The sequence below is a fragment of the Eleutherodactylus coqui genome, chromosome 6 (genome assembly GCF_035609145.1).
Source record: "Eleutherodactylus coqui strain aEleCoq1 chromosome 6, aEleCoq1.hap1, whole genome shotgun sequence".
Taxonomy (NCBI): Eukaryota; Metazoa; Chordata; class Amphibia; order Anura; family Eleutherodactylidae; genus Eleutherodactylus; species Eleutherodactylus coqui.
Genome location: NC_089842.1, coordinates 221,731,331 through 221,803,419, shown reverse-complemented (window position 1 = coordinate 221,803,419; position 72,089 = coordinate 221,731,331). Strand labels below are relative to the sequence as shown.

The 72,089-nt window shown below is 44.4% G+C and overlaps 1 protein-coding gene across 1 annotated transcript; it reads left to right on the top strand.

The window, feature by feature from the left end:
• Window positions 1-18,886: 18,886 nt before the first annotated feature.
• KCNJ10 (potassium inwardly rectifying channel subfamily J member 10) lies at window positions 18,887-51,549 on the top strand. The gene is made up of 2 exons (XM_066605909.1): window positions 18,887-18,942; window positions 49,780-51,549. The coding sequence occupies exon 2, from the start codon at window positions 49,780-49,782 to the stop codon at window positions 50,914-50,916; it is 1,137 nt and encodes a 378-aa protein (XP_066462006.1). The 5' UTR covers window positions 18,887-18,942; the 3' UTR covers window positions 50,917-51,549.
• Window positions 51,550-72,089: the final 20,540 nt, after the last annotated feature.

Sequence of the window (72,089 nt, the reverse complement as noted above, 5' to 3'; positions counted from 1 at the left end):
TTGTCATTGCACAGTTTTTGAGATCTTAAAGAGGGGGATCGTCTGCCACATACTCAGAAACTAACCGCCCAAGATCTATCCCCAATAATACATTCATGGAAATGTCTTCAGACACCCCAACTTCATTCAACTCCATGCCCACATGCCAATACAGGTGAACATGGGCCATCAGCAAAGTAGGGTTGGTGTCCCCAATTCCCATAATGGTCAGGATCTTTCTGGGAATTATATCTATGGAGACCACAAGTTCAAGGTGGAGTCCCTTAAGTGCCAGTGTCATGCAGCCCTAAAATCACGATCTTGCCCACAGTGACTGATTGCAAATTGTTGTTGGCTCTCCTATCACGTCCACCCACAGCTGGAGTTGACACAAAGGGCTTGGGAGAGGGAATACTCTTCTTGTCGAGGTAAAACATTTGGGGAAACCCACAGCAGGCTTAGAGGGTAGGGAGGCGGCCGGCCCCCGTGAGGGTCTGTTGGCAGGGGAAGAAGGATTATAAGAGTTAATGTTCAGCTTACCCCCTCTCTAGCTGGTCACATTTTCTGTACTTGCGGTGTGCTATTGCAATCCATGATACTTTAGCTGCATTCTTGGCCTCACGATCCATGATGCACTGTTGCACATCCTCTGGGCAAACATGCAGGAACAGATCCCTGAATCCTGCACAGAGCAGCCTGCATGGCAAAAAACACCCCAACACAGCTCACTCTCCCCATTCTGACAGGTAGGTCAGCCACCTTGGTTTCTACCAGCCGACACACAATTAACATACTTCGGGGTTACAGATTCTTTAAAGCATTTAAGAACAACTAAAAAACTTTAGTTGATTTCCCCAGCGCGACTGTCAGAGCCACGAGAGGGTGTTGCAATGTTCTCCTATTGTTTTCAATGGGGCCGACACTGCTGATGCTGGCCCCATTGAAAACAGTGGGCGATATCACAAAACGAAAGGACATGCTTCGCCCTCGCAATCCATGTGGATGCAAGGCGTTTTTACTTGAAAATAGCTTCATATCCCTACGAAGCTGAATAGATTCCCCAGCGCAGCTGTCATAGTAGCGGCAGGGGATTGAAACATACTCCAAGTGTTTTCAATAGGGCCAGCACCATGGCCGCATTGAGAGCAATGGGCGATATAGCAAAAAGAAAGTATGTTGTGATTTTCTCCCTGCATAGCATCGCAACGTGGTGCCATTCAGGAAAACATCGCAAATGTAAATAAACCGATTTTATGTTCGCTTAGTATAATGAATTTACCTACTCACGGCTATCAAACATGAGATGCGACAGATGATTAGCTTCAGAGAAGCAAAAGGAGTGGCAGCATCAGCGGTTAAAAATATATGATACTAAAGGAGAGAAGCGAGAAATGATGGAAACCTTTATATATGTTACAGGAGGGGAAAAGGGAGAGGGAGGACATGATGGAAACCTTTATATATGTTACAGGAGGAGAGAAGGGAGAGGAGGACATGATGGAAACCTTTATATATGTTACAGGATGAGAGAAGGGAGAGGAGGGACATGATGGAAACCTTTATATATGTTACAGGAGGAGACAGGAGAGAGGAGGACATGATGGAAACCTCTATATATGTTACAGGAGGAGAGAAGGGAGAGGGAGGACATGATGGAAACCTTTATATATGTTATAGGAGGAGAGAAGGGAGAGGAGGACATGATGGAAACCTTTATATATGTTACAGGATGAGAGAAGGGAGAGGAGGACATGATGGAACCCTTTATATATGTTACAGGAGGAGACAGGAGAGAGGAGGACATGATGGAAACCTCTATATATGTTACAGGAGGAGAGAAGGGAGAGGGAAGACATGATGGAAACCTTTATATATGTTATAGGATGAGAGAAGGGAGAGGAGGACATGATGGAAACCTTTATATATGTTACAGGAGGAAAGAAGGGAGAGGAGGGACATGATGGATACCTTTGTATATGTTACAGGAGGAGAGAAGGGAGAGGAGGACATGATGGAAACCTTTATATATGTTACAGGAGGAGAGAAGGGAGAGGAGGACATGATGGAAACCTTTATATATGTTACAGGAGGGGAAAAGGGAGAGGGAGGACATGATGGAAACCTCTATATATGTTAAAGGAGGAGAGAAGAGAGAGGAGGACATGATGGAAACCTTTATATATTACAGGAAAAGAGAACTGAGAGGAGTGACACCATAGAAACCTTTATATATGTTGCAAAAGGAGAGAAGGGAGAGGGAGTATGAAGGAAACCTTTATAAATATTACAGGAGGTAAGAAGAGCAAGGTGAGACATGATGGAATCGTTTATATAGGTTACAGGAGGAGAGAAGGGGACATGATGGACACCTATATATATATATGTTTTAGAAAGAGAAAAGTGGGACCTTTAAGTATGTTTCAGGAGGAGAGAAGGGAAACAGGGACATGATGGAAACCTTTATATAGGTTACAGGAGGAGAGAAGGGAGAGGGGGACATGATGGAAACCTTTATATATGTTACAGGAGGAGAGAAGGGACATGATGGAAACCTTTATATATGTTACATGGAGGAGAGAAGGGAGAGGAGGACATGATGGAAACCTTTATATATGTTACAGGAGGAGAGAAGGGAGAGGAGGACATGATGGAAACCTTTATATATGTTACAGGAGGGGAGAAGGCAGACAGGGACATGATGGAAACCTTTATATATGTTACAGAAGAAGAGAAGGGAGAGGAGGACATGATGGCAACCTTTAGATATTTGACAATAGGAGAGAAGGGAGAAGGGCATGATAGAAACCTTTATATATGTTATAGAGGAGATAAGGGAGAGGGGACAGATAAAAACCTTTATATATGTTAAATGAAGAGAGAAGGGAGAGGGGAACATGATGGAGACCAATATATATATTACAGGAGGAGAGAAGGGAGAGAAGTACATGATGGAAACCTTTATATAAGAGAAGGGAGAGGGGAAGATGATGGAAACCTTTATCAATGTTACAGGAGATGAGAAGGGAGAGGGGACATGATGGAGATGTTTACATATGTTACAGGAAGAGAGAAGGGAGATGATGGAAACCTTAATATGTTACAGGAGGATGGAAGGGAGAGGGGAACATGATCGAAACCTTTATATAGGTGACAGGAAGAGAGAATGGAGAGTGGGGGCATGATGGAAACCTTTACATATGTTACACGAGGAGAGAAGGAAGGGGAGAGACATGATGAAAACCTTTTTATATGTTACAGGAGGAAAAAAAGGGAGAGGAGGACATGATGGATACCTATATATAAGTTACATATAGAGAGAGGGGAGAAGGGGGACTTTCATATAGGTTACAAGAGGGGAGATGGGACACACGATGAAAGCCTTTATATATGTTACAGGAGAAGAGAAGTGAGAGGAGGGCATGATGAAATTGTAGTGTACAGAAGTTGGTGTGCAGAATGTTCTGGACGTTTTTGAATGGTCTATGTACGTCCTGTGCTTATGTGTATTGTCAGTGTCTTCTATGTGAGTGAATTTGATGTGTATTGCATATCTGCAGCACTGAATGAGTTACTGTCTGGGTTTTGTCTAGAAATGTACCTTTTGTATGTCATGTGACCTTAATTTATATATGTGGTTGCAAGATGCATGAGTGTGGTCTTTCCATCAGCCTTCTGCTTGAGATACCCAAGTCAGGATCCTGCCTGTGCACAGACACCTTTAGTCTGTGTGTAGGGAAGATGGAGGAAGCTGAGCGGATGGCATATGTATGTCTTAGGTCCCTTCTACCTAAGCCCTGCAAAAAGAGGAACCCGCAATACCAGGGAATCAGTAAGTCATTCCAATAGAGGTTGAAGAAAATCCCATATTTTTAAATTAAAAAATATGGGATTTTCTTTCCTCTTTTTGCTGGACTGTATTGTTGGGATCCCTGTGGTGTCCGGATTCCGGATGAGGCGTGCACAAGTTAAGTACTCCCACACTCAGGTAGTGTTTGCCTTTTTTGTGCTGCTAAAATTCTTCACTTTGTGCATTCCTTCTACCTAAGCCTTGTCACTGAAGAACAAGAGAGGAGCCGCAAGTCTGCGAGACTCCACCGTGCAGTGCTGAATGTATGTTCAACCCCATGAGTGTGAACTGGTAGAGAGTTGGAGAGTGCAAGATAAAGAGTGGCCGGGACCAGAGAACCACAGATAACTAGGCCAGTGTAATCCCTCTGTCCTACTGTAATTCCTCCCTGTCACGCCATGAGTCCTCCTGCACCATTTCTTACTGGGGGATGTAAATTGTATAGACTGTTCTCCACATTTATTCAAGTTATTTTACAGGTAAACGGCTCTACCCCCTGTTCTCGGCTTAGCCTTTGAACATCAACTCTGTGTACATGGACTTCTTATTACCTCATCTATAATTCACTGCAGAGGACGCAACGGTGGCGTCACATGTGACAAGAAACCAAGCTAGACCAGGATTGGTTACAAAACGAGCCCAGTGAAAAGGCCCAAACTCTACCCCGCTGTCTCCTAGGCTGGGGCCCGCTCCTCGGATGCTGCAGAAACCTTTATATATGTTACAGAAGGAGAGAAGAGAGAGGAAGACGTGATGGAAACCTTCATATATGTTACAGCAGGAGAGAAGAGCGAGGAGGGACATCATGGAAACCTTTATATATGTTACAGGCGGAGATGAGAGAAAAGAGACATGATGGAAACCTTTATATATGTTTCAGGAGGAGAGAATGGAGACGGGGACATAATGGAAACCTTTCTATATGTTACAGGGGGAGAGAAGGGAGAGGAGGACATGATGAAAACTTTTATATATGTTACAGGAGAAGAGAAGGGAGAGGAGGGACATGATGGCAACCTCTAGATATGTGACAGTAGGAGAAAAGAGAGAGGAGGACATGATAGAAACCTTTACATATGTTACAGAGGAGATAAGGGAGAAGAGGACATGATGAAAACCTTTATATAAGTTAAATGAAGAGAGAAGGGAGAGGGGAACATGATGGAGATATATGTTACAGGAGGAGAGAAGGGAGAGGGGAACATGATGGAGATATATGTTACAGGAGGAGAGAAGGGAGAGGGGAACATAATGAAAACCTTTATATAAGTGACAAGCGGAGAAAAGGGAGGGTGGAACATGATGGAAACCTTTATATATCTTACAGTGGAAGAGAAGGGAGAGAGGGACATGATGGAAAACTTTATATATGTTACAGGAGGAGAGAAGGAAGAGGGGAACATGATGGAAACCTTTATATAGGTTACAGGAGGAGAGAAGGGAGATGATGGAAATCTTTATATATGTTTAACAGGAGATAATTGAGAGTGTGGGGACATGATGGAAATATATATGTTACAGGAGGAGAGAAGGGAGAGGTGGAAATAATGGAAATCCTTACATATGTTACAGGAAGAGAGAAGGGAGAGGAGGGACATGATGGAAACCTTTAAAAATTTTACAGGAGAAGTTAAGAGATAGGGGAACATGATGGAGACCTTTATATATGTTACAGGAGGAGAGAAGGGAGAGGGGGACATGATGGACTTGTTTATATATATGTCACAGGAGGTGAGAAGGGAGACGGGGGCCATGATACAGACTTTTATATATGTTACTGCAGGAGGGAAGAGGGAGGGGAAACATGATGAAAACCTTTATATATGTTACAGGAGGAGAGAAGGGAGAGGAGGACATGATGGAAACCTTTATATATGTTACAGGAGGAGAGAAGGGAGAGGAGGACATGATGGAAACCTTTATATATGTTACAGGAGGAGAGAAGGGAGAGGAGGACATGATGGAAACCTTTATATATGTTACAGGAGGAGAGAAGGGAGAGGGGGACATCATGGAAACCTTTATATATATTACAGGAGGAGAGAAGGGAGAAAGGGACACGATGGAAACCTTTATATGTGTTACAGATGGGGAGGGACATGATGGAAAACTTTATATATGTTACAGGAGGAGAGAAGGGAGAGGAGGACATGATGGAAACCTTTATATATGTTACAGGAGGAGAGAAGGGAGAGGAGGACATGATGGAAAACTTTATATATGTTACAGGAGGAGAGAAGGGAGAGGAGGACATGATGGAAACCTTTATATATAATACAGGATGAATGAATAGATAGGGGAATATCATGTTAACCTTAATATATGTTACAGGAGAAGAGAAGGGAGAGGGGGAGATGATGGAAACCTTTACAAATGTTACAGCAGCAGATAAGGGAAAGGGGGACATGATGGGAACTTTTATATATGTTACAGGAGGAGCGAAGGGAGAGGAGGGACATGATGGCAACCTTTACATGTGTGACAGTAGGGGAGAAGGGAGAGGAGGACCTGATGGAAACCTTTATATATGTTAAATGAAGGGAGGGGGGAACATGATGGAGACCAATATATATGTTACAGGAGGAGAGAAGGGAGAGGACGGACATGATGGAAACCTTTATATATGTTACAGGAGGAGAGAAGGGAGAGGGGGGACATGATGGAAACCTTTATATATGTTACAGGAGGAGAGAAGGGAGAGGAGGACATGATGGAAATCTTTATATATGTTAAAGGAGGAGAGAAGAGAGAGGAAGGACATGATGGAAACCTTTATATATGTTACAGGAGGAGAGAAGGGAGAGGACGGACATGATGGAAACCTTTATATATGTTACAGGAGGAGAGAGGGGAACATGATGAAAACCTTTATATAGGTGACAAAAGGAGAGAAGGGAGAGTGGGGACATGATGGAAACCTTTATATATGTTACAGAAGGAGAGAAGAGAAAGGCGGGGACATGATGGAAACCTTTATATATGTTACAGGAGGAGAGATGGGAGAGGTGGGATATGATGGAATCTTTTATATATGTTGCAGCAGGAGAGAAGGGTCATGATGGAAACCTTTGTATATATGTTACAGGAGGAGGGAAGGGAGAGGAGGACATGATGGAAAGCTTTATATATGTTACAGGGGGAGAGAAGGACATAATGGAAACCTTTTATATATGTTACACTTGGAGAGAAGAGAGAGAAGGGACATGATGCAAAGCTTTATATATTGCAGAGGGAGAGGGGGATATGATGGAAACCTTTAAATATGTTACCGGAGGAGAGAATGGAGAGAAGAGACATAATGGAAAGCTTTCATATATGTTACAGGAAGATAGATGGGGGTGGCGAGAATGGTGAAAACCCTCAATATATGTTACAGGAGGAGAGAAGGGAGAGTGAGGACATAATAGAGATCTTTATATATGTTACAGGAGGAGAGAAAGGAGAGAGAAACATAACGGAAACATTTATATATGTTACAGGAGGAGAGAAGGGAGATGATGGAAACCTTTATATATGTTAAACAGGAGATAATTGAGAGTGGGGACATGATGGAAATCTTTATATATATGTTGCAGAAAGGAGAGGGGGAAATGATGGAAATCCTTACACATGTTACTGGAAGGGGGAGGAGACACATAATGGAAATCTGATGGAGACCTTTTATATAAGTTACAGGAGGAGAGAGGGGAAACATAATGGAAACCTTTATATATGTTACAGGAGAAGAGAAAGGAGAGTGGGGACATAATAGAGATCTTTATATATGTTACATGAGAAGAGAAGGGACAGGGTGTACCATCAGGGATCGCTGGGGTCGCAGTGGCGACCCGGCCCCTGCGCTGAGGGGGCCCAGATGCCGCCCTTCGCCATATACATATGCACATTTAGTGCATTACTGGCTGGTTGCTCTATCTGCAGCACCACACCGATCACACAGCAGGCAGTGCGGCCAGCCTGAGAGGCAGCAGAGAAGAGCAGGGGGGAGGAGGAGGGAAGCAGCCACATGAGCTGGCAGGGAGTTGAGCACAGTGATGATGTCATCATGTACTGCCCCTGCCTCCTGCTGGATGGAAGCTGCTGCGTTTGCCTGTCCTGTTGCTATTACATGGTGAAGTGGTCCAGGCCCTGAGGTATGTGCATATATGTGTGTGTATATATATATATATATATATATATATATGATCTATCTTATATCTACCACGGACCTACTGAACAAATTGCTGTCAACCATAGGTCCCCTCCCCAAATGCGGCATCCTGGCCAGTATGGATGTGAAGTCCTTATAGACCAACATACCACACAAAGATAAACTGACCGCCTGCCAGACGCACCGTGAGGCCAATGGGCTTGCCTTTGAATCAGTGTTACAACTCACAAGATTTATCCTCACACGCAATTATTACTCCTATGGCAAAGAGATATTCCTGCAACTCACCGGACCCGCCATGTGCCGTAAAATGGAACTGCAATATGAAAAAATTTTTATGGCAAAACTGGAGTGTGACTGTCAGAGTTGGCACCTCTTGGGGTCGCCGTGCCCGCACTGCTAGTACTGTTGCTCCTATGGCTGGTGTGCAGTGCAGGGGGAACCCCGGCGTTGGTTACTACTCCTGGCCGCTTGGCTCTTATATGCTGCAGTGGTGCTAGGGATGCGACAGCTGCCCCCCGATGCCGCATTCCTGTTGCTATGACAGCTGACTGCACCTCCTCTGTTTTAGTTTTTCCTGCTAGTGCTGGGGGCGGTTTTCCTAGCACTTTGTGATTACTTCTGCTGCTGTCTGACTCTCCGCCCAATCAGATGCTGGGGCGACAGCTCTGACAGCATTTAAACCCTTCAACTTCTTCCTGACACTGCCAATTTCTGACTGATAGTGGTATTTGACCTCAGCTTTTCCCCTGACCTCACTCCGTTCTTCTCTTGCCTGTGCTGCACTTCTTGGACTGACTTCAGTGCTTTGGATCTTTGGTTTGCTCCCGGACTGGTTTGCTGTTTCCCTTTTGTGCTACACTCTGGTTGTTTGTCTGTCTGTATTCTCGTTCTCTGTATCCAGGGACTGTGGTGTCCTGCATCATTTTCCCTAGCTCAGAGTAGGGACCATCGCCCAGTTGCCGCCCTGGGACCTAGCCAACGGGGACAAGTAGGCAGGGGGTTGCGGGCTACGTTGCAGGGACCCCCGACTTCTGCTTTCCCTAATTCCTTGACAGAAACACTGGCCCAAACGTATTCTGGTTCCTACATCCGTCCAGCTAGACTAAGTCCATTTATGGAGGCAGTCACAGCTTTAGCTAATCAGGAGCCGCACCCTGGCTGTTCCACCTCCTGCTCATACGGTTAAGGTTGAGTCCAAGGCTACCCTCTCTGATTTTTTTTCTCTTGTGATTGGAGACAGTTGGGAAGGTTGTAAGCTGTGTTTCAGTTTGCCTCTGTACTCCTCTGGAACCGAGTTCCAGAGAGTTGGGATTGTTATATCAGTTTGAGAGGTGACCCGCAGAATTGGGGCTTATTCGTTACTCGCCTATCAGACAGTCCCTGGACTTCCTCTTTACTGCGCTAGGCCAGATCTATGATGAGCCAAATCGGGCCAGGTATGCCATCTCCAGATTATTAGCACTGCGACAGGGTAGATGTGCAGCAGAAGAGTACTATTCCCAATTTCGACAGTATTGTGCTGAGTCCAGTTGGAATGACCAAGCCCTAAAGGACTTATTTCTGATGGGTCTCTCGGATGCCCTGAGGGACCTCCTTGTTTCCCAGCCCGAGCCAGACAGTTTGGAGCAAGCCATGACGCTAGCCATTAGAGCTGACCATCGCCTTAGGGTGAGACGCACTCCCTTGACCAGCTCTGTGTTATCTGCTCATGGGACCGATGTCCAGGGTTCCCCAGCCGTACCCCTGGAATCCATGGAACTAGCGTCCATGTCTCCCAGACAACGCAAGGAGTTCCGTCTGAAGAACCGACTGTGCCTGTACTCTGGAGAACCAGAACACTGGGTCGCATCCTGTGAGAAAAGGCCGCAGAAGGAAAACTTCCGCTCCTAGGCGATATCCAGGAGGATCGCTTAGGAGCTAAGGTACTTCCGGAGTATTCCAAGTTGCTGCTACCATGTTCTATTGTTTCCGATTCGTTCCATTGTTCTGGTCAAGCCTTCATAGATTCCAGGGGAAGCTGCCCATTTTTTAATAACTTTAATTTCATAGCCCCCATTGCCAAGGTGTTAAGAAACCTTGAGCCCCCCGTCCAGTTTTCTGGACTGGATTCTACACCCTTACTAACCAGGCGGGTCAGTCGGGTTACTCCAGAGCTTAAGCTATCTGTGGGGGCCTTGTACACAGAGTTTTGTACCTTTCTGGTCATGGAAAACTTTTCGGTAGACGTGGTGTTCGGCCTACCGTAGTTTAAGGTACATGACCCAGTTATTAACCGGGAGACCATGGAGCTCATCCAATGGGGATCAGGGTGGAGTGATCACATGCCCTCAGTTCAGGTCCATTCTACTGAATGTAAGGATCTGACCCTGCCGCACTATATCGCCGATTTTGCTGATGTATTCGCTAAACAGCTGTCTGAGGCGTTACCACCCCACCGGCAGTGGGATTGTAAGAGAGTTTGGCTAAGGGGTATATCTGCCCATCTGAGTCTCCCACTGGGGCAGGGTTCTTCTTTGTAGAGAAAAAGTATGGCAGCCTTCGGCCCTGTATCGACTATAGAGGCTTGAATAAGATTACAATCCGTAACCAGTACTCTCTTCCTCTGATCCCTGATCTCCTGAATCAAGTATCGGGAGCGAAATGGTTCTCCAAGCTTGACTTGAGAGGAGCGTATAACCAGATCAGGATAAGAGAGGAAAACTAATGGAAGACGGCGTTCAACACACTATTGGGGCATTTTGAGTATTTAGTGATGTCATTTGGTTTGTGTAAAGCCCCGGCCGTCTTCCAGGGATTCATGAACGCTATATTCCAGGATGTCATGGGCATATTCCTGGTGGTTTACTTAGACGACATCCTGGTGTTCTCCGCTGACTGGGAGTCCCACCTTAGTCACTTGTGGGTAGTCCTCACCTGACTTCGGGCAATCCAGCTCTTTGCTAAACTGGAGAAGTATATCTTTGGGGTTCAGGAGATTTCATTTTTTGGGTACATAATTACCCCTTCTGTCATCCAAATGGATACAGGGAAGGTTAGGGAGATAACAGAATGGGCGCAACCTACTAACCTGAAGGCTTTACAGCGTTTCCTGGGTTTTGCCAATTTTTACCGTAAATTTATTAAGGATTTCTTGGTAATCGCCAAACCATTAACTGATCTTACCAAGAAAGGGGCTGAGGTAGGCAGTTGGACACCGGAAGTGGTCGCTGCCTTCTTGTGTCTTAAAAGAGCCTTCTCCTCCACGCCAGTCCTGGTATAACCCAACTTAACCAGCCCGTTTGTTGTGGAGGTTGACGTCTCCGAGTTTGGGCTTATACAAATAAAGTTTGAACAGCAGCAGAATAGCTTAGATGCATTAAAACAGGTCTTTATTCCATCCTTAAAAACGGTACAAGCAGCGACGTTTCGACCAGCAAGTTGTTTTTATCAAGCATGTACTACAATCAAATCCACCCCCTTAAATAGTAAAACACGTGTTCTAAGCCAACCAATGACCCCGATGTTACTCCTTTCCCTCCTTGTCATACAATTATGTATGCAGCTGTAGTGAAAACATACCAAGGGGCACATGGTTTAATCCGGTTTTCAGATGCCGGCAGCACCATTCCTATCTCTCATCAGTGTCACCGGTGTCTCAACCTTCGGCCGTGCATGCGCTGGGACGCGCACCCAACGTCTCTACGTCATCACGTCAGTACACCTTCTGGCGTAACTACGTCACAATGCCGGCCCACCATCTGACGTCCCTACATCATCACGTCGGCTCATAATCCAACGCTATGCATTCACTAACATCGCAAGCTCTGCAAGGGCGAACTGCGCATGCGTCTCCTGCATACCCCCACTACAATGCATAGAACACTATTTGGCAAGGCCGGAATGGTGCTAATCCATTACTATGCCCTTTGAATGTGTGATGCCTGAAGTATCTGTGCATATGTTAGCCTCATGTCTACCCATATAATAATATACAAAACTAAAAATCAAGCATGTCATTCTAATCTCATACCATTATTTAACCCTTTGCAATCCAATTTTGGATTCATGGTTTCCTAGGGAGCTTTCTCTTTCCGCCATTATACAATGGCACCATCTGCAGGCTAGAGCCAGTACTGCAGTATGGGATATGCTGGAGAGGCCTCTGACCACAGAGTGGCCAGTAATCTACAGTAAGAATACCCTGCCGGACGTCTTCCGACATCAGAGCTTTACAGCCTTCAATCAGAATGTCTTTAGTCGTCAGACAGTGGATTGGAAAGGGTTAAATCTTATTTATGGGGAGCGACAAGTTGTTTAAATCTAATAATGTCAGAGATATTAAGTAGGACTATTCCGGAAACCATGATGACCTCTCTTAGAAATTACCTATATGCACTGTCATCACAAACATGCTATACAGCCACCAATAGAAGGAGAGGCTGTTCAATAGAAGGAGAGGCTGTTCAATAGAAGGAGAGGCTGTTCAATAGAAGGAGAGGCTGTTCAATAGAAGGAGAGGCTGTTCCCCACATCATAGTTCTCCAAAAACAATCATCACTAAGGGGCTTTATAAATGCTCTTTATTATACCATCGCTCAATTAAACAGTAGGGTAAGCACTATGTTCCAATAAGCAATAAGAAGTATTAAATATGCAGACTCCCATCATGTGACAACCGTGTTGCGCAGTCATCAAACCAGCATCTGGAAAACGGATCAACCCCTAATCTGTAATAAAGAATATAAACAGATAGTCAAAAACATCATCTAAAAGACACGTGATTAAAAGCAACTGATGCTTATATATGAATCCTGGCTCAAATATGCGGTAAATAACTGTATTCTACATTGAGTCCTTTCGACTGCATGGTGTCTAGCGTATAGATCCACATTAACTTCTTGCGTTTAAGCAATAAAGCCCTGTCCCCTTCTCTTATCCGCTACGGAACATGGCCTATGACCCTGTATCGCAGTTGGTTAACCGATTGTCTAAACTTAAAGGGGTTGTCCCGAGAAAGCAAGTGGGGTTATACACTTCTGTATGGCCATATTAATGCACTTTGTAATATACATCGTGCATTAAATATGAGCCATACAGAAGTTATTCACTTACCTTCCCTGCGCTGGCGTCCCCGTCTCCATGGTGCCGTCTAATTTCAGCGTCTAATCTCCCGATTAGACGCGCTTGCGCAGAAGGGTCTTCTCCCTTCTCTTGGGTCTCGGCACAAGCGGCGTTCTGGCTCCGCCCCCTTCTACGCATCATCGCGTAGCTCCGCCCCGTCACGTGTGCCGATTCCAGCCAATCAGGAGGCTGGAATCGGCAATGGACCGCACAGAGCGCACGGTGCACCATGGGAGAAGACCCGTGGTGCATCCTGGGTGAAGATTCCGGCGGCCATCTTGGTAAGGTAAGTAAGAAGTCGCCGCAGAGCGGGGATTCGGGTAAGTACTAAACTTTTTTTTTTTTTAACCCATCCCTTGTGTTTGTCTCGCGCCGAACGGGGGGCCTATTGAAAAAAAAAAAAAAGCCGTTTTGGCGCGGGACAACCCCTTTAAGAAAATGCCTGGGAATCGGTAACTCTTTATCCTTGGTGCAGATTATACTTTTATGCTTAAAGATCCTCTTCTTCACCTCTTGTGTAGTCTCCCCTACATAACCCAGCCCACATGGGCAAGTCAATAGGTACACTACATAACTTGTGTTACATGTGAACCTTTCCTTAATGGGAAGTACTTTGCCAGTCAGGGGATGTCTGAATGTATCCCCTTTAACCAAATTGCCGCAGCATGCACATCCTAAACAGGGGAAATTGCCCTTACGTTGAGGCTTCAACAACCTCTGTCTAGGACCTCTATCCACCTCTACTACAGTACGACTTGCTTATCTTTTAAGTTCCTTCCTCTTTTATATGCCATCATAGGGATGGATACAAATTCCTGTACCTCCTTACACCCTGTCTGGACTATAGGCCAATGTTTTCTGACAATCCTTGCTATCTTCTGGCTCATACTACTGGATGTCGATACAAATGGAATTCTCCTTGATTTAGCTCTGGTTTTCGTTCTGGTTTTAGCCTACTTGTCTAAAGTGACGGGCAGACAGGCATTATCTTAGTGGTCAGGGAACAATACCTCTTGGTCTTTCCCCCAACTTTTGTTAAGGACCGCTACTTCTCTATTTAGTATCTTTTGTACTTCCTTCCTTTACAAAACTGGTATTATGTTTCTTACATACTAAGACATAACCAATTATTGTTCAGGAATTACACGCAGCGCCTGTCTGTGTAGACTATTATTTGCGTTGTCTGTGCATAAAGCCGCTATTTTCTAGTTTTTAATATTTCTTTATTAACCCTTTGCAATCCAATTTTGGATTCAGGGTTTCCTAGGGGGCTTTCTCTTTCTGCCATTATACAATGGCACCATCTGCTGGCTAGAGCTAGTACTGCGGTATGGAACATGCTGGAGAGGCCCCTGACAACAGAGCTGCCAGCAATATACAGTAAGAATACCCTGTCGAACGTCTTCCGACATCGGAGCTGTACAGCCTTTAATCAGAATGTCTTCAGACGTCAGACAGTGGGTTGGAAAGGGTTAAAGGTTACATTTTAAGGAGGTTTGTCAGTGATAGTTGATCCAGTTTGTTGTAGTATCTGGCGTCCGTCAGCTGCCTGTCTGCTTCTTTCTTGTAGTCTGCTGTGTTCATGAGGACTATAGCGCCACCCTTATCTGCAGGCTTAATGGTCATCTCCTTGTTGCTCTTAAATGCATAGATGGCCGTTCTTTCCTGCATATTGATATTAAATGTTTCCCTTTTCTGCTTGTCCAGTATAGTAGATTGCACAACATGCCTAAAGGATTCTATAGATTTGCCCAGACTTCTTCTTGCACCCAAGTTTCTCCTGTGTTTGGGTGCCTGAAAGTCCTGTCTCCTCTTTGGCATGGAAGAACTCTTTCAGTCTTAGTCTCCTGAAATATTCCTCCATGTTGCTACAGAGTTTCCATTTTTCCTAAGTGGGACAAAATGAAAGTGCCCTAGAGAGGACACTGAGCTCCACATTACTGGAGTTGTGAGATGACAAATTGGTAACACAGCTGGTTATACCTGTGTCCTTTTGGGGGTTCTGTTCCATCCTGCCAGAGTTGGGGTGTTCCTGATCGGTGTTTGGGTACAGGCCTGCTCTGGACTTGGGGTGTTCCTGATTGGTGTTTAAGTATAGACCAGCTCTGGTCTGTGCATGGAGTCTGCCTTTGCTTGTAATTCCTAGTTATTGTTACAAGACTTGTATAAAGAGTCTAACTTTCACTTGAAGGAATGCTACCTTCCAATAGGTGGCACTGTGAAGATATTATTCCATGTCCCTTATTTGCATATTACCCAGAGGAGCATGAATGGCCTTTTCAGTCTCCTCACTCACCTTCTAGGTGCTTTCCTTAAGGAGAAAGCGTTTCTAACCCCCAGTTCCAGACCTCTCACTAGCAAAGCCAGATTCCTACTCTACACTGATGAAGGGCAAATACCCTGAAACGTCTGTCTGTGCATGGAGTCTGACTTTGCTTTTAATTCCCAGTCATTGTTACAAGGCTTGTATAAAGAGTATAACTTTGGCTTGATGGAATGCTGACTTGCAATAGGTGGTGCTGTGGAGATATTATTCCATCTCCCTTATTAGAATACATGGAGGGATGTTACAGAGATATCACAGAATGCATGCAGGGATGTTACAAGGATATCACAGACTATATGGAGGGATGTTACAGAATACATGTAGGGATGTTACAGAATACAGGGAAGGATGTTACAGAATACATGGAGGGATGTTACAGAGTTATCACAGAATACATTGAGTGATATCACAAAATACATGGAGGGGTGTTACAGAATACATGGAGGGATTTCACAAAATACGTGAAAGGATATCATGGAATACATGGAGGGATGTTACAGAATACATCAAGAGAGATGTTCCAAAAACATGGAGGGATATCACAGAATACATGGAAGGATGTTACAGGGATATCACAGACTATATGGAGGGATGTTACAGAATATATGGTGGGATGTTACTGAATATATGGTGGGATGTTACAGAATACATGGAGGAATGTTACAGAATACATGGAGGGATGTTACAGAATACATGGAGGGATGTTACAGAATATATGGAGGGATGTTACAGACTATATGGAGGGATGTTACAGAATATATGGAGGGATGTTACAGACTATATGGAGGGATGTTACAGACTATATGGAGGGATGTTACAGACTATATGGAGGGATGTTACAGACTATATGGAGGGATGTTACAGACTATATGGAGGGATGTTACAGAATATATGGAGGGATGTTACAGAATATATGGAGGGATGTTACAGAATATATGGAGGGATGTTACAGAATACATGGAGGGATGTTACAGAATATATGGAGGGATGTTACAGACTATATGGAGGGATGTTACAGACTATATGGAGGGATGTTACAGAATATATGGAGGGATGTTACAGACTATATGGAGGGATGTTACAGACTATATGGAGGGATGTTACAGACTATATGGAGGGATGTTACAGACTATATGGAGGGATGTTACAGACTATATGGAGGGATGTTACAGAATATATGGAGGGATGTTACAGAATACATGGAGGGATGTTACAGAATACATGGAGGGATGTTACAGAATATATGGAGGGATGTTACAGAATATATGGAGGGATGTTACAGAATACATGGAGGGATGTTACAGAATACATGGAGGGATGTTACAGAATACATGGAGGGATGTTACAGACTATATGGAGGGATGTTACAGAATATATGGAGGGATGTTACAGAATATATGGAGGGATGTTACAGAATATATGGAGGGATGTTACAGAATACATGGAGGGATGTTACAGAATACATGGAGGGATGTTACAGACTATATGGAGGGATGTTACAGAATATATGGAGGGATGTTACAGAATATATGAAGGGATGTTACAGAATACATGGAGGGATGTTACAGAATACATGGAGGAATGTTACAGAATATATGGAGGGATGTTACAGAATATATGGAGGGATGTTACAGAATACATGGAGGGACGTTACAGAATACATGGAGGGACGTTACAGAATACATGGAGGGATGTTACAGAATACATGGAGGGATGTTACAGAATATATGGAGGGATGTTACAGAATATATGGAGGGATGTTACAGAATACATGGAGGGACGTTACAGAATACATGGAGGGATGTTACAGAATACATGGAGGGATGTTACAGAATATATGGAGGGATGTTACAGAATATATGGAGGGATGTTACAGAATATATGGAGGGATGTTACAGAATACATGGAGGGATGTTACAGAATACATGGAGGGATGTTACAGAATATATGGAGGGATGTTACAGAATACATGGAGGGATGTTACAGAATATATGAAGGGATGTTACAGAATACATGGAGGGATGTTACAGAATATATGGAGGGATGTTACAGAATACATGGAGGGACGTTACAGAATACATGGAGGGACGTTACAGAATACATGGAGGGATGTTACAGAATACATGGAGGGATGTTACAGAATATATGGAGGGATGTTACAGAATACATGGAGGGATGTTACAGAATACATGAAGGGATGTTACAGAATACATGGAGGGATGTTACAGAATATATGGAGGGATGTTACAGAATACATGGAGGGACGTTACAGAATACATGGAGGGACGTTACAGAATACATGGAGGGATGTTACAGAATACATGGAGGGATGTTACAGAATACATGGAGGGATGTTACAGAATATATGGAGGGATGTTACAGAATATATGGAGGGATGTTACAGAATATATGGAGGGATGTTACAGAATACATGGAGGGATGTTACAGAATATATGAAGGGATGTTACAGAATACATGGAGGGATGTTACAGAATATATGAAGGGATGTTACAGAATACATGGAGGGATGTTACAGAATATATGGAGGGATGTTACAGAATACATGGAGGGATATCACAGACTACATGGAGGGATATCACAGACTACATGGAGGGATGTTACAGAATACATGGAGGAATGTTACAGAATATATGGAGGGACGTTACAGAATATATGGAGGGATGTTACAGAATATATGGAGGGATGTTACAGAATACATGGAGGGATGTTACAGAATACATGGAGGGATATCACAGAATACATGGAGGGATGTTACAGAATACATGGAGGGATGTTACAGAATACATGGAGGGATGTTACAGAATACATGGAGGGATATCACAGAATACATGGAGGGATATCACAGAATACATGGAGGGATGATACAGAATTTGTGAAGGGATATCACAGAATACATGGAGGGATATCACAGAACACATGGAGGGATGTTACAGAATATATGGAGGGGTGTTACAGGAATATAATAGAATTCATGGAGGGATATCACAGAAAATATGGAAGGGGTGTTGCAGGGATATCACAGACGTTATGGAGGGGTGTTACAGGGATATCACATGTGTGATTGTTTTCAGTGAGAGAAACCAAGTAATCTTGTAGATATGATACCTTTTAATGGCTAACAAAAATGCATGATGTTACAGCAAGCTTTTGGGGATATATCGCCCCCTTCGTCAGGCTTTTAATGAAACTAGTTTGGGTGGCACATAATTATAACATACAGATGAAGAGGGGAGGAGAACATATACATAGAGAACAGTTCCAGAATAGTTTTAGGATAGTTTCAGTTACAGAACAGTCTCAGGACTGACTGCCTGGCATCAGTTGCCCCCTGGTGTTGGCATTGTATGAGGTCCCTTTTAGTATTCTGTGCTCTTCTCCCCCCAGTAATGTGATGCGGGGTCTCCATTCATTTCCCCCTCATTAACCCCCCCCCCTCCTCTCCACCAATCAGCACTCCCGGCTCTGCAGAACATCGCAGCCCAATCAGTCAGTGTCTGCAGCCCAAGCGACTCCAGAGCGGTGAGTACTGAGTGCAACCTACAGGTGTGTGCTGTGTATATATCTACTGTATGTGTAGTATGTATGGTCACTGAGTGTGTGTATAAGTATATGCTTAGTGTGAGAGTGTATTTGTTTGTGTGCAGTATATGTGTAGTGTATATATAGTGTTCGTATATATGATTACTATATGTATATGTGCAATATATATATGGTTATTGTATGTTTATGTGATGTATAAGTGTAGTCTGTGTGTATATACAGTTGCTGTATGTTTATGTGCAGTATATGTATATACTGTATAGTTTTTGTATGTCTATGTGCAGTATATATATAGCATAATCGTATATTTGGTTACTGTATGTATATGTGCCTTAAATGTATAGTATACGTGTATATATGGTTTCTTAATGTTTTTGTGCTGTATATGTGTAGTATATGCTTACTGTATTTTGTATATGTGCAATATATCGATACGTGAATATATGGTTACTGTATGTATATGTGCAGTACATGTGTGGTAGATTTGTATATTTAATTATTGTATGTATATGTGCTGTATATGTATAATATATGTATAAGTCTATGTGTGTATATGCTTACTGTATGTATATGTATAATATGTGTGTATATGTGGCTGCTGTATGTATATGTGCAGTATATCTATAGTCTATGTATGTGTATATATAGCTACTGTATGTTAATGTGAAATATATATATATATATATATATATATATAGTACAATCGTACATATGGTTACTGTATGTATATGTGCCGTGCATGTATGGTATATGTGTATATATTGTTCTGTATGTTTTTGTGCTGTATATGTGTAATATATGGTTACTGTATGTATATGTGCCGTGGAGTTATTGTATATGTGTATGTATGGTCACTGTGGCAGAATGCGTGCAGTGTGTCATGTAGCGGTACTTTCTGCCATCATTGAATTCTATGTGGTTAGTATGGACATAGAACACATTGTGTATCAAGGATGCGGTGGCAGGTGTGCCATGATTGTACCTGCAGGTCATAATGTGCACAGGTGTTAGTATACATGAATCCTAGGGGGTTGTATAGAGTATATATGCAGGGTGTGTTTTTACACTGAACAGACCCTTTATTAGACCCCCCGTCCCTCTCATGATTGGCGCTTTCCTGTATTCTCCCCGTAACCCCAGTGTGTGGCATAAAGTCTCAAGTTTTCCGTGGATCAGTTTCAGTGTGAATCCACATTAGATGGGAAAATCCAGCGATCTGAGCGACTTCCAACGAGGCCCGGTCATCGGTGCTAGACTAGTTGGGGTCTCACTGCCAACCGCGGGGGGTTTTCTCATGTAACGGTATAGAGAGTATACCAAGAATAGCGTGATCAAAGGGGAACATCCAGCGAAAGGGGATCCTGTGGACGGAAACAACTCATCACTGAAAGGGGTCAGAGGAGGATGTCAGGAATCGTTCTGACCAACAGGCGCTTCACAGTCAGCCGAATACAACGCTGGGGCTCCAACTAACATGTCTAAATGCACAACTCGCCATTCCTTAGCATGGATGGGCTATAACAGCAGACGACCAGTTGCAGCGCCGTTGTGTCTAAGAGAAACAGAAATACAAGACTCCAGCGGGCAAAAAAGCGCAAAACTTGTATCACTGAGCTGCTGAAAAATATCTCCTGGTCAGATGGAGACAGATATCTGTTGCTGATGAAGCGTCAGAATTTGGTGCAAGCAGCCTGAATCGCTGATCCCCTTTCCTGTCAAACTGGTGGAGGTGCAGTTGTGCCGTGGGGAAGGTTTTCTTGGTGCACCCTGTGTCCTCTGATATCTGTGGATGGACTGTTAGGGGGTGTTGGGACCAGTGGATGGGGGCACACAAGGTGACCAGGCTCAGGACGCCCCCTACAGACCACCAGTGGAGAGGACCATCTGAGCAGACTGTTAGGAGGTGTTGGGACCAGTGGATGGGGGCACGCAAGGTGACCGGGCTTAGGACGCCCCCTACAGACCACCAGTAGAGAGGAATGTCTCACCAGACTGATAGGAGGTGTTGACACCAGTCATGGGGGTACACAAGGTGACCGTGACCGGGCTCAGATTACCCCCTACAGACCACCAGTAGCGAGGAGCGTCCTATCAGACTGTTAGGGGGTGTTGGGACCAGTGGATGGGGGCACACAAGGTGACCAAGCTCAGGACCCCTCTACAGACCACCAGTAGAGAGGATCATCTGAGCAGACTGTTAGGAGCTGTTTGGACAAGTGGATGGTGGCACACAAGGTGACCGGTCTCAGGACGCCCCCTACAGACCATCCAATGTAAGTGAAGAGAAATGGCAGCATTCCAGGCGTATCACATAATTAGTGTTTTATTCCTCCATAAAACTGCGACGTTTCGACCCTCTCGGGGTCTTTGTCAAGCTTGACAAAGACCCCCAGAGGGTTGAAACGTTGTAGTTTTATGGAGGAATAAAATACTAATTATGTGATACGCCTGGAATGCTGCCATTTCTCTTCATTTACATTGGATTACCTGTTTGGGGTCTGAGGCTCTGACTCCCATATTCTGGCGTGCATATAATGGACTTTTTAGTCTTTACCATCTGATTTAAAATCCTGAGGTGTGCTGCGAGTTACTGGTGTTGTACTGCGCCCCCTACAGACCACCAGTAGAGAGGAGTGTCTGATCAGACTGATAGGAGGTGTTGGGACCAGTGGATAGGGGTACACAAGGTGACCGTGCTCAGGACGCCCCCTACAGACCACCAGTAGAAAGGACCGTCCTACCAGACTGTTAGGGGGTGTTGGGACCAGTGGATGGGGGCACTCAAGGTGACCAGGCTCAGGACCCCCCTACAGACCACCAGTAGAGAGGATCATCTGAGCAGACTGTTAGGAGCTGTTTGGACAAGTGGATGGGGGCACACAAGGTGACCGGTCTCAGGACGCCCCCTACAGACCACCAGTAGAGAGGAGCATCTGACCAGACCTTTAGGAGGTGTTGGAACCAGTGGATGAGGACACACAAGGTGACCGGGCTCAGGACACCCCCTACAGACAACCAGTAGAGAGGAGCATCTGACCAGACTGTTAGAAGGTGTTGGGACCAGTGGATGGGGGTACACAAGGTGACCGGGCTCAGGACCCCCCGATGGACCACCAGTAGAGCGGAGCATCTGACCAGGCTGTTAGGAGGTGTTGGGACCAGTTGGTGGGGACACACAAGATGACTGGGCTCACGACACCCCCTACAGATCACCAGTAGAGAGGAGTGTCTGACCAGACTGTTAGAAGGGATTAGGACCAGTGGATGGGGGCACATGAGGTGACTGGGCTTGGGATGCCCCCTACAGACCACCAGTAGAGAGGAGCATCTGACCAGACTGTTAGGAGGTGTTGGGCCAGTGGATGGGGGCATACAAGGTGACCAGGCACAGGATGCCCCCTACAGACCACCAGTAGAAAGGAATACCTGACCAGACTGTTAAGGAGATGTTGGGACCAGTGGATGGGGCCACCTAAGACGACCAGGTATCACATCTTGTATCCAAGCTAGAGGCGGCCTAACAGGGTACTACAGGCTCCATGCCCACTCATATCACATCTTGTATCCAAGCTAGAGGTGGTACAACAGGGTACTACACCATCCGTGCCTGCTCATATCATATCTTGTATCCAAGCCTTGATAATGAGTGTGTGTATTTTATATTTATTCGATTCCTTCTAGGGGGAATATGTTACTGACAAAGAGTGCATATATACACACACACACACACACACACACACACACACTCTTTTCAGAGGAGAGATGTTAATGACATTGAGTGTATGTATGTGTGTATATATATATATATATATATATATATATATTCCTTCTGGGGAGATGTTACTAAATATGAGTGTATATATATCATAAATAGTATATATGCTTCACGCTAGAGGGGGTATAACAGGGTACCATCCATGCCTGCTCGTATCACATCTTGTGTTTAAGCTTTGATAATGAGTGTGTGCATTTTTTGTGTGTGTGTGTATATATATATATATATATAATCATTCTTTCTAGGGGGGATGTAACTGACAATGAGTGCATATATGTATATATATGCACTCATTGTAAGAAACACCCTCCTTCTAGGGAGGGTTGCTACTGACAATGAGTGTATATATGCATGTATATACAGCGACGGAGAAAGGAGGCCCACGCTGAGGAGCTGGCGGGGTGGAGATAGCACTTCTCATGGTGGCTCTACCTCTCCGGAGGGATGCACAGAACCTCAGCTGAGGCACCGACAGGCCTCTTCCAAGCAACGCTGGGTAGCGGTTACCTGTATAAGTGTGTAGTGGACTGTATAAGTTGTCACTCGTGACGCCACTGTTCCTTCTCACCGATGACTCTTCAGTGGTAGAAATAAAGAGAGTCCACACACGATTAAACCTTGGAACTTGCAAACTTTACTTCAGACTTGCAGAATACAGATTACTCGCTCGTGCAGGTAAAAGACAGTTTAGCTGACAATCAGAGAGGAGAACTAAGGAAGATATTGGGCCTACAGTCTTGTTATCTGTAAAGCTCCACTCCTTGACACACACTCTCCGGGATGCAGAATAACACCGGAGGGGGACACAACACTTCACAGACACTCCCTTGCAGCCTAGCAGGTAAATTGCCGCACGGTGGACTGTTGCTCCTCTTTCCTTCTAACTCTTCTCACAGGCAGTTCCTGGGATTTGGAACGTCAGGATACTTCTCTTCTGTTTCCATCACTTCACCACATGAGGGTTGAAGGTACCCCCATGTGGCCAGCACTCCTACTCCACTTCTAACCGATGAAGGTGACAGAACTTCCCTCTTACTGAACCCACTCAGATCTATAATCATACGACATCACGTGACTAGACAAACTGGGTACATTTTCCAGACATGTCCCAGCTACTTGCAGACATAACCGCTTGCATGCTGCCGCTGTGCAATACACATAACAACAGACAAGACAGTTTGCACAGTGCATCCACATAAAAGACATGATATATATGACAATTATGGAGGAGACAGAAATAGGTGTTTCGGGCCACTATGTTATATATATATATATATATATATATATATATACATACACACACACACACACTACTCCTTCTATGGGGGTTGTTACTGACAATGAGTGTACAATTGGCCCTGTAACGGAGAATGGAACCTGTGTAACTTCTCTATGATCGTACTCTGGCCTCCAGCGATAATCGCACACCAGTGGAAGCCCCCTCAGGGGTCTTTAGTGACTCTGGTACCTCCTCCTGTTAGTTGACAATGGGGGAATGTCGGCTCTTATGGTAGGACAATGTCAAAATTACAGTGCAAGGAGACCCTCCAGTCTGTGCAGTTCTGGAGCTCAGAGAACTACAACACAACATGCTCTCATACATGACCTCTACATGTACATACAACAACATTATAGAGCAGTCCTATGTCTTCAAGGGGTGACATAAAGCCTATATTCCTGTATGTAATATGTATATAAATGATGTGGGGTATATACCGTTTCCCTGAAAATAAGACCTAACCCGAAAAAAGTCCTATCATGATTTTGCAGGATTTTTGAGGATGCAGAACGCTTTTTCAGGATTTTTTGAGAATTCTTGAACTATTAGCCCTACTCCAAAATTAAGCCCTAGTTCCAGTTAATAAAAAAGGTAAATTTAAATAGTGTCCAGGCAGCTATACATGTAAAACAAGTGAAATCTTTCGGAGCAAAAATTAATATAAGACACGGTCTTATTTTCGGGAAAACAGGGCATATGGCTTGTTTATATGTAGGTTCATGTATATATGTGTATGACTTGTCTATAAGTAGGCTCATGTATATAAGTAGGTTGATGTATAAATATGTAGGGCTTGTCTATATGTAGGTTGATGTATATATGTGTATAGCCTGTCTAGGTTCATATACATATGTGAATGGCTGGTATATATGTAGGTTCATGTATATATGTGTATGGCTTATATATATGTAGGTTCATATATATGTATGGCTTGTCTATATGTAGGTTGATGTATATATGTGTATGGCTTGTCTATATGTAGGTTCATATACCTATGTGTATAGCCTGAAGAAATATAGGTTCATGTATATATGTGCATTGCTGGTATATATGTAGGTTCATGTATATATGTGTATGGCTTATATATATGTACATTTGTGTATATACTGTATGTGTATGGCTTGTATACATGTAGGCTAATGTATATCTGTGTTCCGATTGTGTGTATGTAGGTATATATGTGTATGGCTTGTATATGTGTAGGTTCATGTATATATGTTTTCGAGTTGTATATATGTAGGTTCATGTATATATGTGTATGGCTTATATATATGTAGGTTCATGTATATATGTGTATAGCTTGTTTATATGTAGGTTCATGTATATATGTTTTCGAGTTGTATATATGTAGGTTCATGTATATATGTGTATGGCTTATATATATGTAGGTTCATGTATATATGTGTTCAGCTTGTATATATGTATGTTCATGTATATATGTGTATGGTTTGTTTATATATAGTTTCATGTATATATGTGTATGGCTTGTCTATAGGTAGGTTCATGTATATATGTGTATGGCTTGTTTATATGTATGTTCAGGTATATATGTGTATGGCTTGTATACATGTAGGTTCATGTATATATGTGTATGGCTGTATATATATATATATATATATATATATATAGGTTCATATATATGTGTGTATGGCTTGTATACATGTAGGTTCATTTATTTGTACGGCTTGTGTATATATATATATATATATATGATCATTTATATATGTGTACGGCTTGTATATATGTAGGCTCACGTATATGTGTATTGCTTCTATATATGTAGGTTCATATATGCATGTGTATGGCTTGTATATATGTCAGTTCATGTACGTGTGTACGGCTGGTATATATGTAAATTCATGTATATATGTGTATGGCTTGTCTATATGTAGGTTCATGTATACATGTGTATGGCTTGTCTATATGTAGGTTCATGTATATATGTGTATGGCTTGTCTATATGTAGGTTCATGTATATATGTGTATGGCTTGTCTATATGTAGGTTCATGTATATATGTAGGTTCATGTACATATGTGTATAGCTTGTGGATATGTAGGTTCATGTATATGCGTGTATGGCTTGTATACATATATCATGTGCGGTGTGTGTGGAAGGTATACACAGTCAGTGCAGCCTCCAGGAGCGGGCACAGCTGGCACCATCACTTTGGCTTCTCCAGGCCCGAGCTTTTCATGTCAGCCACATGAAGGGGAGATGTTGACAGAGGGTAAATGAGCGGAGGCAGGGGAGGCAGGGGGTTTGCAGCGGCCCACCCCTCTCTGTGCATCCTAATGAGGCGTCCATTGTGAGATGCTCTTTGTGCAGCCCCAGATCCATTCAAGCCCTCTCCTCGGGAATGTACAATGGTGCCAGTGTCTGCTCCCTCCAACAGTCAGGGCCTTTCACTACTGTCCTCCTCCTCGCTGCCAGCAGCTCAGGAAACGGGGACACAGGTGCAGTAAATGCCTCCCACCTGGCATGGGGCCTGGGCTCCAGGGTACACTCACCATTTGGGGCCCCTTAGACTGGGTTCATACGGGGCGGAATTGATGCGGACTTTCCACACGGAAATTCCACCTGCAATCTTAAGCCTGAGACTAAGCAGCAAAGATTTCCAAAATCTCGTCCACACGCTGCAGACAGACCACTGCGGCCAAGCCGCGCTGAAACTGACATACTACACGGAATTCAAAGCCGCGGCATGTCAATTGTAAATTGTATTGTCGTTTTCACTGCAGGCTTTCTTCTCTCTATAGGGAGAGATGGCCACGGCGGAATAAGCCACTTTCAAAACCCGTGGCAAATGTCTCAGCTGCGGTAAGGTCACGAAATTTTCATGCGGACCCGCTGAAGACACTCCGCGAGATTTCCGTCCCGTGTGAACCCAGCTTTAGGGCAGATTTACTGCGCAGAAATTCCTCTGCATTTCCAGTAGCAGCTAGTGGAAGAGATTTTGAAAATCTCATCCACAAGCTGCAGAAATGATCTGCACAAAGCCCATGTGAAAATTGACATGTAGTGCAGAAATCAATTCTGCAGAATGTCAATTTTATCACTGTTTCTCAACGAGGGGGTGCGTTTCAAAATCCACACCAAATGGCGCGACTTTTGAGGCAGGCTTTCCGCTGGTGATCTGCTGTGTTGTGTTGCTTGTTCAGGTGCTTTCGCTTGCCTTGGACCGCTCTCAGTTAGGGTTGCCACCTCTGTCATGAAAAAATACAGGCCATGGTAAAAAGGGGCGTGTTAGGGGGGTTTCCTTGGGGGCATGCCTTATCTCAGCATTTTCTTTCCCTTTATCTCCTGGATCCCATCCAGTGGCTATGCGCATGCGCGGGATCCAGGCCAGTGGGGATGAAGACCTCCTTTGCCGCATCTGTCATATCTGTGACAGGTGCAGCAGGGAATTCTTTATCCCCCACGGGGATGAGTAAAACATCTCACACATATGGCAGATATGTTCTTCATCCCTGCGAGGGACACGGCGGTCTGACAAAAATACCGTCTTGTAATGGGGCTGGTAAAAAAATTTTGTCGGCACCGACCTGGCAGGAAAAATACCGTCCAGGTGGCAACCCTACTCTCTGTTCACCCATATTGTCTATGACAGTCCACCATACATAGTAACATAGTATGTTTGACTGAATGAAGACAATGTCCATCTAGTTCAGCCTATTTCAACCTCCCCTTTGTTGGTCCAGAGGAAGGCAAAAAAAAAACAAAACAATGAGCCAATTTAGCTCATTTGGAGAAAGAAAAATTCCTTCCTGACTACATAATGGCAGCCAGAGTAATCCCTGGATCAACATTTGAGATCAACAACCCCGCTGGTCACCTAATGTCTATATCCTTTAATATCATAGCACTCTAGAAAGACATTTAATCCCCTCTTAAACTCCTCTATGGATTTTGCCATCACTACGTTCTCAGGCAAAGAGTTCCACAGTCTCACTTCTCTTACAGTAAAGAACCCCTTTCTGTGTTGGTAATGAAACCTTCATTCATCTAGACATAGAGGATGCCCTCTTGTTACCATCGCAGTCATCCGTATAAGCAGGTCATCCAAGAGATCCCTGTATTGTCCCCTAATGTATTTATACATAGTCATTTGGTCGACCCATAATCATCTTTTTTCCAGGGTAAATAATCCCAATTTTGATAGCCTTTCTGGATATTTCAGCCCTCTCATTCCATTTATTAGTTTAATTCCCCTTCTTAGAACCCCCTCAAGCACTGCAACATCTTTCCTGAGCAGCAGTGTCCAGAACTGTACACAGTATTCTTGTCCCTCGCCCTATACCTCTTTTAATGCACTCTAAGACTTTATTTGCTTTTGCAGCAGCTGACTGCCTTTAGAGAGATTCAGATATACAAGATCAATTTCTTCTCCCAGGTCCAGCCTAGAACTTACTTCATTGTAGAAGCTGATCAGATTGGTCTGACATGATCACCCCTTAATGACCCCGTGCTGATGAGACGTTATGCCATTGTTTTCCTTGAGGTATTCTAGGATGACGTCTTTCAGAAACCCCTTGAATATTTTTCCAATTATTGAAGTGAGACTTACCAGCCTGTAGTTACCAGGCTCTCTTTTAGACCTCTTTTTGTATATTGGAACCACATTGGCAATGTGCCAAACCAGTGGTACAACCACTGCAACAATCGCGCAGCTCACCAATGCATGAATGAACTGCAGGAGTAGCATAGTGTCTGGACCCCAACTGTTACTGACTCCCGTTCCAGGACTATTAAATATAGAGCAGGATTATAGCAGATGCAGAAGACCTTCCTTGCTCAATAAGTGAAAGGTGCCATTAATCTAGAATAAACCCACTGATAGGTAGTACTCAGTGCTAAAGGATCTTTGTTTCAGGTTGATTCCCATATTCCCCATGCTTATTTCGCTAAATAATGACGGCAGGCAGCTAAAGACCCTAACTAGAAGTTATCTTTGTGTCTAAAACAGAAAAGAAAGTAAATGATAAAAAAAAACAGCGCCCTGATGGTGGCCAGCCGGTGTAGATTTGCAGGTTTCATCTTCCCATGTTATATCCAGATAATTAAAGTCCCCCATAATAATTACTTCATTGCGGTTTGACACCTCTTCTATTTGCCTTAATAGTAAGTTTTCAGTTTCTTCTGCTACTTTTGGTGGCCTATAGAAAACCCCTATCAGGATTTTGTTATTTTTTTTCCCCTGTATTTTTACCCACAGAGATTCCACACGTTCATCTTCTGCACCTATATCTTCTCGTAGCCTCGGCATTAAGTACGATTTAACATACAGACATACCCCTTCTCCTTTTTGCTTTTCACTGTCTCTTCTTACCCTTATTCTTACAACAACTCAGGAGCCACTTGTTTACCTCTCTAAGATCCTGCTGCCTCTTTAATGTGGCTTGTGGTGCAGGTAGTACCCCCTAAGCTTGAATCCTAGGTCCCTGAAATCGCTTTTAAGGCCCTCCATTGACCTCTAATTTGGTCATTGGTGCCAATGTGCACCATGACTGCTGGATCCTCACCAGCCCCTCCCAGTAATCTGTCAATCAGATCAGCGATGTGTTGAACGCGAGCGCCAGGAAGACAACACACTGTTTGACAACCCTGGTGTGTATGGCAGATTGCCCTATCTGTCCCCCTTATAATTGAATCCCATACCACTAGGACCTGTCTAGCCTGCCCTGCGCTCCTCATCCCCTTCTCACTAGAGCAGTCATCTCCCTGACGTTCAGAGGGCATGTTGTGCTGCAGCGGTGCTGGCTCTACAATGGCATCCCCCTCATCTGCCAACTCTGCAAACTTGTTGGGCTGTGCCAGTTCAGCACTAGCCTCCCTGGTTCTCTTCACCCTAGCCCTCCTATCTATCACGCAGCTAGCACTCTGCTCCCCCTGCGCTTCCGTACCATCCACCCCCACCTCTACCCCAGCAAGTGCCGCCTCAGTGAGCAGCAAACTCCTTTCCATGTTGTCAATGGATCTCAGTGTTGCCAGTTGCTCATTTAGATCCAGGATTTGGGCTTCCAGATGTGCAACGAGCACGCATCTTGCGCAACAGTATGCACCCTCGATCGGCTGAGCAAGGACCGCATACATTGCACAAGTAGCACACTGGACGAAATTGTCAAGCGTGGAGGTCATCCTAATGGGGATCTACAATTGACTAGTGAAGATTGACTAGATAACACTCCAAACATGCCTCTGCCCGTTTGCAACCGCTGCCGTTTCTTTTTTTTTTTTTACGCTCACACACTTACTGCTTGCTCTTACTCAGTCACTCAATTCTGCTCGACTGGCACCTCACTAACACTTACACGTAGGCACCTACTGACACACAGAATATGCTTAACAGCCTTTGTCAGCAGCAGCCGATGATGGCAGCAGCTCAGCGTTGAGACCTCTTCCTCAGCATTCTCACCCCCTGGCCTCATGCGGCTACGGAATCCGCTCCTCCTTTACCCCCGCTGGATGGATCCTCCAGCGGCTGCCTCGTGATCTCCTTGCGGCGGTGGTGGCTCCGGTGCCGCGCGCGATGTCCTCCTGTGCTCTGCTCCCTGTTCGTGTCTGTCATACCTTCTGGTCACGTTTCCAATCGAGTGTAGTGGCCAGTGATCCCTGAGTCATAGCAGACCTATCCCCACAGTACATGCAGCTGTTGCCAGAATCAAAATTCACCGACTGCCAGTATATGGAGCCAATCCCAGAATCATAGCAGGCCAGACTCTAGTACATGGAGCTTAACCCAGAGTCCTGGCCAGTGTATAACTAGTACATGGGGCTGATCCCAGAGTCATAGCCAGCCTATTCCTAGTACATGGAGCCGATCCCAGAGTTATAGCAGGCTCATTCATAGAATTATAGAATGGTAGAGTTGGAAGGGACCTCCATGGCATTTGGTCCATCCCCCTGCTCAGTGCAGGATTCACTAAATCATCCCAGACAGATATTTGTCCAGCCTCTGTTTGAACACTTCTCTTGAAGGAGAACTCACCATCTCCCATGGTAACCTGTTCCACTCATTGATCACCCTCACTGTCTAATATCTAATCTGTGTCTCTTCCCTTTCAGTTTCATCCCATTGCTTCTAGTCTTGTGCAGATGAGAACAGAGCTGATCCCTCTGCACTGTGACAGACCTTCAGATATTTGTAGACAGCTATTAAGTCTCCTCTCAGCCTTCTTTTTTGTAAGCTAAACATTCCCAGATCCTTTAACCGTTCCTCATAGGACATGATTTGCAGACCACTCACCATCTTGGTAACTCTTCTCTGAACTTGCTCCAGGTTGCCTAGGTCTTTTTTAAAGAGGGGTGCCCAGAACTGGACACAGTATTCCAGATGAGGTCTGACTAAGGAAGATTAGAGGGGAATAATTGTCTCACGTGATCTAGACTCAGTACATTTCCAGTACATGGAGTCGATCCCAGAATCATAGCAGGCTGCCCCTATTACATAGAGTTGATCCCACAGTTATAACTAACCTATCCCTAGTATTTAAATCCAATCTCAGAAATCACAGCAGGCCCATCCCTATGCAAGGAGCCAATCCCAGAGTCATAGCAGCCCCACTCCCAGTACAGGTAGCCGATCACAGAGTCATAGCCGGCCCATTCTCAGTACATGTAGCCAATCACAGAGTCATAGCCGGCCCACTCTCAGTACATGTAGCTAATTAGAGTCATATCCAGCCCACTCCCAGTACATGGAGCAGATCCCAGAGCCAGAACCAACCCACCCTCGCCACATATATTCTCCACACCGAGTAAGGCCAGATCACCCCCATGGTAGGGCCCTTTTACAGTGAACAAATATCCCTGGATCCTGCAAATCTGAATGATAACAATTCAGTGTAAACAGCGACTGAGCGATAATTTCTTTGCTTATTGTTCCGTTCCTGCAGGCGTTAAATTCCTGAATGAGGCGCGGCCCGTGTAAACACGACTGCTTATGTACTGTGAATAGAGGCGACCAAAACGACCATCCCCTTTTGTGTGAAAGGAATAATTATCGCTGGCACGACTGTCAGGCACTTACGTTCCTGACAATCACCCATGTGGGGCCGGGTCCCTGGCCGCGGGTTGACAGAGTCAGTCCGTGTTGCTGGGCTTCTGTCCACCTTCTCAGCTCTGGACTCCGCAGTCTTGTGAACTCATCTGTGAATAATCCAGACATTTCTCCCTCAACAACAAGGAGATTGTGCCCCTCCACCCCGTGTCCCCACTGATCACTGCACACCGCTTCATCTTTAGCCTAGAGCTGCCTGAAGTAATTGAAGGGGTTCTTCTTGCTCAATTTCCGCATCCAAAGTACTGCCAAGATGATGAACATGGCTATCAGGCCCACATTGAGAACAGGGCCTGACACAATGACCAGTCTTAAGGATACAAAAGATCAGGGAGCAATGAGAGCCAGAGGCTCCCAGTAGCAGAGGACACCTGGCCATTTTATTTAGGCCCCCAGCACATTAGCGTATCTGTGTGCTGTCCGCGTTATTCCACAGCCCCATTATAGCTCATGAGGACAGGCACATTGAGCATTTTTCACATGGAGCGATGGTCTGTGTGACAAAATTCATTACAAGGCCTATTGCTGTCCAGATCACTGGCAAGAAATTAGACATATTGCTCCAAGTTGCCTAGGTCTTTTTTAAGGAGGGGTGCCCAGAACTGGACACAGTATTTCAGATGAGGTCTGACTAAGGAAGAGTAGAGGGGGATAATTGCCTCACGTGATCTAGACTCAGTATATTCCCAGTACATGGAGCTGATCCCAGAATCATACCAGGCTGCCTCTATTACATAGAGTTGATCCCACAGTTATAACTAACCCACCCCTAGTATATAAATCCGATCTCAGAATCAATGTGCAGTCACTGCTTAAATTTGTCAGCTTACTACATAGACACAGTTCATAAGTGAGCTTCCTATATAGATACAATATCAGAACCAACCTTACTGCATAGACACAGTAACAGAACTGAGCATACTACACAGATATGATATTAGAACCAACTTTACAGCATAGACATAGTACCAGAACCAAGCCTACTACACAGATACAATATCAGAACCAACCTTACTGAATAAACATAGTACCAGAACAGAGCCTACTATATAGATAAGATATCAGAACAAGGAGATTCTCAAAGCACAATCGTTAACAATCTGCAAAACAATGAAGAATTGGAAGAATTTGAAGAGACTAGGATGGATGAACACAAAACTTGCACATGTTAAAAACGAAGAAAAATATGTTTATCAAATGGAAAGAGGGGAGGAATATCTAAAAAAGAATATAATGCAATCTGCAGAAACTGTAGGGCAAGTGTCAAAAAAGTTAAAGCTAATAATGAATCGCGGCTTGCAACAGAGGCCAAAAGCAATAAAAAAGGATTTTGGGGGTATGCCAAAAGCAAAAGAAAAGTCAAAGATGCTATTGGACGCTTACAGGATGAAAATGGTGAATTGCTTAGGAATGACGTTGAGAAGACCAAACTTTTAAATTCCTAATTTGTATCTGTTTTCTGTCAGAAAGTAGATATAACATCAACTGATCTTCCCTGTGCTATTGGGGGAATAAAAGAATGCATCTATAAGCAGAGATGGTGAGGGAACATTTAGCTAACTTAAATGAATTCAAGTCTCAAGGTGCAAATGAATTACATCCTAGGATACTAAAGGAAGCAGCGGAGATAATTGCTGAACCACTTGCCATAATCTTTGAAAATTTCTAGAGAACAGAAGTCCCAGAAGATTGTAAAAGGCCAAATGTAGTCCCCATCTTCAAAAAAGGGATAAAGGTGGATGCAGGAAACTACAGGCCTGTGAGCCTGACTTCTATACCTGGAAAGATCTCTGAACAAATTATTAAACAGCATGTATGCAAGTACTTGGATAAAAATGGAGTAATTAACCAGAGCCAGCATGACAAGTCATGCCAGACGAATCTAATTTCCTTCTATGACAGAATCACTGACTAGGTTGATCAGGAATATGCGGTGGATATAGTATATCTTGACTTTAGTAAAGCATTTGACAAAGTATCTCATACCATACTTATTGACAAAATGACCTAATATGGGATTGACAAGGCAACTGTTAGGTGGATTCACAACTGGCTGAGTGATCGTACTCAGAGTGGTCATAAATGGCTGCACATCCAAGTGGAAGAATGTATCAAGTGGGGTACAACAAGGCTCTGTCCTAAGCCCAGTGTTCTACATTTTTATAAATGATTTGGAGTAGGGAATTAATGGGAAACTGTTCAAATTTGCAGACGACACAAAGCTAGGAGGTATAGCTAACAGTAGGGAAGAGAGAGAGTATTCAAAAGATCTAGAAAAACGTAAACAGTGGGCAGCAACTAACAGAATGGTATTTAAAATAGAGAAATGCAAAGTCCTACATCTCGGCAAGAAAAATGAAGAAAGCGCATACAGAATGGGAGGAATTGAGCTAAGCAGCAGCACATGTGAAAAAGACTTAGGTATACCAATAGATCATAGACTGAACGTGAGTCAACAATGTGATGCAGCAGCCAAAAAGGCAAACACAATTTTGGGAGTATTAAAAGAAGCATAGAGTCTACATCATGTGAGGCAATTATTCCCCTCTACTTTTCCTTAGTCAGATCTCATCTGGAGTACTGTGTCCAGTTCTTGGTACCAAACTTTAAAAAAAAAAAATAGACAAACTGGAGCAAGTTCAGAGAAGAGTTACCAAGATGGGGAGCGGTCTGCAAATCATGTCCTATGAGAAACAGTTAAAGGATCTGGGAATGCTTAGCTTGCAAAAAAGGCTGAGAGGAGACTTAATAGCGGTCTACAAATATCTGAAGGACTGTCATAGTGCAGAGGGATCAGCCCTATTATCATTTGTGCAAGGAAAGTCTAGAAGCAATGCAATGAAACCGAAAGGCAGGAGACACAGATTAGTTATTAGAAAAATCTTTGACAGTGAGGTTGATCAATGAGTAGAACAGGTTACCACGGGAGGTGGTTAGTTTTCCTTCAACGGAAGTGTTCAAAGGCTGGACAAATATCTATATGGGATGATTTACTGAATGCTGCACTGAGGAAAGGGGGGGGGGGGGGAGGGGGTTGGACCAGATGACTCTGGAGGTCCCTTCCAACTCTACCATTCTAGAACCAACCTTATTGCATAGACATAGTACCAGAACCAAGCCTACTACACAGATATTATATCAGAACCAACTTTACTGCATAGACACAGTACCAGAACCAGCTTTGCTACACAGACACAGAACCAGAACCGAGCCAACTAAATAAATACAATATCAGAAACAACCTTACTGCATAGACACAGTACCAGAACCGAGCGTAGTACACGTATATATGAATTCAGAACCAACCATACTGCATAGACATAGTACCAGAACCGAGCCTTCTACAGAAATATGATATCAGAACCAACCCTACTGCATAGACATAGTTTCAGAACCGAGTCTATTATTAAGATACAATATGAGAACCAACCATACTGCATAGACATAGTACCAGAACTGAGTATACTACACAGATACGATATGAGAACCAGTGTTACTTTATAGACACAGCACCAAAACTGAGCCTACTATATAGATACGATATCAAAACCAACCATACTGCATAGACATATTACTAAAACCAAGCCTACTAAAGATACGATATCAGAACCAACCATACTACATAGACATGGTACCGCAACCAAGTCTATTATTAAGATACGATATCAAAACCAACCATACTGCATAGACATAGTACCAGAACGGAGCCTACTACACAGATACGATATCAGAACCAGCCTTACTGCATAGACATAGTACCAGAACCAAGCCTACTATATAGATACGATATAAGAACCAACCATACTGCATAGACATAGTACCAGAACCAAGCCTACTATATAGATACGATATCGTAACCAACCATACTGATTAGACATAGTCGGTTCAGTTCTGCTACTATATAGATACAATATCAAAACCAACCTTACTGCATATACATAGTACCACTATGAGAGAGGTTGCGTGCGAGCATTAGTGTTTGAGCGGTTGCGCAGAGGCGGCAGCAAGTGAGTGGTTGAGCGTCAGTGTGCGAGCGGTTGCGTGCGAGCGGTTGCGCAGAGGCGCCAGCAAGGAGTGGCAGTACGTGAGCGGTTGCGCAGAGGCGCCAGCAAGGAGCGGCAGTACGTGAGCGGTTGCGCAGAGGCGCCAGCAAGGAGCGGCAGTACGTGAGCGGTTGCGCAGAGGCGCCAGCAAGGAGCGGCAGTACGTGAGCGGTTGCGCAGAGGCACCAGCAAGGAGCGGCAGTACGTGAGCGGTTGCGCAGAGGCGCCAGCAAGGAGCGGCAGTACGTGAGCGGTTGCGCAGAGGCACCAGCAAGGAGCGGCAGTACGTGAGCGGTTGCGCAGAGGCGCCAGCAAGGAGCGGCAGTACGTGAGCGGTTGCGCAGAGGCGCCAGCAAGGAGCGGCAGTACGTGAGCGGTTGCGCAGAGGCGCCAGCAAGGAGCGGCAGTACGTGAGCGGTTGCGCAGAGGCGCCAGCAAGGAGCGGCAGTACGTGAGCGGTTGCGCAGAGGCGCCAGCAAGGAGCGGCAGTACGTGAGCGGTTGCGCAGAGGCGCCAGCAAGGAGCGGCAGTACGTGAGCGGTTGCGCAGAGGCACCAGCAAGGAGCGGCAGTACGTGAGCGGTTGCGCAGAGGCACCAGCAAGGAACGGCAGTACGTGGACGGTTGCGCAGAGGCGCCAGCAAGGAGCGGCAGTACGTGAGCGGGTGCGCAGAGGCGCCAGCAAGGAGCGGCAGTACGTGAGCGGGTGCGCAGAGGCGCCAGCAAGGATCGGCAGTACGTGAGTGGGTGCACAGAGGCGCCAGCAAGGAGCGGCAGTACGTGAGTGGGTGCGCAGAGGCGGCATCGGGTGAGCGGCAGCATGTGAGCGTTTGCGCAGAGGCTGCAGCAAGTGAGTGGTTAAGCGTCAGTGTGTGAGCGGTTGCGTGCGAGCGTCAGTGTGTGAGTGGTTGCGTGCGAGCGTCAGTGTGTGAGCGGTTGCGTGCGAGCGGTTGCGCAGAGGCGCCAGCAAGGAGCGGCAGTACGTGAGCGGTTGCGCAGAGGCGCCAGCAAGGAGCGGCAGTACGTGAGCGGTTGCGCAGAGGCGCCAGCAAGGAGCGGCAGTACGTGAGTGGGTCCACAGAGGCGGCATCGGGTGAGCGGTTGCGCAGAGGCGGCAGCGCGTGAGCGGTTGCGCAGAGGCGGCAGCGCGTGAGCAAGTCAATTTTCACTACTTCCACAAGTAAATTGTAGATCCCCATTAAGGATGAGCTCCATGCCTGGCAATGCCATCCAGTGTGCTACCTGTGCAATGTAGGCGGTCCTTGATCAGCCGATCGAGGGTGCATACTGTTGCGCAAGATGCATGCACGTCGCACATTTAGAAGCCCAAATCCTGGATCTAAATGGGCAACTGGCAGCACTGAGAGCCATTGACATCATGGAAAGGAGTTTAGTGCTCACTGAGCAGGCACTCGCTGGGGTAGAGGCGGGGGCGGATGGAAGTACGGAAGAGCAGGGGGAGCAGCCAAGAAGCTGGGTGACAGAAAGACGGAGGGGTAAAGGGAAGAGAACCAGGGAGGCTAGTCCTGAACTGGCACAACCCAACAAGTTTGCAAAGTTGGCAGATGAGGGGGATGCCAATACAGAGCCAGCATCGCTGCAGCAGGACATGCCCTCTGAACGCCAGGGGGGTGACTGCTCCAGTAAGACGGGGACAGGGAGCGCAGGACAGGCTAGACAGGTCCTAGTGGTGGGGGACTCAATTATTAGGGGGACAGATAGGGCAATCTGCCATAAAGACCGGGATCGTCGAATGGTGTGTTGTCTTCCTGGCGCTCGAGTTCGACACATCGCGGATCGGATTGACAGGTTACTGGGAGGGGCTGGTGAGGATCCAGCGGTCATGGTGCACGTTGGCTCTAATGAACAAATTAGAGGTCAATGGAGGGCCCTTAAAAATGATTTCAGGGACCTAGGATCCAAGCTTAGGACGAGGACCTCCAGGGTAGTTTTCTCAGAAATACTACCTGCACCTAAAGCCACAATAGAAAGGCAGCAGGATCTTAGGGCGGTAAACAAGTGGCTTCGAAGTTGGTGTAAGAAGGAGGGATTTGGGTTCCTGGAGAACTGGGCTGACTTTGCTGTCGGCTACAGGCTCTACCGTAGGGACGGGCTGCATCATAATGGGGAGGGTGCAGCTGTGCTGGGGAAAAAGATGGCTAGAAGGCTGGAGGAGTGTTTAAACTAGGGACTGGGGGGGGAGGGCAAAATAAGAAATAGTGGGGTAGCCAGTGTAGCTAGCGACCCGGGTATAAGCAAAGGGAATGGGGGTCGAGCAGGGAGTGGGGTTAGTACAGTTATAACTGTTAGATCAGCGATTAGTAGGAATAGCAACAAAACAAATTTAAAGAGCAAAAAAGTGATATAAATTGTATGACCACGAATGCAAGGAGTCTGATCGGTAAAGTGGGTGAGCTTGAAGTGAGAATGATTGATGAAAATTATGATATAGTCGGAATAACGGAAACATGGCTTGATGATAAGTGTGATTGGGCGGCGAATTTACAGGGGTACAATCTCTTCATAAGAGACCGAAGGAACCAGAAAGGGGGAGGGGTATGTCTGTACGTTAAATCATACTTAAATCCGAGACTACGGGAAGATATAGAGGTAGGAGATGAACATGTGGAATCTCTGTGGGTAGAAATAAAGGGAGGAAAAAATAACAAAATCTTGGTAGGGGTTTTCTATAGACCACCAAAAGCAACAGAAGAAACTGAAAACTTACTATTAAAGGCAGACAGAAGAAGTGTCAAACCGCAACAAAGTAATTATCATGGGGGGCTTTAATTATCCAGATATAATATGGGAAAACGAGACCTGCAAATCTCATAGGGGTGATAAGTTCTTGAGAGTAATTAGATATAATTACTAGAGATGAGCGAGCGTACTCGGAAAAGCACTACTCGCTCGAGTAATGTGCTTTATCCGAGTATCGCTGTGCTCGGGTCTGAAGATTCGGGTGCTGCTGCGGCTGACAGGTGAGTCACAGCGGGGAGCAGGGGAGAGAGGGAGAGAAAGATCTTACCTCCGTTCCTCCCCGCTCTCCCCTGCAGCTCCCCGCTCCGTGCCGGCACCCGAATCTTCAGACCCGAGCACAGCGATACTCGGATAAAGCAAATTACTCGATCGAGTAGTGCTTTTCCGAGTACACTCGCTCATCTCTAATAATTACCTGAACCAACTTGTGCAGGAACCAACAAGAGGGAGGGCCATTCTGGACCTAGTACTAAATAACAAACCGGACCGAATAAAGGGGGTACAGGTTGAGGGGCACTTAGGGAACAGTGATCACAATATAATCAACTTCCAGTTGTCATTCAATAAGAAGCCTTATCAGGGAGCGACAAACAAACTAAACTTTGGTAAAGCAAAATTTGATCAGCTCAGAACTACTATCGGTAACATTAAATGGGACAACATCCTCAAAAATATCAATACAGAGAACAAATGGGAAAAGTTTAAAAGGATCCTAATCACCTCATGTGAGCAGTTCATTCTCTTTAAAAATAAAAGAATCTCAACTAAAAGGAAACCAATGTGGCTCGCCAAGACGGTAAGGGGGTCAATAAACGAAAAAAAGAAAGCGTTCAAACTACTAAAGCAACAAGGCAGCGAAAAAGCGCTAAAATCGAACAGGGAAAAAAACAAAATATGCAAAGATACGATCAAAATTGCCAAGGAGGAGGCGGAAAGACTGATCGCCAAAGAGAGCAAAAACAACCCAAAACTATTTTTCAACTATATTAACAGGAAAAGGATTTGCAGGGAGAGCACTGGCCCTTTAACAAATAATGCAGGGGAAATCATTGAAGATGATGGATGGAAGGCAAATCTATTAAATAGTTTCTTTTCAAGCGTATTCACAAACGAAAAGGAAATGCCACACGAGATACAGGGGAATAAAATAAACCCCTCGCAAAATATGTCATACCTAACGCAGGAGGAAGTGCGGAACAGGTTAAAGAAGATTAAAATCGATAAATCGCCAGGCCCAGATGGAATACACCCAAGGATACTAGGGGAACTAAGTGATGAGTTAGCTAGGCCGCTATACCTAATATTTCTAGACACTATCAAGACCGGTGTTGTACCATTGGATTGGCGCATTGCCAATGTGGTTCCAATTTATAAAAAGGGGACCAATAGTGAGCCTGGCAACTACAGGCCGGTAAGTCTCACTTCAGTAACGGGAAAAATTTTCAAGGGAATTCTGAGAGACGCCATCGATGAGTACCTCAAGGAGAACAAGGGAATAACTCCTCATCTCGCTCATGTCAGACAAATCTGATCAGTTTCTACGATGAAGTAAGCTCTAGGCTGGACCTGGGAGAGTCTATTGATCTCGTATATCTGGACTTCTCTAAAGCATTTGACACCGTGCCGCATAATAGGCTAATATACAAAATGAGACAGCTCGGATTGGGTGAAAACGTGTGTAATTGGGTTAAGAATTGGCTCAAAGATAGAAAGCAGAGGGTGGTAATAAATGGTTCGTACTCTGATTGGGACACAGTCGCTAGTGGGGTGCCACAGGGTTCAGTATTAGCCCCATTCTGTTCAATATATTTATCAACGATCTGATAGAGGGGCTGCACAGCAAAATATCAATATTTGAAGATGACACAAAATTATACACTATAATTAACGCAAGGGAGGACAATGTACAAACGGACCTGGATAAGCTGGGGGCTTGGGCAGAAAAATGGCAAATGAAGTTCAGTGTTGACAAATGTAAGGTTATGCATATGGGCAGCAAAAACGTATGTTATCTATATACACTAAATGGGGTACTGCTAGGGAAAAGTGATATGGAAAAAGACCTGGGGGTACTAGTGGACTGTAGACTAAACTGGAGTAACCAATGCCAGTCAGCTGCTGCAAAAGCTAATAAAGTCTTGTGGTGCATTAAAAGAGGTATAGGGGCGAGGGACGAGAACATTATCCTTCTCTTATATAAGGCACTAGTCAGGCCTCACATGGAATACTGCGTACAGTTCTGGTCACCGGTGCTCAGGAACGATGTTACAGTACTGGAGGAGGTTCAAAGAAGAGCGACTAAACTAATACATGGAATGACTGGACTGGAATACCCAGAGAGACTATCCAAATTGGGATTATTTACTCTAGAAAAAAGACGGCTAAGGGGCGACCAAATAACTATGTATAAATACATGAGGGGACAATACAAGGATCTCTCCCATGATCTGTTTATACCCAGGACTACGACGGTAACAAGAGGGCATCCGCTCCGCTTAGAGGAAAGCAGGTTTCATCACCAACATAGAAAAGGATTCTTTACGGTAAGAACAGTTAGACTGTGGAGCTCTCTGCCGGAGGAAGTGGTGATGGCAAAATCCATAGAGGAGTTTAAAAGGGGACTTGATGCCTCTCTGGAGAGAAAGGATATTATAGGCTATAAATCTAAGGTCAATTGTTAGTTCGGGTACACAGGCAGGTAGGAACTATTAGGGGTTGATCCAAGGAACAGTCTGATTGCCATTTTGGAGTCAGGAAGGAATTTTTCCTCAAAAGGGCTAATTGGCTTTTGCTCTTGGGGTTTTTTGCCTTCCTCTGGATCAACAACACAGGAGGATAGACAGGCTGGACTAGATGGCCCTTGTCTTCATTTGGCCTTACAAACTATGTTACTATGTTACATATATACAATATCAGAACCAGCCTTCCTGCATAGACATAGTACCAGAACCAAGCCTACTGTATAGATATGATATCAGAACCAACCTTACTGCATAGACATAGTAACAGAACTGAGCCTAATATACAGATATGATATCAAAACCAACCTTACTACATAGACTTAGTACCAGACGTGAGCCTACTACACAGATACAATAGAATCGTAGAGTTGGGAGTGACCTCCAGGGTCATCGGGTCCAACCCCCTGCTCAGTGCAGGATTTACTAAAATTATCCCAGACAGATATTTGTCCAGCCTTTGTTTGAACACGTCCATTGAAGGAGAACCCGCCACCTCCAGTGGTAACCTGTTCCATTGATCACCCTCACTGTCAGAAAGTTTTTTCTAATATCTAATCTGTATTTCCTCCCGTACAGTTTCATCCCATTGTTTCTAGTTTTTCCTTGTAGAAATGAGAATAGGGCTGATCCCTCTGCACTGTGACAACCCTTCAGATATTTGTAGACAACAATTACGTCTTCTCTCAGCCTTCTTTTTTGCAAGCTAAACATTCCCAGATCTTTTAACCATTCCTCATAGGGCATGATTTGCAGATGGTGATCTTGGTAACTCTTCTCTGAACTTGCTCCAGTTTGTCTATTTCTTTTTTAAAGTGGGGTGCCCAGAACTGTACACAGTATTCCAGATGAGGTCCGACTAAGGAAGAGTAGAGGGAGATAATTACCTAATGCAATCTAGACTCTATGCTTCTATTAATACATCCTAGAATTGTGTTTGCCTTTTTGGCTGCTGCATCACTTTGTTGACTCATGTTCAGTCTAGGGTCTATTAGTATACCCATGTCTTCTTCACATGTGCTGCTTAGCCCAATTTCTCCCATTTTGTATGTGCTTTTTTCATTTTTCTTGCCCAGATGTAGGAATTTGCATTTCTCCTTGTTAAATACCATTCTGTCAGTCGCCGCCCACTGCTCAAGCTTTTGTAGATCTTTTTGAATACTCTTGCTCTCTAACCTAGTGTTAGCTATCCCTCCTAGCTTTGTGTCATCTGCAAATTTGATCAGTTTTCCGTCAATTCCTTCCTCCAAATTAATTTTAAAAATGTTGAACAGCACTGGGCCTAGGACAGAGCCTTGTGGTACCCCACTTGATACATTCTTCCACTTGGATGTGCAGCCATTTATGACCACTCTGAGTATGATCACTCAGCCAGTTGTGAATCCACCTAACAGTTGCCTTGTCAATCCCATATTTGGTCATTTTGTCAATAAGTATGGTATGAGATACTTTGTCAAATGCTTTACTAAAGTCAAGATATACTATATCCACCGCATATTCCTGATCAACGCAGTCAAAGATTCTGTCATAGATGGAAATTAGGTTTGTCTGATATGACATGTTTGTTACAAACCCATGCTGGCTTTGGTTAATTACTCCATTTTTATCCAAGTACTTGCATACATGCTGTTTAATAATTTGTTCAAAGATCTTTCCCAGTATAGAGGCCAGGCTCACAGGCCTGTAGTTTCCTGGATTCACTTTTTTTTCTTTCTTGAAGATAGGGACAACATTTGCCCTTTTCCAGTCTTCTGGGACTTCTCCTGTTTTCCAGGAATTTTCAAATATTATGGCAAGTTGTTGAGCAAGTACCTCTGCTGCTTCCTTTAGTATCCCAGGAAGTAATTCATCTGGACCATGAGACTTGTATTAATTTATGTTAGCTAAGTGTTCCCTCACCATCTCTCTGCTTATTGATAGCCTGCATTCTTTTATTCGCCCAGTAGCACAGGGAAGATCAGCTGATGTTACATTTACTTTCTGAGAGAAACAGATACAAAATAAGAATTTACAAGTTCGACTGTTACATTCGTGTGGGCAAACAAACACCAGGCCCACACAAATGTGCCCAAAGACGGGTATATAAACCACAAACAAGGGGAACTTAAACGGATTTCAGACTGAACATGCTGACAGAAACACTAACTGGACAGAGAATTGGACTGGGCTGACGGACAGACACAACATAGGGACTGACAAATGACTAAAACACTCACCTTGCATACTTGTACAAATAAGCAGATGGTATAGCTATAAAAGTATGAGGTATTGGTTGGTACATTGGTCAATGAACTTAAGATGCAAGGTCACGACAAGGCTCCACGACGACATATACCAGGGGACCCGAAGGGCCACCCTAGCCCAGATATGGCAAACAAACTCAGCAGGACAAAGCAGAGACTAACTGACAGAAAAAAAACGCAAGAACGGACATGAACCATGAAGACCCCAAACACACAGCAAGCTGCAATGGAAAAGGATACATGACTGCTCAGCCTGGACACCAGACAGACACTGACAGGAGCTGGGTATATATGTGCGTAAAGACCAGAGGATTGGCTAGCAGGAGATCACCACACCCAGCCAGCTCAAATCATTCCACACCTGTGGGCTTGTGCTGCAAGAAACCATAGTACTACAGATCCCAGCAGCACAACCTCACATCGGCCTTCTCAACATCATTCTAAACCAATTCACCATTTTCATCTTGTAAGCATCCAATAGCATCTTTGACTTTTCTTTTGCTTTTGACATACCCCCAAAATCCTTTGTTATTGCTTTTGGCCTCTGTTGCAAGCCTCAATTCATTATTAGCTTTAGCTTTTCTGACACTTGCCCTACAGTTTCTGCAGACCGCATTATGTTTTTCTTTAGATATTCCCCACTCTTTCCATTTGATAAACATATTTTTCTTCGTTTTTAACGTGTGCAAGTTCTGTGTTCTTCCATCCTGGTCTCTTTAAATACTTCCCATTCTTCCTTCTTTTAGGGATTGTTAACGATTGTGCTTTGAGAATCTCATTTCACAATATTTCCCAACCTTCTTGGACATTTCTGTCCTTAAGAACATCCAGCCATTGGATTCTTCCTACCCTCTTTCTAAGTTCATTAAAATCTGCCTTTCTGAAATCCAACCTTGAGGTCTGAGTTTTCTCAGGTCTTCCTCCCCTTTTTATCCAAAATTCAAGGGTAGCATGATCACTGCCTCCTAAGGTCCCAGCCACCCTTACTTCCTCAACCATTTCCTCCCTGTTGGTAAGAATTAGGTCCAAGATAGCAGATCCCCTTGTTTTCTCTAATACCTTTTGGAAGATAAAGTTGTCAGCAAGAGCGGATAATAATTTGTTGGATTCATTACTTTTACCTGAGAGAGATTCCTTACAAATGTCTGGATGGGTAAAATCTCCCCTGATCACTGTGTTGTGCCTTTTGGAGAGCTTGGCCATCTGATGTAAAATGAGTTCATCAATATCTTCTGCTTGTCCAGGTGGCCTATATTAAATGCCTACAATGGTGGCCTTTCTGTTGTTCACTCCTTGTATTCTTACCCAAACAGTTTCTACAGAACTCCCATGCTCTGAAGCTTGAATCTCTGTGGAGATTAATGTTCTCCTAACATACAACACAATACCTCCTCCAATTTTATTAGGTCTGTTTTTTATAAATAAGTTGTATTCTTCAAGCCTTGTATTCCAATCATGTATCATTCCACTACGTTTCCGTGATGCCTCTGACATCATATTTCTCTTCCTGTGTTAGGAGCTCCAATTCTCCTTGTTTGTTTCTCATGCTCTGGGCATTTGTGTAGAAACATTTTAGTTTGTGATCAGGGTCTCTTGCTCCTTTACTTTCTTTTAGAATTTTTTGTCTTTGTTGTTTCCTTCCACTTCTAATAGCAAGGTTCTCACATGTATTAATTAGCTGTATATTTTTACCTGGCCTTTCATTTCCCTTCCCAATATCAAAACCAACCTTACTGCATAGACATAGTACCAGAACCGAGCCTACTACACAGATATGATATCACAACCAACCTTAATGCATAGACACAGTCTCAGAACAGAGCTTACTACACAGATATGATATCAGAACCAGCCTTATTGCATAGACATAGTACGAGAACCAAGCCTACAACACAGATACGATATCAGATCCAACCTTACTGTATAGTCATAGTACCAGAAGCGAGCCTACTATATAGATACGATATCAGAACCAACAATACTGCATACACATAAATCCCCCCCAAAAAGCCTACTACACTGATATATCAGAACCAAGCTTACTGCATAGGCATAGTACCAGAACCAAGCCTACTATATATGTCAGAAATAACCTTACTGCATAGACTTATTACCAGAACCAAGCCCACTGCACAGATATGATATCAGAACCAACCATACTTCATAGACATAGCACCAGAACCGATCCATATACTTACTGACACAGGAGGGCAAACATGTGCACCAACCCTTAACATGCAGGCAGCCATACTGCCAAATGTGAGAGCCAATTACACCTATGGAGGACACCGATGAGACAGCCACTCACACAACCTCCTATATAGAGGGCAGTGGCTGCTTGGTGTATACTCCTGCACAGAGTAGATACAAAGTGTCACACCATCCTGATACATGTAGTGCACCATGCAAACAAGCAACCTATTAATGACGCCATAATAGTTTGGCGGGCTGCCCTGCACTTTAACCCCTTCCCGCTCCATGACGTACCGGTAAATCATGGCAGGCTGGTACTTCGCGCAAAATGACGTACCGGTACGTTATCAGGATAGCGCGAGATCATGACTGACCTCGCGCTATCCTGCAGCAGGAGCCGGCTGTCAGTCAGGCTGTCAGCCGGCGTCCCGCTGCAACAGCTGGGGGGCATCGGAGAGGCACCCCCCGCTGTTAATCCCTTCCCTGCTGCGATCTAAGTAGATCGCAGCAGGGAACGAGTTCACAGAGAGAGTTCACAAAGGGAAAAGAAAAATGCAAAAAAAAGAAAAATGTAAAAAAAACATGTAAAAAAACCCTTTTTTTCCTTTTTTTTAATATTAGCATAGAAAAAGGTAAAAAACAATTAAAACCCCACATATTTGATATTTACGCATCCGTAACGATGTGTACAAAATGTTGAACACGCCTTTTATTTTGTACGGCAAAAAGCGTAAAAAAAACCCGCTAAACAACAGAGGCAAAATGCTAATTTTTAGCATTTTGCCTCCCAAAAAATGCAATAAAAGTGATCAAAAAAGCCGCACATTCCCCAAAATGGTACCAATAAAAACTATAGCTTGTCTCGCAAAAAATAAGCTCTTATAGAGCTCCGTACATAGAAAAATAAAAGAGTTACAGGACTTTGAATGCAGCTATAGAGAAAAAAAAAAGATTTCCCAAAAAAAGGGGGTTTTATTGCAAAAAAGTGTAAAAACCTAAAAAAAAATATAACAATTTTGGTATCGTTGTTACCGTACCGACCCGCAGAAAAAATTTAGTGTGTCATTTATGCTGCATGATTAACGCTGTAAAAAAAAAGAAAAAAGAAATCTATGTCAGAATTGATGCGTTTTCTCTCCCTGTTATCATAAAAAAAATAATAAAAGTTTTACGATATAGTCTATGTACCCGAAAGTGGCACCGATAAAAACTACAGCTCGCCACGCAAAAAACAAGCCCTTATACGGCCGCGTCGACGGAAAAATAAAAAAGTTATGGCTTTTGAAAAATGGAGATGGAAAAATACCAAAAAAATCGCTGGGTCCTCAACGCCAAAATAGGCCATGTCATTAAGGGGTTAAAGTACAAGCACACATAGGCAGGTTTAGCTATAGATCAAAAGTGGGACTTTATCAGTATTAAACCTCATTTGCCACTTCTCTGTCCAGGCTCCCAACTTACAACTTTGCAGCTGTATACAGATTTTTATGTATCTGTATATGGTCCTCTTTTATGTTAATTACTTTACATAGTTTTATATCATCTGCAAATATTGTTGTTTTACTGTACAATCCTTCTACCAGGTCATTCATAAATATATTAAAAATAATAGTGCACTGTACTGCCCCCTGTGGTACCCCACTAATAACTAGTAATCCCTCCAATACTGCCTCTGTGGTACCCCACTACCGTGTTTCCTCCCAAAATAAGACAGTGTCTTAGATTAATTTTTGTTCAAAAAGGTTTAACTTTTTTACATGTATAGCTGCCTGGACACTATTTAAATTGACTTTTTAAATTAACTGTTAGCAGGGCTTAATTTTGGAGTCGGGCTAATATTTCAAGCATCCTCAAAAAGCCTGAAAAATCATTTTGTATCCTCAAAAATTCTGGAAGATCTTGCTATGTCTTATTTTCAGGGTATGTCTTATTTTCAGGGAAACAGGGTAGTAACATCTCCTGCTCCTCCCATCATCTCAGGCTGCTCCTCTTGTCTCCTGCTCTTCCAATCATCTCCTCCTCATGTTATCTCCTACTCCTCCCATCATTTCCTGCTACTCCTCCTGTCTCCTCCAATCATCTGCTGGTCCTCCCATCATCTCATGCTGCTCCTCCCATCATCTCCTGCTCCTCCCATCATCTCCTGCTGCTCCTATCTCCTTCCATCAGCTCATGCTGCACCTCCTGTCTTCTGCTCCTCCCATCATCAACTGCTCCTTCTGTCCGTTTCTCCTCCCATCATCCCCTGCTCCTCCAATCTCAAGCTGCTCCTCCTATCTTCTGACCCTCCCATCATCTTCTGCTGCTCCTCCTGCACTGCCAATCATCTCCTGCTGCTTTTCCTGTATCCTGCTCCTCCCATCATGTCCTGCTCCTCCTGTCTTCTGTACCTCCTTTTGTGTCCTGCTTCTCCCATCATTTCCTGGTCCTCCAATCTCAAGCTGCTCCTCCTGTCTTCTGACCTTCCCATCATCTCCTGCTGCTCCTCCTGCTCTGCCCATCATCTCCTGGCCTGCACTTGTCTCTTGCTCCCTATATCATCTCCTGCTCCTCATCCTTTCTTTCTACTGCAATCATCTCCTGCTCCTCCCATCATCTCAGGGTGCTCCTCCTCTTTACTGACCCTCCCATTATCTCCTGCTACTCCTCCTGTCTCTTTCTCCTATAATCATCTGCTGCTATTAGCATCATCTCCTGCTGCTCCTCCTGTCTCCTCCTATCATCTCCTGCTTCTCCTGTCTCTAGCTCCTCCCATCATCTCATGCAGCTCCTGCTGTCTATGGGTCATGCCATAATTTCTTACTCTTCCTGTCACCTGTACCTCCTCCTGTGTCCTGCTCTTCCCATTATCTCCTGCTTTGGCCATGGTCTCCTATTGCTCCTCCTGTCTACTGCTCTTCCAGTCATCTGCTGCTCCTCATGTCTCCTGCTTTCCGTGTCATCTCCTACTCCTTACATCATCTACTGATTCTCCTCCTGTCTCTTTCTCCTCCCATCATCTCCTGCTGCTTCAGTTCTCTCTAGCTCCTACCCCTCTTGTCTTTTGCTCCTCTCATCATCTTCTGCTCCTCCTGTCTCTAGTGCCTCACATCATCTCAGTATACTCCTCCCATCATCTCCTGTTGCTCCTCCTGTCTCCTGCCCCTCCTCCTGTTTCCTGCTTCTCCCATCATGCCCTGCTCCTCTTATTCCCTGCTCCCCAAATCATCTCTTGCTGCTCCTCCTGTGCCCTGCTTCTCTAGCCATCTGTAGCAGCTCCTCCTGTGCCTGGCTACTTCCATAATCTCCTGTTGAATGTGGCTCACAAAGTATAAGAAGTCAGGGTCCTCTGCTGTACACCAGGAAGGATATTACCACAACTCCAATATAGACACGTGGAGGATGCTAGTACATAACGGAGCTTAAATTAGACCACATCATAGTAAAAGATGAAGCATTCCTATTCCCGGTCAGTCCTAATTAAAACATCTCCCTTTTCAACAGCACCAGCACCCCCTCCTGTTCAGGGATTAAACTAGGGGTGCAAATACCTCGCACAGAGCATGTACAGCAGTACACCTGTTACTGGACACAGCTGGGTCTTTGGGGTTCAACCCCTATAACTAACCCACTGACATAAGACCCTGGTAGGACCAGGGCCCGTCCCCAAGCTTCACCAAGTCCTCAATGCTGTCTCCTGCAGTCAAGCCAACTCATGCTAACAGTTGTTTGTTTTCTACTATTCACAGATGACTTCTCCAGTGAAGGTCTATTATAGTCAGACCACACAGACAGACAGCCGGCCTCTCATCGGCTCAAGCCTGAGGAGAAGACGTGTGATGACGAAGGATGGACGGAGCAATGTGCGCATAGACCACATCACTGACAAGAGCTTCCTCTATCTCAAGGACCTGTGGACTACATTCATTGACATGCAATGGAGATACAAGCTGCTTTTGTTCTCTGCCACATTTGCAGGAACCTGGTTTATTTTTGGGGTCATATGGTACTTGGTGGCTTTAGTCCATGGAGATCTGTTGGAATTTAATGCTCCCGCTAACCACACACCTTGTGTCATGCAGGTACACACACTGACCGGAGCCTTCCTCTTCTCCCTGGAGTCACAGACCACCATTGGTTATGGCTTTCGATACATCAGTGAAGAGTGTCCGCTGGCCATCGTGCTGCTCATTACTCAGCTTGTTCTCACTACAATCCTTGAAATTTTCATCACTGGAACCTTTTTGGCAAAAATCGCTCGTCCAAAAAAAAGAGCAGAAACCATCAAATTTAGTCAGAATGCTGTGGTGGCGCAACACGAAGGCAAACTCTGTCTGATGATCCGAGTGGCCAACATGCGCAGAAGCCTGCTGATCGGATGCCAAGTGACTGGGAAGCTTCTCCAGACACAAGTGACCAAGGAGGGAGAGAACGTTCATCTCAATCAGATAAATGTGGACTTCCAGGTAGACACATCTTCCAACAGCCCCTTCTTAATCCTACCGCTCACCTTCTATCATGTGGTGGATGAGTCAAGTCCGCTGAGAGATGTTGCCATCCGCGCTGGTGAAGGTGACTTTGAGCTGGTGGTCATTCTCAGCGGGACAGTGGAAGCTACAAGTGCCACATGCCAGGTGCGCACATCTTACCTTCCCGAGGAGATTCTGTGGGGTTATGAGTTCAGCCCTATCATTTCATTGTCCTCTAGTGGAAAATATGTGGCAGACTTTAGCCTGTTCGATCAGGTCCTTAAAGTATCTCCACCATGTTGCTTCCATGAGACTGTCCGTTTCGGAGATCCAGAGAAACTCAAACTGGAGGAATCATTCAGGGATAAATCAGAGAAGGATGGGAGTCCGCTAAGTGTCCGCATCAGCAATGTCTGAGGCCTAGAAGATCAGAGGGGCTCTCTTACATTCTATTGTAGAGACTTGGGCACCGTGCATGCCCCTATATATCTTAATACCTTCTAGGAACTGATAGAAAACCCACCAGGTGAATGTTTCTGCAGGTACCCGACAATGACAAGAGCTTGTCCTGTAGTCCAAGAACTGGAGCAGACATGGTGCTAGCAGCAGATCCCAGTTTATGGGGTGGTGTCACCACTGTGTATCAGTCTTCAGTAAGTGCCATCTATCAATCAGACCCTGCTCCTATCAAGGCAGGAAAGTGCAGACGTGATAGTAATTTCACTCCACCTCACATTCTGGTGCCTTCATAAAATGATATTCACGTCCACAGTCCAGGCAGAGAACCTAGAGACAGACTTCGACAGAAGACAGATGCCAGGAAGGCACCTAGAGACTCCAGCAGGACACCTAGGTCCTACAGCCAGGAAGTGAGGACACTAGAGGACCTATAGACGTATAGACAGGAGACCGAGGACATTAGAGCTGCTACAAACGAAGGAGTTGGAGGATCCTTCCTGTGTGTACTAACCCGCACTTTATCCATGAATGTACGTGTCACCACTGATTAAAAAAAGGGACACAACTATGATTAGGAGATTAAACCTATTAATGTACAAATCAACCTGTGTTGGTGACTTTATATAGCCTCAGCTGCCATCCATAGTCCTGAAGAACTCCTCTTTCACTCCCTGTGATGCACAATGACAAGTGCGTGCTGCCAGCCTTCTGTGTATTGTCACATATAGCATGCTATATAGAGCAATGAGCAAGCATAAAGTTACAAAACTCATATCCCAACTTTAACCTACAGCTTAGGTCATACACACTAGATCACCAGGGATATTACTAGTTCTACACCCAAGATCAGCGGGGGGAATTACTACGAAATGCTGCTGAGGATAGCACTACCACACCCTACATCAATGGTTCATAGAACAACATTTGGCTTGTAACCAGCTCTAGTTCTGTGGCTCACTATATATAGTTTCTACAAAAATACAGGCATATCCCATCAATAGGCAAGTTTGGATGGCTTAAAAAAAAAACAAAAAATAACTTGAGTTCATGGCTTTGTGTATCTACACATTTAATGTGGACATTTCTGGCTTAAAAAAGTGTCTCCCCACCATTATTAAGAACTGAATGTGGCTCAAAGTATAAGAGGTCAGGGACCTCTGCTATAGACTATGAGGGATATTACCACTACAGCAATCTAGACCACCAGGTACTACCATAATACCCATCAGGGTTAATTTCACTACACCAATATAGACCACCAGGGATATTACCATTATACCTCCAGTTTTATTACCATTACACAAAACTATACCACCAGGGATATTACCACTACCTCATGCTACACCAGACCACCAGGATTATCATCGCTACATCACACTTACACCAGTAGTCTTTTTATACCACTGGATCATCAGGCATGTTGCAGGTTCATGTCAAAATTCTTAGGGAGCTGAATGACAATAGTCAAGAGGGAGTGATATTTGTCCAGCCTTGTTCAAACGAAGGCTGGACAAATATCTGTCTGGGATGATTTAGTGAATCCTGCACTGAGCAGGGGGTTGGACCCGATGACCCTGGAGATCTCTTCCAACCTCTACCAGTCTACGAGTAAAGTGAAAGTAAGGGGGCAGTTTTTCTAGTTAAAAAAATTTGTAGTACTCTTAAGCCCTTAAAAGATCAAGCACAGTAAATTTACGGTGCTTGGTCCTGGGCTTTAATGCTGCCAGACCCAGAGAAGGGAGAAGCAGTTTTTAACATCTTCTGCCTTCTTTCCAAGGTACATAGTGCTCAATGAGCGCTATGTAGTAAAAAGTGGGAGTATTAGTTCCTCTAAGCGACTCAGGGATCACGTAACAGACCCTAATCTGCTCTGCTGGTGACTATTGGCTCTTATCGATGTCTCAGCTACAGTGGAAAAGGGTGAAATTAAGGAAAACAAAAAACAAGTGAATGACCCTCATAGGTCTTATATGACTTCATGAAGGACATACACTACCGTTCAAAAGTTTGGGGTCACCCAAACAATTTTGTGTTTTCCATGAAAAGTCACACTTATTCACCACCATGCGTTGTAAAATGAATAGAAAATAGAGCCAAGACATTGACAAGGTTAGAAATAATGATTTGTATGTGAAATAACATTGTTTTTACATCAAACTTTGCTTTCGTCGAAGAATCCTCCTTTTGCAGCAATTACAGCATTGCACACCTTTGACATTCTAGCTGTTAATTTGTTGAGGTAAGCTTGTGAAATTGCACCCCACGCTTCTAGAAGCATCTCCCACAAGTTGGATTGGTTGGATGGGCACTTCTGGCGTACCATACGGTCAAGCTGCTCCCACAACAGCTCAATGGGGTTCAGATCTGGTGACTGCGCTGGCCACTCCATTACCGATAGAATACCAGCTGCCTGCTTCTGCTGTAAATAGTTCTTGCACAATTTGGAGGTGTGTTTAGGGTCATTGTCCTGTTGTAGGATGAAATTGGTTCCAATCAAGCGCTGTCCACTGGGTATGGCATGGCGTTGCAAAATGGAGTGATAGCCTTCCTTATTCAGAATCCCTTTTACCCTGTACAAATCTCCCACCTTACCAGCACCAAAGCAACCCCAGACCATCACATTACCTCCACCATGCTTAACAGATGGCGTCAGGCATTCTTCCAGCATCTTTTCATTTGTTCTGCGTCTCACAAACGTTCTTCTTTGTGATCCAAACACCTCAAACTTGGATTCATCCGTCCACAACACTTTTTTCCAGTCTTCCTCTGTCCAATGTCTGTGTTCTTTTGCCCATCTTAATCTTTTTCTTTTATTGGCCAGTCTCAGATATGGCTTTTTCTTTGCCACTCTGCCCTGAAGCCCAAAATCCCGCAGCCGCCTCTTCACTGTAGATGTTGACACTGGTGTTTTGCGGGTACTATTTAATGAAGATGCCAGTTGGGTACCTGTGAGGCGTCTGTTTCTCAAACTAGAGACTCTAATGTGCTTATCTTCTTGCTTAGTTGTGCAACGCGGCCTCCCACTTCTTTTTCTACTCTGGTTAGAGCCTGTTTGTGCTGTCCTCTGAAGGGAGTAGTACACACCGTTGTAGGAAATCTTCAATTTCTTAGCAATTTCTCGCATGGAATAGCCTTCATTTCTAAGTACAAGAATAGACTGTCGAGTTTCAGATGAAAGTTCTCTTTTTCTGGCCATTTTGAGCGTTTAATTGACCCCACAAATGTGATGCTCCAGAAACTCAATCTGCTCACAGGAAGGTCAGTTTTGTAGCTTCTGTAACGAGCTAGACTGTTTTCAGATGTGTGAACATGATTGCACAAGGGTTTTCTAATCATCAATTAGCCTTCTGAGCCAATGAGCAAACACATTGTACCATTAGAACACTGGAGTGATAGTTGCTGGAAATGGGCCTCTATTCACCTTTGTAGATATTGCACAAAAAACCAGACATTTGCAGCTAGAATAGTCATTTACCACATTAGCAATGTATAGAGTGCATTTGTTTAAAGTTAGGACTAGTTTAAAGTTATCTTCATTGAAAAGTACAGTGCTTTTCCTTCAAAAATAAGGACATTTCAATGTGACCCCAAACTTTTGAACGGTAGTGTAGATGGTAAAAAAAAGTTACAAAAATATATATTTTACAGAATAAAATGAAAATATATACCTTAGGGTGTATTCAGACGACCGTATATCAGCCGCGTATTCACGCCGGTCGATATACGGCATTTCTCTCTGCAGGGGGAAGAGGCGGGAGCCCCAGTGCACTGAGCTTCCACCCCCTCTCTCCGCCTTTTCTCCACCCCCCACCGCCCATCTGCACTATTTGCAATGAGAGGAGACAGGACGGGGGGGGGGGGCTAAGTTCCAGGAATTAGCTCCACCCCCGTCCCGCCTCTCTTCATTGAAAATAGTGCAGGGGGGGGTGGAGAGGAGGCAAAGAGGGGGCGGGAGCTCAGAGCACTGCTCCCGGCTCTTCCAGCCTCCTCCCCCTGCAGAGAGAGACGCCGTATATCGTCCGGCGTGAATACCCAGCCGATATGCGGTCGTCTGAATGCACCCTTAAAAATACAAAGAAAAATTACCCAAAATGTGCCCCGTAATCCAAAACTATACATTTTGTATCAAAACGTCCGAAACACAAATAGGGAACCTATTACTGTACTTTAATTTTTTTTTTAATTCCTATTTTTAAGATAAATTTATTTTTAGCTTTTTACCCCAATAAAATAAAAAAAATAAAGTCAGTGAAAAAAAAAATTACAAAAAAGCCATACATGTCACAAAAAAAAAAAAAAAATGATGCAGCAAAAATAATTTTGGTAGCTGAAAGGTAGAAAAGAAAATAGGGCAGTGGAACCACCACATGGGTAAAATTTCTAAAAAGTGTCTGCTTCTTTGGGAGCAAAGCAGCCTGGTCCTTAAGGGGTTAAAGTTTAGCAAGACCGTAAAACATTACAGAAAGACCTGGATAAGCTGTCTCCTGCTGGCTCAGCCTCAGCACCTGTGCTGATTGACCTCGCACACACCCTGGAGAGAAGGAAGTGGAATGGATGGCCCCATTACCAACCTGACATCCATTCCAAAAATCCAGGCCCAAAGACTTTTAAAGGAAAACCTCCAGCAACTACTTGCTGGAGATTACATTGCCCTCCTGGATTTTCATGTCTCAAACAGCGGGACATGAACTTCCTCCAGCCCTACTAGGCATAATAATGGAACCTAGGGGCGATATAGCGATCATACACTATCACGCCCCTCAGTACCTCACAATATATACATATATATATATATATATATATATATATATATATATATATATATATACGCAAACACACACATATATACACACATTGATACACAAACACACATATATACACACATTGATACACACACACACATATATATTTACACACACATATATGTATATTCATACACACACTTATATATAAATATACACACAAACACATATATGTGTATTCATACACACACACACACATATATATATATATATATAAATACACAAACACACACACACACATATATATATATATATATATATATATATATATATACTCATACACTTATATAAACACACACACATATATATACACACAAACATATATATACACACATATTTATATTTACACACATAAACACACATATAAATATATAAATACACACACACACATATATATATACACTATATATATACACAGACATATATTTACACACATATTTATATTTACACACACACACACATATATACACACAAAAATATATATTCATACACACACATATAAATATACAAATACACACATATATATATATATACACTATATATATATACACAGACATATATATGTATGTGTATATATATATATATATATATACACACCCACACACACATTATTTATATATATATATATATATATATATATATATATACACCCCCCCCCCACATCACACATATATATATAAACACACACACACATACACATATATACACACACAGACACACACACACACACACATATATATATATATATATATATATATACACACACACAGAAACACACACATCTGGCATCTCATCGTAAAACAGCGCCGCGGGAAAATGGCAGAAGCGGATTACAAAGATAGAGGATCCGTATTACAGTATATAGCGATATGAAGTCTCATCATTAACTCGATTCCACACATAGCTTAGATTGCACAGCGCCATCTATTGGTTTGGTTTTATTGTGCCTTGACGCCGCTCACATCCATACACACTGTATGCAAATGAGCCGGCTGCCAGGCATTTGAAACTGCATTGTGATGTCATCAGTCTAGAATTCCAAAGCCCACAAGGGGGAGACAGTGGCCCAGAAGTTCTCAGGACTTCCAGACGGGCCAGCTGTGCAGCCAATCAGGTACAGGGGGTGTCACCTTTCCCCGCCCCTTTAAATTTTGACTCCCCCGCAGATGCAGGCTCCCAGGATACGCCGCGCCTGACTAATGTTTCCAACTTGACTATTAGCGCAGCGGTGCCAACTATAAATTGTCGCTTCTAACCGTCCCTGTGTGCACACACACTCTGCCAGGCACAGCTGCTCATCGGATACAACGTTGCGACCTGTGGGGAAAGCCCTAGAATCATCCACGGCAGGCAGGGTGTAAACCAAGTGCTATAGGAAAGGGGGTTCACCGAAAAGCAATAACCCAAAACAGGTTTTGCCTGCAGCCCAGCCTTTCAAGGCTTGAGGTGACGTGCACCCACAATGCACTGCACAAACTTTGAGCCGCCAATGGCAACAACCAAGTCTGTGCACAGTCAATAGCATTTAGCTATCTCACTACTGTATGGACAGCTGTATACCCTACTGGAGCCAGGGGTATATTCTTGACCGTCCTTCCTCGCACACCGCCTACGTTGTGGAGAGTGCGCAGCGTTCTGTCGTGTCATTTGGATTCCACTCTTTTGTACGTGTAAATCCTTGGACCACAATGCATTGCGGATGAAGAGCTTTACATGAATTAAATCCTATTCTTTGATGAGAACTGACGGCATGGTCCGTGCGCTTTTACTTTGGGTTTCTCGGCCCGCTGCCCCGTCTTCGGATCACTTTCAGGAATCTTCTCCTCCATTCTTTTCTTTGCCCGTTAACATACGTGCCTTCCGGCTGGGGTTTGTGCGCGATGTGTATGATGGCACCTCGCCAATACCGTACGATAAAACCCATCTTTTATCTTTCTGTCTTCACATTTGCGACTTGTGGGTGGGGCCAGCTTACGCAGCGAGGACGTGGCACTAAGCACTTCCCGTGCCCGGGTGGAAAGGGGCAGCTGCCGTATACAGGAAAGGCTGACTGACTGCAGAGCTTTCTCTTCACGTCTGGATCGAGGTGGTTTCCTGCGACCAGAAGCGCAACCGTAATCGTGCGCGCTAGTACGGAGCATACTTGCGCCTCAGCGGGGTGTTCTTTTGTTCAACCCTGCCGGCTTTATGAACTCCACGCCAGCAGGGCGCCGTAGTTTACGGACAACGCGTGAAGACAAGACCCGCCTAATCTTCACCACACGTAGTGAATATAGGCGGGGGGGTCCGGTGGGGGAGCTGCAGCCATCTCCCCCTGGCTTCTTTCAAACTCCTGCCCCCTAGCGTAGAGTTGGTAAAGCCGGTGAAGGGCCCACGCTCCTGGGAATGAGCCCTAATCCTTTCGCAGTCACCAATAGTAAAAGCCTCGGAATAACCCTTCGGGGATAGTTTCACACATTCACGGCCATTTCCCCCATCAGCGATGATTTTTTTTAGAGAATTATATCACATCGCTGCCGCACGCATTAAAGATCGCAGGTTTTTGTTTATTGCGGAAGTCAATAGGACCTTCTAACGTTAAAATTGTATCGCGACGCACATTTCTTGCATTGCGATGCAGTAAAACGCCGTCTCCATAGGGATACATGGGAGATTTAAAAAAACGCACACGGCAGAAGGATACAGCGGGCTACGATTTCTCTCAACATCGCGTCAGTGAAAACATTGCTGGTGGGAAGGAAAGCGTTGTAAATGATCGGCTTCAGAATCTGCTTTTTTTGAATGACTAACGCATCAGGTAAAAATCGCGCAATTTTCCCCACCTATGTGAAACCACCCGAGAGTGAAATAGGGTCATAAGAAATATGACAAAGTGAAAGATGGAGAGCTCTATGCTGACCCGCTAAACTCCATGGTGACCCGCCAATCTCTACAGTGACCCGCTAATCTCTACAGTGAACCACTAATCTCTACGGTGACCCGCTAATCTGTACGGTGACCCGCTAATCTCTATGGTGACCCGCTGATCTCTAGGGTGACCCGCTGATCTCTAGGGTGACCCGCTAGTCTCTACGGTGACCCGCTAATCTCTATGGTGAACCACTGATCTGTAGGGTGACTTGCTAATCTCTACTGTGACCCGCTGATCTCTAGGCTAACCCGCTAGTCTCTACGGTGACCCGCTAATCTCTACGGTGAACCTCTGATCTCTAGGCTAACCCGCTAATCTTTACGGTGAACCACTGATCTCTACGGTGACCCGCTAATCTCTACGTTGAACCGCTAAGCTCTACAGTAAACCGCAGATCTCTACGGTGAACCACCAATCTCTACGTTGACCCGCTGATCTATACGGTAAACCACTGATCTCTACGGCGACACGCTAATCTCTACGGTGAACCGCTAATCTCTACAATAAACCGCTGATCTCTATGGTGATCCGCTGATTTCTACGTGAACCGCTAATCTCTACTGTGACCCGCTAATCTCTACGGTAAACCACTGATGTCTGCGGTAACCCGCTAATCTCTACGGTGAACCGCTGATCTGTACGGTGACCCGCTAATCTCTATGGTGAGGCACTAATGTCTCAAGTCACCCGCTATGGCTATGCTGACATCTGCTGTAATGGTTCGGCGCCATTCTGTCTGCGAACGCTCTAGCTGGTATCCCGTAAGCCAGTCGGGTCTGGCTATGCTGAACGGAAGTCATTAAGCACAGTGTGTGGGCTCGTACGGACGGCCGGGATTATGTCCCGTTACGCGGCCGTGAAATTCCCAGCGAGCCGCAAAACAGGATGAAACAAAACCGTTCATTTCAATGGTTTCGTTTCCACTCTGGGAATTCTCAGGCGTTGATACTACATGTGCCCGAGGACAGAGAGGACCTCCTACAACGGGCATCTCCATTGCTGCCCGCGTTTACACCGAATGTGACGCTGTCTCGGCTTTTAGTCGCAGGGTCACCTGACATCGATGCCGTCCGGGCGCTGAACTGAATGCACACAGCTTGACAGCATGTGATGTCAGGTGACCCTGCGATTAATGGCCGTAAAAGCGCACACGCGTTTGAAGCGCGAACGAGTAAAGTTGGACATTAGTCCACGAACTCAGGCATCCCTTCACACGGCCCCGGCGCAGGATTTCATCACAGACTGTCCATCAAAACCGGTCGGGGGGAGGGACATCTGGCATCTCACCGTAATACAGCGCCGCGGGAAAACGTCAGAAGTGGATTATAAAGGTAGAGGATCCGTATTACAGTATATAGCGATATCAAGTCTCATCATTAACTCGATTCCACACATAGCTTAGATTGCACAGCGCCATCCATTGGTTTGGTATTATTGTGCCTTGTCGCCGCTCACATCCATACACACTGCATGCAAATGAGCCAGCCGCCAGGCATTTGAAACTGCATTGTGATGTCATCAGTCTAGAACTCCAAAGGCCGGAACTTGGCGGCCATCCTCAGCCAGTCTCCGCTGCAGCTGGACGTGGGCAGATGTGTCCTCCACTATCTCCCCCGAGAAGCCACGGGAGCTGGATAATTTGTGCTTTTAACAGAGTGCCTTTTTAATTCAGCCCACAAGAGGGAGATAGTGGGCTACAAGAGTCTAATTGTCCGCTGCTGAGGCATTTTCTTTTTTAGGGTGACTACCCGCTACAGTTTTTTTTTCACTGTGAAATTCGCAGTCTTTTTTTTTATTTCTGCAGGGGTCTATGGGACTTGTAATGTTAAAATCGCGATTTTGCGCGATCGCGATTTTAACATTACAAGTTCCATAGACCCCTGCAGAAATAAAAAAACGCTGCGAACTTCGCAGTGAAAAAAAACTGTAGCGGGTAGTCACCCTTAAGGTAGGTCCAGTTCTTCCATGGAGAGGAATAGGTAGGTAGGTTCAGTTCTCAGGACCTCCAGGCGAGCCAGCTGTGCAGCCAATCAGGTACAGGGGGTGTCACCCCCCCCCCCCCCTCATCAATCATGACTCCCCCAGGACTTCCTGGTGGCGTCAAGATAAAATAATGCCTACGAAATCTGGAACTGGGCCCCTAACTCCAAAGCTTCATTGATAGTATCGGTTTGCAACATGGGGAAGAGAGACTTTATGGCGCCCCTAAGGTTCCCGGCGCGACCGCACCCCCTATATATGTGCCCAAGACCCGAATACCCAGATGTGATACGCTGTAACTGACGAGTTCTATGACGCCGCGCCTGACCAATGTTTCCAACTTGACTATTAGCCCAGCGGTACCAACTATAGAGTGTCGCTTCTAACCGTCCCTGTGTGCACACACACTCTGCCAGGTGCAGCTGCTCATGGGATACAACGTTGCGACCTGTGGGGAAAGCCCTAGAATCATCCACGGCAGGCAGGGTGTAAACCAAGTGCTTCGTTAGTAGCAGCTGCTACGCTGGACCTCTCACTTGGAGCTTCTGATTTTGGAGACAACTATAGAAATAGGGGTGTACTGAGAAGTGATAACCTAAAACATGTTTTGCCTGCAGCCCAGCCTTCCAAGGCTTGAGGCAACACGCACCCACAATGCACTGCGTGACTTTGGACGACGACTCATAAGAGTGCAGCTATCTCACTACTGTGAGGACAGCTGTATACCCTAAGGGAGCCAGGGGTATTATTGACCGTCCTTCTTCACACACCGCTAATCTCTACGGTGAACCACCAATCTCTACGGTGACCCGCTGATCTCTAGGTTGACCCGGTAATCTCTACAGTGAAACGCTAATCTCTATGGTGACCCGCTAATCTCTCTTGCGAACCGCTGATCTCTAGGATGACCCGCTAATCTCAACTGTGAACCGCTAATGTCTACTGTGAGCCACTAATCTCTATGGTAAACCGCTGATCTCTACAGTGATTCTCTGATCTCTACGCTAAACAGCTAATCTCTACTGTGAACCGCTAATGTCTACTGGGAGCCACTAATCTCTACGCTAAACCGCTAATCTCAACGGTGAACCGCTGATCTCTATGATGACCCACTAATCACTACTGTGAACCACTAATCTCTACCCTGACATGCTAATCTCTACGGTGAACCACTAATCTCTACTGTGAACCGCTAATGTCTACGGTGACTGGCTGATCTCTGCGGTTAACCGCTGTACTTTACAGTGACCCGCTGATCTCTACGGTGAAACGCTGATTTCTACGGTGAACTGTTAATCTCCTTGGTGACACGCTAATCTCTATGGTGAGAAACTAGGGGTCCGCCTATTCACTTACTACAGGAAGGTTTGAGGGGTTCACCTATACTTTTGCTTCAGAAATGTTTCAGGAGTTTGCCTATACTCTTGATACAGAAATGTTTGGCTGGCGGTGATTGGCCTTGGTTGCTTTTAGTGTGGTGCTTAGCTAAGATATGACAGCGTGTGTGCCTTGCTGCTCATGGTCTGTCCCAAGTAAATTGTTAGGGGGGGTGACCATCAGGTTCTTGCCCCCTTTTTGGCTTCATGGTGCAACCTGGGAGCCTCAGATGCATCCATGCATGCTGACCCTGCCGTTCCCTATCCGTTTCTGTGGTCTTTCCATGACTTTCTGAGGTTTTCAGGTGTTTCACACAACCTCCCCTATGTGGAGCATCGGTCAGCTTGAAAAATGCTCGAGTTTTCCATTGACTTCAATGGGGTTTGTTCTCGAAACGAGTTCTCGAGTATTACGAAAAGCTTGATTCGAGTACCGAGTATACGAGCTATTTGGTACATCTGTAGCACCCCCATATATTTTCCCTGGACTAATTAGAAATTTTTGTTTGCTGCCTCTTGCCTATCTTTTCATAGTTGCGTTAATTAAAGGAATTGTGTATGCATACTCCACCTAACCTGATATCCGTCCCAGAGGGATGCCGCTGCATACTGTGTGGCATGGTTGTGGAGGCGACCTTCTGATGGCCAACGAGTATCATGCACTGGTTTTATAAAAATATATATATATCACCCCCCCAGTGCTATAATCTCCAGCAATGCCCAACATTATTTTAGGCGCCCCAACAGGCAGCCTTTTTCTTATAGAGCCACACACTTAACTTAGTCAGTATTGATCTTGTGTAGGCTCTGAACTAACTTGAGTTATGTAGAGTTTGGGTTTGGCTTTAGAAACGAGGGGCCAAATATGTGCCGTACAAAATAACAGTAGACATGGGCTCCAAAATCTTTTCCCCTTTGCAGTAGTAGACATGGGCTACTACTTTCTCTCCCCATCTACAGAAGTAGACATGGGCTGCAGGCAAAGTGTATGAGCCATGTGTGAATATACTCTTTTAGGGCACATCTACAGCATAGCACAGCGGTACGGTGTGTCAAGGAGTGGATAACAGGCCGTCACGTGGGGCAAAGATAGTCATCATCAACTGTAAATAATGCACTTAGCCAGCCGTAGTACCTCAGCAAACCAGTACATTGCTTCCCTGAGGGAATCCCCCATAGCAGGAGAGAGAGAGGGTGGGGCACACCTCTAACCTTGTGAATGTCATAAAAGTAAAATCCCTGAAATAATGATGCAATTAAGTTTTTTTTCCATTTCACCCTATTTAGTCCTTATTCACACGATCGTATATGTGCCGCTATTTGGCAGCGTTAAAAAATCACCGTAGCCTATACAAATTATATATTAAAATGTCCAAAACAAAATGAGAAACCCATTCATGTGCTTCTTTTTAGCGTAAATTTACTCATTTTAAAAATAAGCAAATATAAAGTAAGACAAATATTTATTTTAGATCTTTACCTCTAATAACCCCCCTCCCCCCCATAGAATAGATGTCATCTGTCACCATAGCTCCTATGACCAAATGATTGAAAGATTGACAGTTTTAGCAATTATTTTGCCTAAAGTGCTAATGGACACCAATGTCCATTAGCACTTTATCATCTTCATCAGCATGTTATTGCAGAGCACAGCAGATAGTCTGAAGTCTGAAATCAGCTCCATTGTCCTTGCAGGGGCTGCTGGAAAAATACTATGTAATCTCCAGCTCCTGTGATGGAAACAGCCTTTGGTCTGAAGGATGGATTTTAAGCTCATCTAAACATCAACGTTCAGATGAAAAGTGCCCGATGGTAACATTTACATGCAACCATTATCGCTCATATGCCATTGTTTGAACAAATTTCGAGTGATAATCGTTGCATGCAAATGGGGCTTTACTCTCATATCGTCTTCTTGATGACAATGGGAGGACCTTTGTGACCTGCCAAATACAGCAGCCCCTTCATACTCCTGATCAGTGAGAATCCCAGGTCGTACAGCACCGATCACATCCTGATGGCACATCCAGACTATATGTGGGTATTATTACACTGGACACCTATAAATTAAATTTTACTATCACACAGAAATAGAAAAAAATGACTCAGACCAAGGGTGGTAAGTTAAATAACATAACATTTATTTTTATTCTATGTGTTTTGGTTGTTACCTCCCATCACTCACGAAGAGGGTACAGCAACACGCAGGGCAGGAAAACCCCCCAGTGGGGGAAACCTGCAGGGAAACCATGGCTGCTGTACTGCCCTTCCTCCGGGCATACTAAGGGAGGTAACACTATAACATGTGTGCAAGGTGAAGGTGTGTGACTATCTACAGTGAGTAATGATGCTTATTGAATGTGTTTATGGCTATACAGTATGTGTACATGTATGAGTATGAGCCATAAATGTATAAACAGTGTATGTGTGCATGTGTGTGACTATAATAACCCCTTCCCGCTGCAGGGCGTAAGTTTACGTCCTGGCAGCCTGGTACTTCCCGCAACAGGACGTAAACTTACGTCCTGGAGATAGTGCGGGATCACATATGATCCCGCGCTATCCCGCAGCGGGAGCCGGCTGTCAGTCACAGCATTGGAGATGCGTCCCCCACTGTTAACCCCTTCCCTGCCGCGATCTAAGTAGATCGCGGCAGGGAAAGAGTTCACAGAGGGAGCGCGGCTCCCTCTGTGTCTCCGGCCCGAACTCGCGATGTCATCGCGAGAGCCCGGCCTGTCACCATGGCAACAGGACGCCAGACACTGGCGTCCTGTATTGCCTATGTCTATAATCGCTGTACAAGCGATAAGGCATGGAAGAGCAGTAGCTCTGCCATGCCTTATACCAGCGATCATCAGGGCAGTGGTTAAAGTCCCTCAGAGGGACACAAACAGTGTAAAAAAAACAAAGATTAAAAAAAGAATTTTAAAAAATGTAAAAAAAAAAAAGAGTAAAAAAAAAACATTTTTAATGCTTTTTCTCAGATTAGCATAAAAAAAGGTAAAAAAAAATAAAATCCCACATATTTGGTATTGTCACGTCCGTAATGACGTGTACAATAGGTTGCACATGCTTTTGACTGTGCACGGAAAAAAACGCTAAAAAAACGCTAAAAAACTGAGGCAAAATGCTCATTTTTAGCATTTTGCCTCACTAAAAACGCAATAAAAGTGATCAAAAAAGCCGTATGTACCCCAAAATGGTACCAATAAAATCTACAGCTCGTCTCGCAAAAAATAAGCCCTCATAGAGTGCCGTACATCAAAAAATAAAAAAGTTACAGGACTTTGAATGCAGCAATTTAGAAAAAAAAAAATTACCCAGAAAAAGGGTTTTTATTGCAGAAAAGTGGGAAAACCTAAAAAAAATGTAAGAATTTTGGTATCGTTGTAACCGTACCGGTCCGCAGAAAAAATGGAATGTCTCATTTATGCTGCATGAGTACCGCTGTAAAAAAAAAAAAAAAAAAATCTATGGCAGAATTGATGCGTTTTCTCTCCCTGCTATCATTAAAAAAAAAAAAAAAGTTTTACAATATAGTCTATGTACCCAAAAGTGGCACCGATAAAAACTACAGTTCACCACGCAAAAAACAAGCCCTCATACGGCCGCGTCGACGGAAAAATAAAACAGTTATGACTTTTGATAAACGGAGAAGAAAATCCGCCAAAAATTGTTGCGTCCTTAAGCCCAAAATAGGCCATGTCATGAAGGGGATAAGGATACTAGTCTTCATCCGTCGAGGTTGTTGTCGGGATCCTCCTCTGCTTGGCAGAATTTCCTCATCGATGGATACCGGCGGAGGGTCTTACAGACGCAGCAGTCTGGATGTTGGAACCGTCTGTGGCTGATGATGAAATCTTCCTCGTCCATCCTGAATATGGGAATAGCCAAGCTGTGATCCGGCTGTCGCTCTCTTGTCCATGCCCAATGGGAAGGGGCTTCTGCCATGACCTAGAATTAAACAGTGTATGAATATCATTAGCACCCCAGACTCTTCATCAAAGACCGGAGTATTTGATATGATTTCTAATAACCAGATCACAGGTGGTTTGGTCCACCCAAGCCCTAAATCCCATCCGGCGGAGCAGCAGGTCCCGCTGCTGGAAGAGTACTTCTGTGTTCTCCATCCAGGTGTCTCCTAAGGCCCAGGGGTAGATCTGCCACTGAAACGGGAGTTCCTCTTCCATCTGATTGGCTAAGAACCTGTCAGAAAAGATTAAACGAGATGATAGAACGGGTCAGAACCGTGTAGAGCACATTACCTATATAAGAAGGAGAGACCTGGAGAAAAGGGGAAGACTAATGAACAGTAGTAGAAGTAATGTCACCGGATCCTGGAATCTTCTCCGGATTTCACTCGGACTCTCCTGTTACTTGTTTTAGTATTCTTTTTTATATTTACAGATCTGGTATAAAAGCAACTCACAGAGCTGGGAAGAAGTTCTTTCTATATTCCTCGGTATGCAGTCCGGCTCTCCTGAAATACACGAGGACCATCGCCAGGAGGTACTGGTGGGGGGAGAAGGACAGTTAGAGGCTGCGACTACTAACAAGCGAAGTATCTAATAACTACTCTGGATGGGTAAATCTCATTGTCACATCTAATAAGGACTATTATGTCACCAGGTTATACAGTGCAGTGTATAAGTCCCTATATGTATGTATGGTGGATATTCTGTAATATTACCTTGTCGGATATCTTCATGCAGCCATCACAGGCGAGAAACATCCAGAAAAATGCTTCCTCTAGAAAAAAAAAAGAAAAATCAATATTTCATCAATAAGTGTATTAATTTGTTTAGTGGCTACAGTAAAGTTACATAATTCTCCTGGCACATAACACTGAAATAAGCAGCAGCGGTGGAGGTATTGCATTGCAGTGAATGAATTCTGGGATGAAATCTGCAGTATTTGAGCAATAAATAGAGCAGCGTTGGATTTGAAAATCTGTAGTCCGACTTTCCTCCACTGCTGATTTCCTCTGCACCGAGTGAATGGGGTTTGTTAAAGCCTCATTCACTTGCATTGTACTGTACATTGCTGCGAAACAGCAGCTCGCATCCCCAGACGAAAGTCTGCAGCAAACCTACTGTGGGTTACCTCAACCTGAAAAAACTCAAAAATGGTTGTGATGTATCAAATATCAGTGACATAGTGCAGTCTAACAGCTTCATCTTGGAGAATGTTTGCCTGGGTCAATACTACAAGCGTTGGAAAGGACCAATGTGTCTTACCGAGGACACGGAAGACCGCTGCCATCTCCTCCTGTGGTTGGGCCCGGTCATCCCTCATCCTCTTCTGAGGGGCTTCTTCACACGGGCTGGGATCCCTCTTCCTCTTCCGTCCTCTGTCGCCTCTTCTAAACAGCGCTCGTAGAATCCCAACTACGGCATCCATGATCCTTAACGGGAAATAAAAAGGGATTATTATTAGGACAAACACTTCCTAGTTTCTATGTCCAGTGTAACTACATTAAACCTATAGATCCCAGTGTAGTCCCTATAGACCTGTCATTAGATTATATATATATGTCCCTATAGACCTATCATTACATTATGTGTATATGTCCCTATAGACCTGTCATTAGATTATATATGTGTCCCAATAGACCTGTCATTACATTATGTGTATGTGTCCCTATAGACCTGTCATTAGATTATATATGTGTCCCTATAGACCTGTCATTACATTATGTGTATGTGTCCCTATAGACCTATCATTAGATTATATATATATATTTGTTCCTATAGACCTGTCATTACCTTATGTGTATGTGTTCTGTCCCTCCCTGTATAGTAACTGAGCCCTAGAAGGAACTTCATAGCTTACCTGGAGGTCAGATCATCTCTTCTATATAGAAAAGAAGAAATAAAGAAAATGTCAATAAAGATTTATGTAAATATAGTAAAAAAAATGACCACAATGCCATATTTATTCCTTATCATCCCAATATCTATGTATTCATTTATAGATACAATTCCAAGAGAAGAGAGCAGCGCTGTGTGAGACGTCCGGGCAGCGGAGGGATGCCGGCGTCACAAGCTGCATCCCATGTTCATATATAATCTTATAAAATACGCAGCTCTCCCAAATAGATCAGGTGAAATAGTGGTTTATTCACCCAAAAAGTTACATTTCTTTCCTCTTCCGGGCACTTTTGGCAAATAATGAATCAGCACGGATACAAAATATTTTAAGTTTCAATAAATCTTTTAGGGTGTTTTTTGCTGCATATGTTTTTTGCTTAGCCATTGAATGACAACTAAGCGCTGCCTGTGATTGGTCCCTGCCTTCAGCCAATCAGAGGCAGCACTCAGCCATTCAATGGCTAAGTGCTGCCTCTGATTGGTCATAGACTATAGTGCTCAGCCAATCAGAGGCAGCCCTTTCAGCAGCAGGGAGTTTAAATCTCTTCCTGCTGAAAGCACTTCAGAGCAGTTCAGCAGGACAAGCGGTTGGACGCACCTGAGCCCCGGCAGCGGCGGAGAGGTGAGTTTATATTTTTTTATACATTCTAGGGATGATTTTCAGGGAAGGGCTTATATTTAAAGCCTTTCCCCAAAAAACCACTGTAGGGGTTGACGGCAGCCCATTGCTTTCAATGGGGCTGCAGAAGCACCCACCCCATTGAAAGCAATGGGAGAACATTGTGCTCCTGTGCCACAATGTGCCACAATGCTGTCGCAGTGTTCAGTGATGAGGGGACTTCCCGCGAAGATGAAGAAATCCTTGGCCATAGCTGTCACAGCTGTGCCAAAGGATTGCGATCTTCACTGTATGCTCTCAATGGGGTCGGCGCTGTTGCCGCTGGCCCCATTGACCACAAGGTGAAAACCCTGAATGTGGCAGCATGCAGAGGTTTCACATCCAAGGAATCCTCTGCTGCAGCTGTCACAGCCACTGCAGGGAATAGCGGGCATCTTACTTTATGTGCAAATTTTAAACATAGCCAAGTGTGTTTTTTTCAGCGTGGCGCCCGCTTCGGTCACATGAATTTCTGTGCGCATGAGCTTTGTGCAAAAAAATGCACAGCAAACAAACGCCCGTCTGACGGAGCCCTTAAAGGGGTTTTACAAGTTCAAACTTTTATGCAAAACAGAGTCCCCTTATGAAAAACATAGTCAAAAGCTCATACTCCTGTCTCCCCACTCCTTGCAAGTCTTCTGCCAGCGGCTCCGAGTCTCCTCACTCACATAATGTTTACAGGCTGCAGCGATATCCCAAAAACCCGCTGCTGCAGCCAATGACAAAGCTCAGCCTGTACATATTATGTCAGCAAGCAGACTTGGAGCCACCGGTGGGGACTTGCTGGGAGTCAGCGAGAAGTGAATGTGAACTGTTTATTATATTTTTCACACTTGGGACCTCTTTTCACATGAAAGTTTTAACTTGAACAATCCCTTTAATCATTTAGTTAACCTCTTGGTGACCACCCCATAGACTTTTTAGACGTGACGGCTCCATGCTGTTGGTTACCAGAGGTAGCCAACAACCTGGAGCTGTCATAGGGGGCATAAGACATAAGATTAGGGCCACAATGGGTATGTTTCTGAGCACAGGACAAATAGGGGTATCCAGGGGGTGTCAATCGTCATTTTTATGTGCACTTTAGAAAAAAACCTGTCTTTAAAATGACATATTTGCAAAAACCTTAAAGTACAATAAGTTGCAAAAAACAATGTCAGAATTACTCAGATGAGCAAAATCTTTACGGAGTTATTTTATGTTAAAGTTGCACATGTCATTAAGGCGCAAGCAGGCTTGGTCACTAAGGGGTTAACCCTTTCCAATCCATTTATTTTTTCCCACCCATTCTCCCCAGCTCCAAATAAATTGGAGCTGGCGAGAATGGGTGAGAAAAAATACATTTTCCCTGCACCCTCCTGATCTGACAGAGTTCAGGAGGGTGCAGGGAGGGACCTGCTTACCTGTCCGGCATCTTCCGCATTCTCCCTTCTGTCTCCCGACTCGGCGATCATGTGACCGCTGGGGTCAGGTGGCACCTAGCGGTCACATGATCACCGGGCCGGGAGACAGAAGGAGAATGCGGAAGACGCCGGACAGGTAAGCAGGCCCCCCCACGGTGCAGGCGCCCGGCTCGGCGTTCATCTGACCGCCGTGGGTCAGGTAACACCGGCGGTCACATGATCGCTGGCCGGAATCTGTATGCATTACATAGCGCTAATTGAGCGCTATGTAATGTATAAAGGAGAAGACAGAAAGGGTTAAAAACCCTTTCTGCCTTCTCCTCGGGGGTCCTCGATGAGGATCAGTGCAGGAGTGTATCTACACCCGATGTGTCTGACGATCGGGTGCAGATGCACTCCTGCACTGCAGTGTCGGGCCTGCCCCTACATCGGAGCTGTGGAGGAAAATGATGATGTCGGGGCAGGCCCGACATTGGATTGGAAAGGGTTAACATTAACCCCTTAAAGACATGGCCTATTTTGGCGTTGAGGACCAAATGATTTTTGGTATTTTTTAATCTCCATTTTTCAAAAGCCATAACTTTTTTATTTTTCCGTCAACGCGGCCGTATAAGGGCTTGTTTTTTGCGTGGTGAACTGGAGTTTTTATTGGTACATAGACTACATTGTAAAACTTTTATTATTTTTTTATGATCGTAGTGAGAGAAAACGCATCAATTCTGCCATAGATTTTTTTTTTTTTTAAAGTGTTAATTATGCAGCATAAATGACAGACTACACTTTTTTCTGCGGGTCGGTACGGTTACAACGATACCAAAATTCTTATATTTTTTTTTAGGTTTTTCCATTTCTCCACAATAAAACCCCTTTTTTTGGAAATTATTATTTTTTTCTAAACTCACTACATTCAAAGTGCTATAACTTTTTTATTTTTCCATGGACGGAGCTCTGTGAGGCTTATTTTTTGTGAGACGGGCTGTAGTTTTTATTGGTACCATTTTGGGGTACACACGGATTTTATTGCGTTTTTTGGGAGGCAAAATGCTAAAAATTAGCATTTTGCCTCAGTCTTTTAGCTTTTTCTTTAAGCGCTTTTTGCCGTGCAGGATAATAAGCCTGTTCAATGTATTGTTTAACGTCATTACGGACGTGTCGATACCAAATATGTGGAATTTTTAATTTAAAATTTTTTTTTTATGCTAGTATGAGAAAAAGCATAAAAAAGGGTTTTTTAAACATTTTTTTTACATTTTTATTACACCAACTATGTCCCTCTGAGGGACTTTTACTGCAGCACTGCAGATCGCTACGATAAGGCATGGCAGGACTTCTCTCCTGCCATGCCTTATCGCTTACTATAGCGATCACAGGCTATGGCAATACAGGACGCCGGTATTTGGCGTCCTGTTGCCATAGCAACCAGCCGGGCTGTCGCAATGTTATCGCGAGAGCCGACTGGAGTCACAGAGGGAGGGCACTCCCTCTGTGAACCCTTTTCCTGCCGTGGGATGCCGACTACTATTGACAGCCGGCTCCCGCTGTGGGATAGCGCGAGATCTGCTATGATCTCGCGCTATCCCTATGACGTAAGGGTACGTCATTTTGCGGGAAGTACCCCTCTCCAAGGACGTACCCTTACGTCATGGGGCGGGAAGGGGCTAATCCAAGTAAAGCCATCTAAATATTTCATCATAGTAGTAAAGTACAAAGGATCTATAATATAAATGAATTCTAGTACAAACATAGTAGTCTGGTCTGTAAGGCTGATAAAGCGAACAGTAAGGAATAAACCACAACTAATTGTAGAGAAAAATATTGATTTATTTTAGAATCATCTTTTACATAAAGGATAGAAACAAACAGCCCCTAATTGGGGGGATAACTGCCAAATGACTGTCCATCCATATATCTATACACTTACACAGTATATATGGTTTTGGTGGTGGCTAAGCATATGTCTTGGGCTTGTAGCCCCAAGAGCTTTTTACACCATAACAACACCCCTAGCTGTTAGTGCTAAATCCTCGGGTCACTTAAAAGGGGTTATCTCCCCCAAATTATTTATCACCTATCCATAGGACACATGATAAATGGATGATTGCTGGGGGTTCAACCACTGGGACCCCCAGGG

Excerpts from the sequence above, each read along its gene's own strand:
- KCNJ10 (XM_066605909.1), top strand. The coding sequence starts at position 49,780 with ATGACTTCTCCAGTGAAGGTCTATTATAGTCAGACCACACAGACAGAC.